This window comes from Pristiophorus japonicus, chromosome 7 (genome assembly GCF_044704955.1).
Source record: "Pristiophorus japonicus isolate sPriJap1 chromosome 7, sPriJap1.hap1, whole genome shotgun sequence".
Lineage (NCBI taxonomy): Eukaryota > Metazoa > Chordata > Chondrichthyes > Pristiophoridae > Pristiophorus > Pristiophorus japonicus.
The window spans coordinates 236,570,362-236,642,107 of NC_091983.1; the positions used below are offsets into that span (position 1 = coordinate 236,570,362).

Sequence of the window (71,746 nt, forward strand, 5' to 3'; positions counted from 1 at the left end):
CATCATATTCCCATCTGTCTATTTGTGCTTGCAGCTCACCAACCTCATTTACCACACTTCATGCATTCACACACATGCACTGTAAACCGCTCTTACACCTTCTTGTGTTCTTTCTTAGTCTGACCCTACCGAATATCGTACTATTTCTTACTCTAGTGCTATCTGTCTCCCCAATCCTTCGTGCACCTTGTTTCTCCTTTCTAATATAAGAAATAGGAGCAGGAGTAGGCCACTGGCCCCTCTTGCCTGCTCCGCCATTTAATAAGATCATGGCTGATCTGATCTTGAACTTAGCTCCACTTCCCTGCCCACTCCCCATAACCCTTCACTCCCTTGTCGTTCAAAATCTGTCTCTCTCCACCTTTAATATATTCAATGACCCGGCCTCCATGACTAATGATACATCCTGTTGCCCATCCCCAGCCTAATTAGTTGAAACCCTCCCCAACAGCGCTAGCAACCTGCCCCCTTCTCGGCCTTTTGGCTAAGATCATGCGTAACTGACCTGACAGGGGAGTAACCATGACCAGAAAGTGGTTCTCCCTGGATCAGGAAGGTGGTTCTCCTGTGCTTTTTGGAAATAGGAGGTGGGTGGGGGGCTTGCCCCATCCACCTCCATGGAGATGGGTGGGGGACGTCCCATCCAACTCCATGCACGAACCTGGTATTGCAGTACTTCCAGGAACGGTGCAGCCTTGGCTCTAGGCCTTTTGGCTAAGAGCAAAATCATTGGCGCAGAGTGATCTTTGTTTGGGCGTAAGGTGACCTTTGGCGTTTATGATCTGACAAAGAATTGGAAAGATTGGCAACGAATAAAACATTTAAAAAAAATGTTTACAATTAAACACCAACCTTTTAATTCAATGTAAACTGCGCTGTAGGAGCAGTGACTGATGTTGCTGGGATTCTGAGATCAGGGCAGTCATTTCATTCATTGACATTCTCTGCAATTGTGGAGAAAATCGATGGTTTGTTCCTGACACCCACAGCAGGACAGAGACAGAGGGCAGGCAGGAGGGAGAACCATTTCATTCATTCTCTGCATGTGGGCGTCGCTGGCAAGGCCGGCATTTATTGCCCATCCCAAGTCGCTCTTGAGAAGGTGGTGGTGAACCTTCTTAAACCACTGCGGTCCGTGTGGTGAAGGTTCTCTCACAGGGCTGTGAGGGAGGGAGTGTTTGAAGGGAAAAAGCCTTGGCGAGTTGCTGCAGTGCGTTTGTAGATGGTACACTCTGACACCATGGTACGCCGGTGGTGGAAATAGTGAGTTTGGCACTAATTAGATATCAGCCATGGCTCAGTGGGCAGCACCCTCGCCTCTGAGTCAGAAGGTCGTGGGTTAAAGTCCCACTCCAGATCCCATAATTAATGCTGACACTCCCAGTGCAATACTCCCAGCTGCACTATAGGAAGGTCAGTACTGAGGGAGTGCTGGATTCATAAGGGCAGTATTAAGGGAGCGCTGTACTGTCGGAGGGGCAGTACTAAGGGTGTGCTCGATTCAGCAGGGCAGTACTGCGGGAGCACTGCACTGTCAGAGGGGCAGTACCGAGGGAGAGCTGCACTGTCAGAGGAGCAGTACTGAAGGAGAGCTGCACTATTGAAGGGGCAGTACTTAGGGAGCATTGTACTGTTGGAGGGGCAGTACTGAGGGAACGCTGCACTGTTGGAGAGGCAGTTTTGAGAGAATACTGAGAGGTGCCGTCATTGAGATAAGATGTTAAACCGAGGTCCCATCTGTCTTTTCAGTTAAATGTACAAGATCCCACTGCATTCTTGATGAAGATCTTACTGTGTGCAGATTGGCTGCCACATTTCCTACATTACAACAGTGACTACACTTCAAAAATACTTCATTGTCTGTGAGGCACTTTTGGACGTTCTGAGGTGGTGAAAGGCGCTATAGAAATGCAAGTCCTTTCTTTCTTTACTGTCTGCGGCCCAGAGCTGGGGGGTTTCAGACCTGGTTCTCGTTCAGAGTGAAACGACTGCCTTTGTTCCCTGGGGACAGACAATAAATGACGGCAGATTTCAGATTCCGCTCTGCCCCCGAGTCTCGGCCTCAGCTGATGTTTCCCGTCACGTTTCTCAATTCTCCTACTTTTTATTTTGATAGTTCGGGCTGTCCATCGAGGATCGAATTCCATCGAGCTTTGCTCATTTATCTCGCCCTTTACACATTGGCCTTTATTGCAAGGGGGATGGAGTATAAAAGCAGAGATATCCTGCTACAACTAGACAGGGTATTGGTGATGTCACACCTGGAGTACTGCGTACAGTTTTGGTCTCCGTATTTAAGGAAGGATATACTTGCATTGGAGGCAGTTCAGAGAAGGTTCACTAGGTTGATTCCAGAGATGAGGGGGTTCATTTATGAAGATAGGTTGAGTAGGTCAGGACTATGCTCATTGGAGTTCAGAAGAATGAGAGGTGATCTTAGCGAAACATATAAGATAATGAGGGGGCTCGACAAGGTGGATGCAGTGAGGATATTTCCACTCATAGGGAAACTAAAACTAGGAGGCATATTTTCAGAATAAGGGGCCGCCCATTTAAAACTGAGATGAGGAGAAATTTCTTCTCTCAGAGGGTTGTAAATCTGTGGAATTCTCTGCCCCAGAGAGCAGTAGAGGCTGAATCATTGAATATATTTAAGGTGGAGATAGACAGACTTTTGACGATAAGGGAATAAAGGGTTATGGGGAGTGGGCAGGGAAGTGAGCTGAGTCCATGATCAATTCAGTCATGATCTTATTAAATGGCGGAGCAGGATCGAGGGGCCAAATGGCCTATTCCTGCTCCTATTTCTTTTGTTCTTATGTTCTTAGTGTAGTGCTGTAAATCATGTGAAATGAGCAGAGCTGGGAGTTGGGGAATTGGGACTAATATCACACGGTGTGATTCAGGGAAATCACGGTGTGTGTAGTGGGAAATCAACAGACAATCATCGTTAATTCATTCTCAGGATGTCGATGTCGCTGGCCAAGCTGGCATTACTGCCCATCCCTAGTTACATAGCAACAGGAGGAGGCCACTCAGCCCCTCGAGCCTGTTTCACCATACTCTCCATGTAACCCGTGCTGTACCTGCCCTGGGAGTGTTTGATGGGACAGTGTAGAGGAAGTTTTACTCTGTATCTATCTGTACTGTACTTTCCCTGGGAGTATTTGATGGGACAGTGTAGAGAGAGTTTTACTCTGTATCTATTCGTACTGTACTTTCCCTGGGAGTATTTGATGGGACAGTGTAGAGAGAGTTTTACTCTGTATCTATTCGTACTGTACTTTCCCTGGGAGTGTTTGATGGGACAGTGTAGAATGAGCTTTATTCTGTATCTAACCCGTGCTGTACCTGCCCTGTGAGTGTTTAATGGGACAGTGTAGAGGGAACTTTACTCTGTATCTAACCCGTGCTGTACCTGCCCTGGGAGTGTTTAATGGGACAGTGTGGAGGGAACTTTACTCTGTATCTAACCCGTGCTGTACCTGCCCTGGGAATGTTTGATGCCGACACTGGGTAATGAAATGGGGATATATTTCTGTCCCAGCACCAACATCCTTCAACCTTCAGGAACATAAAATGAATGAAAAAAACTCCAGATTCTCATGTGATAAAAATGCAATGTGACTTTATTCAGTCCCAGACCATAAATAATTCATTCCTTTAACAGCAAATATTCATTGCTTGAGAGCTTGGTTTGTGACTGGAGCTCCGCAGATTGATGGTAACCTGGTTACTCTCGATCACTGACTGCAGATTGATGGTAACCTGGTTACTCTCGATCACTGACTGCAGATTGATGGTAACCTGGTTAATCTCGATCACTGACTGCAGATTGATGGAAACCTGGTTACTCTCGATCACTGACTGCAGATTGATGGTAACCTGGTTACTCTCGATCACTGACTGCAGATTGATGGTAACCTGGTTACTCTCGATCACTGACTGCAGATGGAGAATGGAACTGTCACTGTAAGTGTTTAATCCTCTCACACTGCATTCTCCTGTGGGACACAGCCCAGTATCCCAGCACAGTCCCCCATTCCCCTGTGGGACACAGCCCAGTATCCCAGCACAGTCTCCTAGTCCCCTGTGGGTCACAGCCCAGTATCCCAGCACAGTCTCCTAGTCCCCTGTGGGACACAGCCCAGTATCCCAGCATATTCCCCATTCCCCTGTGGGACACAGCCCAGTATCCCAGCACAGTCCCCCATTTCCCTGTGGGATACAGCCCAGTATCCCAGCACAGTCTCCCATTCCCCTGTGGGACACAGCCCAGTATCCCAGCACAGTCCCCCATTCCCCTGTGGGACACAGCCCAGTATCTCAGCACAGCCTTCCATTCCTCTGTGTGACACAGCCCAGTATCCTAGCACAGTCTCCCATTCCCCTGTGGGTCACAGCCCAGTATCCCAGCTCAGTCCCCCATTCCTCTGTGGGTCACAGCCCAGTATCCCAGCAAGTTCACCATTCCTCTGTGGGTCACAGCCCAGTATCTCAGCACAGTCCCCCATTCCCCTGTGGGACACAGCCCAGTATCCCAGCACAGTCCCACATTCCCCTGGAAGGTGCACGGCTGCACATGCACGGTATTTTGAAAAGGTCGCGCGACCCGGAATTTTTTTCACAGGTAACATGGAGGAGGTTACAGAGAAAGGGAGGGGTGTAGGGCTGGATGGGGTTACAGAGATAGGGAGGGGTGTATGATGGGAGTGGTTACAGAGATAGGGAGGAGTGTCGGGCTGGAGAGGGTTACAGAGATTGGGAGGGGTGTATGATGGGAGTGGTTACAGAGATAGGGAGGGGTGCAGGGCTGGAGAGGGTTACAGAGATTGGGAGGGGCGTGGCCCTGGAAGGATGAGAATTTTAAAATCGAGGCGTTGCAGAGATCCCAGTTTTATTTCAGTGACAGCAGAGTATGGAATTTTGAAGCTCTGTTTATATTTGGATCGATTTCTTTGTCCTCAAATATCTTTTGAATCTAATCTAAGGATCAGTTTACCGAAGTCTCTCTAAATACCAATAAATCGCGAGCTATTGCTTGTGTTGTCCTGGGGTTTATCAAACGGACACATTGATTGTTGTACAGTGTTCCTTGGGGGAACAGTGTGGAGCAGAGTTTGGGAGAGAATTCCTTTCACCGTATCTAACCGCACGGCCGAGGGTCTGATCGAGTCGATGGTCCAGCCAGCGATCCGAAGCAGCTCGATCTGGGTGTGTGGCGACGCTCTGATCTGGATTGACGGGCTGAGGAGTTGCTGCTGCAACAATTGAGATGCCTGAAGGACAGAAGTTTATTCGGCGAGTCTCTGCGATCGGGGCACTGGGCGTGTTGGTCACTGAGGCTTCGGAGCGGGAAATCTGCGGATGTCCCAGATCAGGAGGGGTGGGTAATGGTTCAGAAGGTCCAAGGGCCCGGCACAGGGACATTATGGGATGGGGAATGGGCTGGACAGGGGCAGAGAGATATGGGATGGGGAATGGGCTGGACAGGGGCAGAGGTATATTATGGGATGGGGAATGGGCTGGACAGGGACAGAGGGATATTATAGGATGGGGAGTGGGCTGGACAGGGGCAGAGGTCTATTATGGGATGGGGAGTGGGCTGGACAGGGACAGTGGGATATTATGGGATGGGGAATGGGCTGGACAGGGACAGAGGGATATTATGGGATTGGGAATGGGCTGGACAGGGACAGAGGGATATTATGGGATGGGGATTGGGCCGGACAGGGGCAGGGGGATATTATGGGATGGGGAATGGGTTGGACAGGGGCAGAGATATATTATGGGATGGGGAATGGGCTGGACAGGGACAGAGGGATATTATGGGATGGGGAATGGGCCGAACAGCGGCAGGGGATATTATGGGATGGGGAGTGGGCTGGACAGGGATATTATGGGATGGGGAATGGGCTGGACAGGGATATTATGGGATGGGGAATGGGCTGGACAGGGGCAGAGAGATATTATGGGATGGGGAATGGGCTGGACAGGGACAGAGGGATATTATGGGATGAGGAATGGGCTGGACAGGGACAGGGGGATATTATGGGATGAGGAATGGGCTGGATAGGGGCAGTTCAAGCATTGTGTGCAGTATTGGGCTCCACACTATAGAGAGGAGAGTGAGGCTGTTGAGGGGGAACAGCACAGATTCACTCGGGTGCTGCCTGGTGTGGGAATACAAATATGGAGAGAGACTTGGAAAATGGATCTCTGTTTCTCTCTCCCTATGTCTCTGTCAGTCTCTCTGTATCTCTGTCTCTTTTCTCGCTCTCTCCTTGTCTGTCTCTGTCTCTGTTTCTCAGTCTCTCTGTATCTGTCTCTGACTGTCTCTGTCTGTCTACATCTCTCTTTCTCTCCATCTCTCCCTTTCTCTTTCCTTCCTTCTCACTCTCTCTCTGGGTTGAATGAGATGGGATTTTACAAAATTGTAGATGATACTAAGTGGATTGGAAAGGGTTAGTCCCCAGTCACTATTTGAAGTTAAGCGGTGACTGCAGGACAAGGAGACACAGGTACAGACTGGGAAAAGGCAGGTTCGAGCCTGGTGTAAGGAGACACTTCACACCCAGAGTGACCAATACGTGAAATGGGCCCGGGGCAGGGAGTGGGATTGAAATCTCTGGGGCCATTCCCAAGGGTCAGTGGGAGGCTGTGACAGGCGGGGCGGGGGATTTGCAGTTTTTTTTAAAATGTGAGGCTGGATGGGCTGAACGGCCTCCCTCTGCATCTCTCTTAAAGCTGCCAGACTTGCCTTCATTTCTCGAGTTAAATGCTGCAGACTGATGGGTCATGAACCCCCCACCCCAAGGTTTATGTGTTTAATCCTTCCATACAATCAGACAGCACAGGAGGGGGCCATTCGGCCTATCGGGTCTGTACCGGCTCTTTGAAAGAGCGATCCAATCAGTCCCACTCCCTGCTCTTTCCCCAGAGCCCTGTGTTGATGGGATATTAGTCAGCTCTCCCGGGAAGATTGTAAACAGCAACAGGACAGATCTCTGAAGCAGTGCAGACATCTGACCTCCACCCTGACTGTCAGCTCCCCTCCCCCATATTATTAAATCTCTCATTACCGCATTTCATGTGGATTTTTATATTTAAATAACAGCAGAACACTTTTCCCAGCTCACAACCGAGCTGAATATCCGATTCGTTTTGATTGGGGCAGCCAAGTAATTGGACAGTGGAACTTGGCGGGCTTTAGGACCGCGCGGAATGCTGAGCTGGGGCGACGTTCCCAGTCTGAGCCCCTGGATTGAGACTTCAGTTTTCTCTCTCTGTGAGTCTCGGGATCGCGATTTCTCTCTCTCTCTCGTTTTCTTTCCCCTTTTCTCTTTCTCTGTTTCTCTCTCTCTCAGTCAAATTTTCTCTTTCGATTTCTCACTCCCTTTCCTCACTTCTGTGTCTTTCTCTTTTGTTCCCATCCCTCTCTCCCCACTGCCGCTCTTTCTCCATCTCTCGCTCCTTCAATATCCCTCTCCCTCAATCTCTCTACTCTCTCTCCCTTTCTCACTCTCTTTCTCCCTCATCCTCTTTCCCTCCCCTCTCCCTTTCTCTCTCTCTCCCTCTCCCCTCTCCCTCAATCTCTCGCTTCCTCTCCATCAATCTCTCTCGTCTCTCTTTCCCTCCCTCTCTCTCCCTCTCTCCCTTTCTCTCTCCCTCAGTCTCTCCCTCAATCTCTCCTCTCTCTTTCCCTCCCTCTCTCGCTCCCTCTCTCTCCCGCTCTCTCCCTCTCTCTCCCTCCCTCTCGCTCAATCTCTCCTCTCTCTCTCTTTCCCTCCCTCTCTCTCTCTCAATCTCTCCCTCTCCCTCAATCTCTCCTCTCTCTTTCCCTCCCTCTCTCTCCCTCCCTCTCTTTCCATCCCTCTCCCTTTCTCTCCCTCTCCCGAACTCTCTCTCCCTCTCCCTCCCTCTTTCCCCCTCCCTCTCCCTCTTTCCCCCCTCCCTCTCCCTCTTTCCCCCTCCCTCTCCCTCTTTCGCCCCTCCCTCTCCCTCTTTCCCCCCTCCCTCTTTCCCCCCTCCCTCTCCCTCCCTCTTTCCCCCCTCCCTCTCCCTCCCTCTCTCTACCTCCCTCTGTTTCCCCCTCCCTCTCCCTCTGTTTCCCCCTCCCTCTCCCTCTCCCCTTCTCTTTCCCTCCCCTTGAGTGCGGATTCTGTGCTAAACTCCTCTGGTCCATTGAGGAGGCTCCTGGACTTGTTGCTGAGCAATGCGGAGCTGGCTCCGGGACCTCGCCGCGCCCGGAGCTCGCTGATCTCCCCCAGAGTGAGTCAGACTCTGTCCCGGGATCTCACGGGATCGCCTTGCTGTTTCCAGCAGCGATTGGCGGCTTGGCGCGGGGATCAGACAGGTTCCTGTGTGGATTGTATCGGAGGGCTGGAGAATTGGAGAGGACGATTCTGTGTGCATTCTAGAGCAGCAATCTTCCATTGGATAAGAGTGCATTGTAGCTGAGGATTGCAGGCATTGTACAGGAGAGCTGTGCATTGTATCGGAGCGCTGCAGCAATCTGTACAATGAAGGAACGCATTGTATAACAACTTGCATTTATATAGCGCCTCAACCCAGTAAAATATCTCAAGGCGCTTCACAGGAGCGTAAATCAGTGTGACTGGAGACGGTGAGTGTGTGTTGGGGGTGTGACTGGAGACGGTGAGTGTGTGTTGGGGGTGTGACTGGAGATGGTGAGTGTGTGTTGGGGGTGTGACTGGAGATGGTGAGTGTGTGTTGGGGGTGTGACTGGAGATGTTGAGCGTGTGTTGGGGTTTGAGCAGGAGGAGTGATGTCAGGCCCAGAAGGTGACTGTGGATTGTGATGCTCGAGCTGAAGTGGAACAGCATTACGGGGGAGGAAGTGAGACATTCAGAGACTATTCCTGCTCGCAGTGCAGCAGTTTGTAAAAGCTCATTGAATTCATTGTAGAAAAAAGATTATAAATATCCCCGTTACTAGTCTGTATATCAGTCACAGCCCAGAGTAACACCTTGTGTCATAAAACAGGCCGTGGGAGGGTCACCAAACACAGAATCTGTCAGTGTTTAAAGGGGCAACTTTTTAAAGTGTAAAAACATAACATAAGACTTAGGAACAGGAGTAGGCCATCTAGCCCCTCGAGCCTGCTCCGCCATTCAACAAGATCATGGCTGATCTGGCCGTGGACTCAGCTCCACTTACCCGCCCGCTCCCCGTAACCCTTAATTCCCTTATTGGTTAAAAATCTATCTATCTGTGACTTGAATACATTCAATGAGCTAGCCTCAACTGCTTCCTTGGGCAGAGAATTCCTCAGATTCACAACCCTCTGGGAGAAGAAATTCCTTCTCAACTCGGTTTTAAATTGGCTCCCCCGTATTTTGAGGCTGTGCCCCCTAGTTCTAGTCTCCCCGACCAGTGGAAACAACCTCTCTGCCTCTATCTTGTCTATCCCTTTCATTATTTTAAATGTTTCTATAAGATCACCCCTCATCCTTCTGAACTCCAACAAGTAAAGACCCAGTCTACTCAATCTATCATCATAAGGTAACCTCATCTCCGGAATCAGCCTAGTGAATTGTCTCTGTACCCCCTCCAAAGCTAGTATATCCTTCCTTAAGTAAGGTGACCAAAACTGCACGCAGTACTCCAGGTGCGGCCTCACCAATACCCTATACAGTTGCAGAAGGACCTCCCTGCTTTTGTACTCCATCCTTCTCGCAATGAAGGCCAACATTCCATTTGCTTTCCTGATTACCTGCTGCACCTGCAAACTAACTTTTTGGGATTCATGCACAAGAACCCCCAGGTCCCTCTGCACCGCAGCATGTTGTCATTTCTCCCCATTCAAATAATATTCCCTTATACTGTTTTTTTTCCCAAGGTGGATGACCTCGCACTTTCCGACATTGTATTCCATCTGCCAAACCTTAGCCCATTTGCTTAACCAATCTAAATCTCTTTGCAGCCTCTCTGTGTCCTCTACACAACCCACTTTCCCACTAATCTTAGTGCCATCTGCAAATTTTGTTACACTACACTCTGTCCCCTCTTCCAGGTCATCTATGTATATTTTAAACAGTTGTGGTCCCAACACCGATCCCTGTGGCACACCACTAACCATCGATTTCCAACCCGAAAAGGACCCATTTATCCCGACTCTCTGCTTTCTGTTAGCCAGCCAATTCTCTATCCATGCTGATACATTTCCTCTGACTCCGCGTACCTTTATCTTCTGCAGTAATCTTTTGTGTGGCACCTTATCGAATGCCTTTTGAAAATCTAAATACACCACATCCATCGGTACACCTCTATCCACCATGCTCGTTATATCCTCAAAGAATTCCGGTAAATTAGTTAAACATGATTTCCCCTTCATGAATCCATGCTGCGTCTGCTTGATTGCACTAAGAAGTAGAATAATTTTGCTTTTCCAGTGAGAGCTCTGAGATTGAGGTGCGATAATGGAGGAAGGAGAATAGATTTTGCTGAAGGAGCTGACTCAATCCCACTCCAGAGACTCGAGCCCAGCATCCAGGTTGACACTCCCAGTGCAGTACTGAGAGAGCGCTGCACAATCGAAGGGGCAGTACTGAGGGAGTGCTGCACTGTTGGAGGGGCAGTACTGAGGGAGCGCTGCAATGTCGGAGGGGCAGTACAGAGGGAGTGCACCACTGTTGGAGGGGCAGTACTGAGGGAATGCTGCAGTATCGGAGGGGCAGTACTGAAGGACTGAAGCAATGTCACAGAGGCAGTACTGAGAGAGTGCTGAACCCTTGGAGGGGCAGTACTGAGGGAGTGTTGCACTTTCGGAGGGACAGTACTGAGGGAATGCTGCACTTTCTGAGGGCAGTCTTGAGGGAGCACTGCACTGTCGAACAAGGCGGTAAATCGAGGCCCCGTCTGCCCTCTCAGCTTCACATCAAAGATCCCCTGGCTTTATTTCAAAGAAGAGCAGGGGAGTTCTCCCCAGTATTCTGAGCAATATTTATCCCTCAACCAACATCACTAAAATAGGATAATTGTTCATTTGTCTCATTTGGTATATTAACAAAAGTTAGCCACCTCCTATTTGCTGCAGTGATTCCCAACTGGTGATTATTTCTGTGTAACGCTGCAGCTAATGGAAGGTGGAGTTGGAGGGTGGGGGTCGAAGGTCAGGAGCAGCACCTGTTCCGAAATGCATTGATTTTATTTCTCTCCTCACAGGGAACTGATGGCAGAAGGAAGAGATGATCGATGGGAAACAGACTCTGGTCAGGAGATAATCATCACATTGGGTCCCAATACTGACTGATCAGCCTATCAGAGCATCTGTCTGATACAGCGGGCAGCTGGGGGGAAAACAGTTGGGATCCCAACACCTGGAACATCTGTACCAACACTGGGAAAACAGCTGTAATCCCAATACCCAGAACATCTGTACCAACACTGGGAAAACAGCTGGAATCCGACCACATGGAACATCTGTACCAACACTGGGAAACAGCTGGGATCCCAACACCTGGAACATCTGTACAACACTGGGAAAACAGTTGGAATCCTGACACCTGGAACATCTGCATCAACACCGGGAAAATAGCTGAAAGCTCAACACCTAAAAGATCTTCACCAACACTGGGAAAACAGCTGGAATCCCGACACCTGGAACACCGGCACCAACAGTGGGAAAACAGCTGCAATCCCAACACCTGGAACATTTGCACCAACACTGGGAAAACATCCGCAATCCCAACACCTGTAACATTTGCACGCACCGAGATCGCCCCTCTGTGAGCAGGTCTAGTCGGAGCGGGGACTCACTGAATCATCCACAGACGGACCGAGATGGCCCCTCTCTGAGCGCGGTCCAGTCGGAGCGATGCGTCTGTCCAGTTTGTTGCCCCTTCAGGCCCTTTGGGCAGCCCTGTCTCTCGCCGCGCAGCACTTCCCGTCCTGGGGTCACTACGACCTGTGTAAGGCCCAGCTTCACTGGGACCAGGCGATGAGTTGGGATTACATGGCCTGCCAGCCCGAGGCCACCCTGCTCACCAGGTCACTGAAGGTCAGCTTGGATCCCTCCGACAGTACGTGTGGAGAGACCCCCGAGATGTACTGCACGCTGGTGAGTAGAAGCCTTTCTGAGACAGCCTCTGTTGTGTGTCGCGCTGTGAATGGACGCTCACTGAACGGCCTTTATCAAAGTGAATTCCATCCAAACTCCTACATTTGCTTCATTAACAGAGGCATCGAGTGCAAAAGCAAGGGCGTCATGGTGAACCTTTATATATCATTGGTTAGGCCCCAGCTGGAGTATTGTGTCCAATTCTGGGCACCACACTTTAGGAAGGATGACAAGGCCTTGGAGAGGGTGCAGAGGAGATTTACTGGAATGTTTCCAGGGATGAGGGACTTCAGTTATGTGAAGAGACTGGAGAAGCTGGGATTGTTCTCCTCAGAGCAGAGAAGGTTAAGGGGAGATTTGATGAGGTGTTTAAAATCATGAAGGGTTTTGAAAGAGTAAATAAGGAGACACTGTTTCATGTGGCAGGAGAGCCAGTAACCAGAGGACACAGATTTCAGATAATTGGCAAAAAAGCCAAGGGGGGAGATGAGGAGAATGTTTTAATGCAGCGAGTTTTTATGATCAGGAATGTGCTGCCTGAAAGGGAGGTGGAAGGAGATTCAAGAATAACATTCAAAAGGGAATTGGATAAATACTGGGAAAGGAGAAATGTACAGGGCTATGGGGAAGGAGTAGGAGAGTGGGACTAACTGGACAGCTCTGAGCCAGTGGCAGAGACAGACGATATCACGGAGGTGAAAGTAGGCGGGCTTGGTGAAGGAGGAGATATGGGGATGGAATAACAATCTGATAAGTTGCATTTCGTGGAACTGTGAGGAGATGTAAAACTGCTGGGCTGAACAGGAAAGGTCAGGACACGAAAACCACAAAACTCGCTGCTTCCCAGTGACTCACCATAAGGGGTGGCAGTGTTTGTAAAATTAGACACGGTAATAGATGTGAGGAGGGAGTTCGAATGTTTATAAACACTCTCTGGAGCTCCTGACCCCTGTGTCTGACCCCTGCCCAATATCTCCAGTGGGGAATATGTCCCATTGTGTCTGAGCCCTGCCCAATATCCCCAGTGTGGAATATGTCCCATTGTGTCTGAGCCCTGCCCAATATCTCCAGTGGGGAATATGTCCCATTGTGTCTGAGCCCTGCCCAATATCCCCAGTGGGGAATATGTCCCATTGTGTCTGAGCCCTGCCCAATATCCCCAGTGTGGAATATGTCCCATTGTGTCTGAGCCCTGCCCATTATCTCCAGTGTGGAATATGTCCCATTGTGCCTGAGCCCTGCCCAATATCCCCAGTGAGGAATATGTCCTTGAGATGTAAATTCAAGCCTGTTTCTAAATATTAATGATGCTCTTGTTGAGTGAATCATCTCCTCAGGATAATTGGTTCCTACATCATTGTTCGAGGGGAAACGCCTGGTTTAATAATCAGCCGTACGTTTCAGCAATAATTGAAAATGTATAATTTATTGCAGAACATGCAGTTCATCAGAGGGCATTATTCTCCAGCTCAATTAGTAATCTGTTGTAAAAATACTACGAGTCTTTGAGGTAAATCTTCCATCTGTCCCATATCCCACTGTGGGAGCTGTGTGTGAAACAGGGCCCGGACCCAGTGAGACCACACTAGATGTTACTGTCTCAGTTTTACATCTCAGGACGCCCCAAAGTGCTTCACAGACAATGAAGGACTTTTTGAAATCGCAATCATTTTTCTTTCACCGATAAAAACGCGGCTGAATTTATCGGCCGTTATCTCATAGTTTGCATTTTTTAATATGTAACAGTTTTTGACAGGTGTACTCGCTCCTTCTTTCCCGATGTGTCCCGACTCCTGAACTTGTGTTCCCTGATTGTGTGTTGACTGTGAGTGAGACGGAAAGACTCCAGGGTGAGAATGTATTCAGACTGTGGCTGTAACCTTGGTGCAAAGACACGAATTCCTGATCATAAACTGTTGTGATCGAATGTACCGGGGCACGGTGGTGCAGGGCTTCTGTGATTGGACCAGTAATCCACAGAACCGCACTTCCAATCCCTCCATGGGCTTTGAGACTGGGCAGAGGGAGATACTGCCGGTCCTGCTGGGAGACTCAGTCCCAGGCACATCCTTCAGTTTTTTATTTGTTCCTGGGATGTGGGCGTCGCTGGCAAGGCCGGCATTTATTGCCCATCCCTAATTGCCCTTGCGAAGGTGGTGATGAGCCATCTTCTTGAACCGCTGCAGTCCGTGTGGTGAAGGTACTCCCACAGTGCTGTTAGGGAGGGAGTTCAGGATTTTGACCCAGTGACAATGAAGGAACATTGAATATATTTCCCAATCAGGATGCGGTGTAACTTGGAGGGGAACGTGGAGATGGTGGTGTTCCCATGGAGGCCATGGGTTTGTGAGGTGCTGCCGAAGAAGTCTTGGTGAGTTGCTGCAGTGCATCTTGTAGATGGTAAACATTGCAGCCACGGTACACCGGTGGTGGAGGGAGAGAATGTTTAAGGTGGTGGATGGGCTGCTTTGTCCGGGATGGTGTGAAGCTTCTTGCGTATTGTTGGAGCTGCAGTCATCCAGGCAATTGGAGAGTATTCCATCACCCGCCTGACTTGTGCCTTGTAGGTGGTGGAAAGGCTTTGGGGAGTCAGGATGTGAGACACTCGCCGCAGAATACTCGCCTCTGACCTGCTCTTGTACCACAGTATTTATGTGGCTGGTCCAGTTAAGTTTCTGGTCAATGGTGATCCCCAGGATGCTGATAGTGGGGGATCCAACAATGGTAACGCCGTTGAATGTCATGGAGAGGTAGTTGGACTCTGGCTTATTGGAGATGATCATTGCCTTCCAGTTGTGGACCACAAATGTTACTTGCCACTTCGGTGTTGCTGGACTGGGAAACAACGTCGGTGAGTGAGCACAGGGGCGATGAGGGAACAGGACTTGTGTGTGTTAGGATACGGGCAGCACAGGTTTGGATGAGCTGAAATTTACGGAGAGTGGAAGATGGGAGTCCGGCCAGGAGAACATTGGAATGGTCGAGTCTGGAGGGAACAAAGTATGGGTGAGGGTTTCAGCAGCAGATGCGATGAGACTGGGGCAGAGACGGGCGATGTTACCGAGGTGGAAATAGGTGGTCTTGGTAAAGGAGCGGATACGATTGTTTGTTTTAGTTCTTCTCGAGCAAAAGGCACCAGTTAATGCTCATCGATCTCCGTGTCGGAAATAGAATCTCCCGCTGGTCTGTAATCCCCAATTTAATTCATCTCTGGCACCAGCTCAAAGTATTCGCCTCCAATTCCACTTCAGTGCTGATTTGTTCATTGATTTGAGTGTTTCTCGTGCTGCAAAGCAAAACTCACAATGTCTGAGCACAAACCGAGGGAGAGGCACATCTGGAATACTGCGGGCAGAGTGGGCTCCTCATTGTAGCGGAGAGATGGGACATGGGGCACAGGGACACAGTGCGACCGGGGGTGAGGGGAGAGAGAGATGGGACATGGGGCGCAGGGACACAGTGTGACCGGGGGTGAGGGGAGAGAGAGATGGGACACGGGACACAGTGACACAGTGTGACCAGGGGTGAGGGGAGAGAGAGATGGGACATGGGGCACAGGGACACAGTGTGACCGGGGGTGAGGGGAGAGAGAGATGGGACACGGGACACAGTGACACAGTGTGACCAGGGGTGAGGGGGTGAGGGACTGTGTTATGAGGTTAGCTCGAACAGTCGAATTAAAGGGAGAATCGTCACCACTTCTGTAGAAACACAGTCTGTGCCTTGCTCGGGTAAAAGTCTGACAGCTAATTATTTCTGAATGCAATCACCAATTCTGGCAATCCCAGCGAGTGGTGACAGCTGGTGAATGTTAACGTGGAGTTTCTGGGTAATTTCTGTAAGCTGAGTTTGAACTGATTGTAAACTGGTGCCTGGAGATTGTGTCTGATCAATGTGATTTTAGTGCCCAAAAAAAAAAACCAAAAAAAAGAAAAACACAAAAAAAAACACAAAAAAGAAAAAAAAGGGCCTTGTAAATGTCTGGTGTGTCATCCAGGTCGGGTGGCACGGTTTAATGTTTTATGTTTTTCAGATAAACTCCAAAAAGAGTTTCCTCTCGGGATTGTTAACATCTGTATCCGTTCCCCTGCCAGCTGCTCACACAATCTCACAGCACAGCAGGATGCTATTGGCCCATTGTGCCTGAGCCGGCTCGTTGAGAGAACGATCCAATTAGTCCCACTCCCTGCTCTTTCCCCATAGCTTTGCAAATTTATCCTTTTTCTCAAATTTATCAAGTATATTTTTCCCTGTTTTAAGGGAGTTTAGTTGAAGCAGGTTCAAACAGCTCCTCAAAGAGTGGGTACAGGCACGATGGGCCGAATGGCCTTCTGTGCTGTGAGATTCTGTGATATTTCCCCTGTTTTAAGGGAGTTTATTTTCAGCAGATGCGAGCAGCAGATGGGATTTCAGTCAGAACGAGCCAAACATTCTCTTTGTAATATCGCAGTCCATTCTATTGGGTCTGGGACTAAACCTTTAATACTCAGACGGGAAATTGAGGGTTTGGGAGAGGCCTACAGGAAGTGGATTAAACCTGAGGCCATAGACTTTATCCCCATGAATCCTCCCCCTGCCCAATATCTCACTCACTGCCCACTGTCCCCAGTAAACCGGCTGCCTATTAAACTTTCCCAGTCTCTTGATTCCTGGATCAGAGCTCCCTCACTGCGCTGCTCTCTGACAATGTTCCACTCACTTTAGCAGCTCAGACAGGAGAATGTTTGAAGAATGATTTACTGTTGTTGTGGCACTGACTGACTGACCCCTGACCCTGTCTATAAGGACCGATCGACACAGGCCGGTCAATAATGTGGGATGACACCACAGCTGGTTGAAGATTTGCTGCAGATTCTCAATCTTTCCCCAGTCTGGTTTCTTTCTCTGAAACCTCCCTCTGGTCTTCTCATTGCTGAAATGTTTAGACACAAACACCAGGTGCAGAGTTCTGGGTTTCATTAACTTGAACAAACATTCATTTCTGCTGGCTCACGTTCTTTATAATTAAATTCCAAAGTGTAGAATCCCATCGAGCTCCCTGGCAAGATGTTGACTTAAAACCGCCGTTCCTTTATTAAATTAATTCTGGGGATTTGGGCATCGCTGATACGGCCGGCATTTATTGCCCATCCCCAGGTGCCCTGAGAAGGTGGGGGTGGGCCGCCTTCTTGATCCGCTGGGAGCAGGTTTGATACAAACTGAGTGTCTCGCTCGGCCACTTCAGAGGGTCATTAATAGTCAACCACGTTGGTGTGGGCCTGGAGTCACATATAGGCCCGGGCAGGTTACAGAGGCAGGTTTCCTTCCCTAAAGGACATTACTGAACCAGTTGGATTTCACGGCAATCTCCCTGAGCTGTGGGCCGTGGGGGGATGGACCCTCTCCCTGACCCACTGTGGGCCGTGGGGAGAGGACACTCTCCCTGACCCACTGTGGGCCGTGGGGAGAGGAACCTCTCCCTGACCCACTGTGGGCCGTGGGGAGAGGAACCTCTCCCTGACCCACTGTGGGCCGTGGGGAGAGGAACCTCTCCCTGACCCACTGTGGGCCGTGGGGAGAGGACCCTCTCCCTGACCCACTGTGGGCCATGGGGAGATGGACCCTCTCCCTGACCCACTGTGGGCCATGGGGAGAGGACCCTCTCCCTGAGCTATGGGCCGTGGGGAGAGGACCCTCTCCCTGACCCACTGTGGGCCGTGGGGAGATGGACCCTCTCCCTGACCCACTGTGGGCCGTGGGGAGATGGACCCTCTCCCTGACCCACTGTGGGCCGTGGGGAGAGGACTCTCTCCCTGACCCACTGTGGGCCGTGGGGAAAGAACCCTCTCCCTGACCCAATGTGGGCCGTGGGGAGAGGACCCTCTCCCTGACCCACTGTGGGCCGTGGGGAGATGGACCCTCTCCCTGATCCACTGTGGGCCATGGGGAGAGGATCCTCTCCCTGACCCACTGTGGGCTGTGGGGAGATGGACCCTCTCCCTGACCCACTGTGGGCCGTGGGGAGATGGATGATACCAGAAATGAGAGGGTATACATATTAGGAAAGGATGACCAGGCTGGGTCACTTTTCTCTTGAAAGGAGAATGCTGAGGGGTGATCTAATGAAGATCTTTGAAATTATGAAAGGTTTTGATAGAAACATAGAAACATAGAAAATAGGTGCAGGAGTAGGCTATTCGGCCCTTCGAGCCTGCACTGCCATTCAATGAGTTCATGGCTGAACATGCAACTTCAGTACCCCATTCCTGCTTTCTTGCCATACCCCTTGATCCCCCTAGTAGTAAGGACTTCATCTAACTCCTTTTTGAATATATTTAGTGAATTGGCCTCAACATCTTTCTGTGGTTGAGAATTCCACAGGTTCACCACTCTCTGGGTGAAGAAGTTTCTCCTCATCTCGGTCCTAAATGGCTTACCTCTTATCCTTCGACTGTGACCCCTGGTTCTGGACTTCCCCAACATTGGGAACATTCTTCCTGCATCTAACCTGTCTAAACCCATCAGAATTTTAAACGTTTCTATGAGGTCCCCTCTCATTCTTCTGAACTCCAGTGAATACAAGCCCAGTTGATCCAGTCTTTCTTGATAGGTCAGTCCCCGCCATCCCGGGAATCAGTCTGGTGAACCTTCGCTGCACTCCCTCAATAGCAAGAATGTCCTTCCTCAAGTTAGGAGACCAAAACTGTGCACAATACTCTAGGTGTGGCCTCACCAAGGCCCTGTACAACTGTAGCAACACCTCCCTGCCCCTGTACTCAAATCTCCTCGCTATGAAGGCCAACATGCCATTTGCTTTCTTATCCGTACCTGCGTACCTGCATGCCAACCTTGATAGAGTTGATACAGAGAAAACCAAGAAATCCAATAGGGAATTCAGAAGAAACGTCTGTACCCAAAGAGTGGTGAGAATGCGGAACGCGCTACCACAGGGAGTGGTTAAAGCAAATAGTGTAGATGCATTAAAAGATGCTAGACAAGCGTATGAGGGAGATGGGAATAGAGGGTTGTGGATAGATTTAGATGAGGAAAGACGGGAGGAGGCTCGAGTGGAGCAGAAACACCAGCATGGACTGGTTGGGCCGAATGGCCTGTTTCCCTGCCGTATATTCTATGTAATCCTATATGTAATCCTATATGTAATCTGACGTAATCTTTCAGCTCAGTACTGGCCCACTAAATGCTGTTAACTGAGCAACTCTGCTCAAACATTAACTCCAACAAAGGGCCTGATTATTGGGTGATGGGAAGTGACAGCAATCTGCGGGATTACACTTTATGGAGCCACTAACTTCTGTGCTCAATAATACACTAATTAACATCATTAACCAGGGGACTGAACCGTGCTGATAGTGAGTGGTTTAGTTAGTGATAACGACAGGCTCTTCGTCACACCACACAGTGTAAATCCGAGACAGCAACACTTAAAGCCTGAAATAAATGTCAAGGAATGAGTGGATTTGTAGAAGGAACAATGATTCATAAGATGCTCCGTTTATGCTCCAGTGTTGCAGGAGCAGTTTCTGTAATACATAATCCTTATATTGAAGTATCTTCCCTTCCTGCGTTGATGCAGCCACACACAGCAGGAGCCCGTTGTGTCTCTCTCTCCCTATGCTGTATGGTGAGGTTTAATTCTTCTCTTCTTCTTCGGCAGTCCCCCGGAGTTGAGGATGACTTGCTTCCACATTAAAATGAGTTCTCAGGTGACTGATGAGACCAATGTGGGATCCACAGTCTCTGTCACAGGTGGGGTAGATGGTGGTTAGAGGGACGGGTGGGTGGGGTGCTTGGGTTGTCGTACGCACCTTCTGCTGTTTGTACTTGGCTTCCACATCCTCCCAGCAAAGAGACTCGATGTGTTCGTCGCCTTCTCGGATGCTTCTCCTCCATTTTGAGCGGTCTTGATCCAAAGATCCAAGATGCGGCCACTCACAACATCATCGAGCAGACAATAGGGGTGATCAAGCAGCTTTTCCGAAGCCTGGACCACTCTGGAGGCAGCCTTCAATACTTCCCTCAACAGGTGTCGCTATTCATTGTGGTGTGCTGCATGTTGCACAACTTGGCCATCATGAGGGCCCAGGCCTTACCAGTGGGGAGTGCAGCCCCAACTCAGGAGGAGGAGAAAGAGGAACAGGAGCCTGGCGAGGCCCCGACTGGCCAGCCAGAGGAGGAGGTGCAGCAGCCACGGAGGAGACACCGTGGCACTGCTCCCGATACAAGGGCCACATGTCAGCGGCTCATCATACATCGGTTCTCCAACAACACAACACAACCTCTCACCAGCAACTAATAAACATTTAACAACGGCCCCTTGAAACACCATAACACACAATCAACCTCAACAATATCTGTACACAGGCCCCTGCCATTTGTCATTCCACAACAGTACCCATGTGCCATATTAGGCACATACACTTACAACAATAGCAGGCCTCAAAAACTGCAACCAGATCGTGACAAACATATTTACAGGATGAGGCCATCAGTCCATTGTGGCCAAAGTTTTTATTGAGACTAGCTCTGGCATTTGCTACCCCTTACCTTAACCCCCTCCCACACCTCCTGCTCCTCCTCAATGTTGCCTCAGTGCCTGCAGCAAGGCTGCTTGAGGGCTGCTGTGTGTTTAACACAGACACTACAGATGGCCGAGTAGGATACATTGGACCAGCTCTGGGCCTGGAAGGCCCGGCTGCAGACTGCACCACCTCAGCATCGGCGGCAGCAGTCTAGGTTGGCTGGTGTGTAGACCGCGGCAGGTGCAAAGGCAGAGTGGCAGCGGTGGGAGCCAGAATGCTGTCATCTTGTGCAAAGACAACACGTTCCATTTCCCACGGCCCACTGCCACTCCCCCAGGGCGGAGCCTCAACATCTGGAGCAATATGTGGGAGCGCAGATTACTGGCCTGCTTCGGCACCGTTACCTCCCCGTTGGACTGTGGGGAACAGAGAGGATGGCAGCAGTCAGTGTTTGCATGGCATCACTCTGTGACTGACTCAGGACAGCCTGAGTCTCAAATGCAGCATTCTGAGAGTTGTTGCCACAATCATTGACAGTATCACATCACAAAGGCCTTGCGTGGCTTGGGCCTGTGATGCGATAGCTGCTGCCACGTCAACCATGGCACGCGCTCTCCCCTCTGCAACTCCACTGTCGCTGGTTGAGTCCATCTCCCTCTGTAAATGGGCAAGGATGGGTTCATTGAACTGCTGAGAGGCAGGGACAATGCTTGAGGCGGTCTCCCCCAACCTCAGGGCAAGTGTATCCATGCTCTGCGGGACCTTCTCTAATACACCCATTGGCTCGCAGTGCATTTGCATGGACTCTCTGGACATAGCCTCCAAGTCCAGGTCCACGTCTGACTGTCTCTGAGCAGGATTGATGGGTCGACTCACTGTCCGGGGAGATGGCCCCCGAGCTTCCCCTCGCTCTGGGCGCTGCTACAGGCTACTGGATTCAGGAGCCTCAGGCTCTTCAAAGCCCAGGAATGTTGGCTCTTCCACCAAGGTGGTGTCCCCACTCGGTGCAACTGATGAGGGTCCCTCATAGGCACCACACTTTCCTCACCTTCCTCATCATCTTCCCCGTCAGTCGAAGTGGACGGCGTTTGCTGTCAAGGGTCAAGGATCTCACAGAAATGCCAAAGGGCATTCACATACCGTCACGGTCCACAGGGGGCACTGCTACTCCGGCCACTACCGCACCAACTGGTGTGCCCATGGGGATGGACACTCGCTCCTCCATGTCACTGAGGGCTTCTATGTCAGGCTCCCCTCCACCGGTGCACTGCTGCTCTCTCCTGTTTGAGCTAGTTTCACCTGCAGTAAGAAGCACAAGAAGGTGTGAGTGAGTGTGCAGCTCATCGTGTGCCACATGTGTCTTCCATAGTTGAATAGCTGCTGCTGTGTGGATGTGTGTAAACGTGCATTTGAATCTGCGTGGCTGCTCACAGTGCATGTGTGAACGGTGGGATGAGGTGAGAAGGACCTCAGATTAGGGATGAGGCTGAAGTCTTATGAAAGGGTAGTGTGAGGAGGGGTGAGGCTGAGTAGGGAACCAGAAGGTGAGTGAGGTTTGGATGGGCCGGGCATGGCTGGTGACCTGAGCCTGAACATTTATGGTGCCTTCACCAACAAAGACCACGGCCTGGGACACACAGTGACGGAGCAGTCGGAGGTCAGTTGTAGCGCTGGGGCACGGTGCTGTTAATTATGTCCCGAGGACACGGCAATTCAGGAGCACGTCACATCTGCACCGTTCCTTTATTCATTACACAGCTTTAGGATTGTGGTACTAATGTTACCCCATTCCTTCTACATCGAGTATTAAAAATAACCAATCCAATATGCGGCTTTAGTCACTGCCTTTAGTCGATGCTGTGACGGTTGTAGATTCATTAATTTCTATGATCTCTGTATATTGCCGCGCTCTCCATCTTTATCACACACATTAGTTTTATTGATTGCTGCAACAGCCACTTGCTGGGGATGAGGATGTTACAGGTGAGCTGTCTGATTATTTGGAAAAGGATGTCGGGCTGATTCTGTGTTGCCGATGTCAGGTAGAGTCGCAGTGTGTCCGATCCACAGGATGCACTGCAGCAACTCGCCAAGGCTTCTTCAGCAGCACCTCCCAAACCCGCCACCTCCAGCATCTAGAAGGATGAGGGCAGCAGATGCCTGGGAACACCATCACCTCCAAGTTCCCCTCGAGTCACACAGTGTCCCGACTGAGAATCACAGCATCATAGAATGATACAGCACAGAAGGAGTCCATTCGGCCCATCGTGCCTGTGTCGGCTCTTTGAAAGTGTTACCCAATTAACCCCACTCCCCGCTCTTTCCCCACAGCCCTGTAAATCTTTCCCCTACAGGTATTTCTCCAATTCCCGATTGAATCTGCTGCCATCGCCCTTTCAGGCAGCGCATTCCAGATCACAACATGTGGAGCTGCCACTGTGTCCATCGCTGCTTCACCGCGGAAGGTCAATGACCTGAAGTGACCCCGAGGGAGCCCTGCCACCTCCGACTGCTCCCTCACAAACCAGCCTGAGGTAAAGCATCATTCGGCCCACAGGCTGGGCGAGGGTCCGACACACAGAGCCCAGGGGTATGGCCTGAGCACAAATAAGGGATTGTTTTAACAATAGACGATAAAAAGACAAGTTCCCGTCAATCATTCCGCTCACAAAACTCTCGTCGTTTCTCTCTCTCTCTCTAACCCAAACAGACAGCTGCAGTGAGACTCATTTCCCATCTCTGAAGGTCGGAGGTCGGAGATTCTTTCACTGAACATGAACTTTGGAAAATCTAAACAAAGAAAACGTCCAAAATGTCGTCATGTCAGAAATCTGTCCAAATATCAGCTCCCTGGTCTCTTTACAGTCCATTTTATTTTGCTCATAACGATTCCCAAGAATGATTGGGGAACTGAGAGGATCTAATTTTGGGGAAAGGCTGAACAGGCTGGGGCTTGTTCCTGGTCCCAGGGATGGGGGTTTCAGTTCCAGGGAGAGACTGGAGAAGCTGGGATTGTTCTCCTTACAGCAGAGAAGGTTAAGGGGAGATTTAATACAGGTGTTCATGGTCATGAGGGGTTTAGACAGAGTAGATAGAGAGAAACTGTTCCCATTGACGGAAGGCTCGAGAACCAGAGGACACATATTTAAGGTGATTGACAAAAGAACCAAAGGCGACATGAGGAAAATTGTTTTTGCGCAGTGAGTGGTTAGGATCTGGAATGCACTGCCTGAAAGGGTGGTGGAGGCAGAGCCCAGCGGGAGAATTGTGTCTAATTCTGGGCACCACACTTTAGGAAGGATGTCAAGGCCTTGGAGAAGGAACAGACGAGATTTACTGGAATGGTCCCAGGGATGAGGGACTTCAGTTATGTGGAGACTCTGGAGAAGCTGCGATTTTCTCCTCAGAGCAGAAAAGGTGAAGGGGAGATTTAATACAGGTGTTCAAAATCATGAAGGGTTTTTGATTGAGTCAATAAGGAGACACTGTTTCCAGTGGCAGGAGGGTCGGTAACCAGAGGGCACAGATTGAAGGTGATTGGTGAAAGTACCAGAGGGGAGATGAGGAGATCCCACTTTCTACCTTCTGACATTCTGAATAGCTGCCCTTTACCCCTACTCTCTGCTTTATGTCCTGAAGCCAGCGAGCTATCCATTCTGCTACTGGCTCCCTGACTCTGCATTCTCTGACCTTATTCATTAGTCTATTATGTGGTCCCTTATCGAAGCTCTTTTGGAAATCTGGATAAATTATATCTACTGTATTACCCTTGTCTGCTCTCTCTGTTACCTCTTCAGAGAATGCAATGATGTTGGTCAAGCAAGACTTTCCCTTTTGAACTCCATGCTGACTATTCATTATTATACTTTTGCTCTCTAAATGTTCTTCTATATTCTCCTTTAGTAAGGATTCCATTATTTCTCCTACCACCGATATTAAGTTGACAGGTTTACAGTTCTCTGGACATGTTCTATCTCCCTTCTTAAATATAAGTATTACGTTAGCTATCTTCCAGTCCTCGGGTATGACACCTTTTTCTAACTAATTAATAAATATGTGCCTCTGCTATTTCTTCCCCAGATTCATTTAAAAAGCACAAAGTGTTCCGTCCAGACCTGTGGTTTTATTTAACCCGTGCTGTACCTATCCTGGGAGTGTTTGATTGGACAGTGTAGAGGGAGCTTTACTCTGTATCTAACCTGTACTGTACCTGCCCTGGGAATGTTTGATGGGACAGTGTAGAGGGAGCTTTACTCTGTATCAAACCTGTACTGTACCTGCCCTGGGAGTGTTTGATGGGACAGTGCAGAGCTTTATTCTGTCTCTAACCCGTGTTGTACCTGCCCTGGGAGTGTTTGATGGGACAGTGTAGAGGGAGCTTTACTCTGTATCTAACCCGTGCTGTACCTGCCCTGGGAGTGTTTGATGGGACAGTGTAGAGGGAGCTTTACTCTGTATCTAACCCATGTTGTTCCGTCTCTGTTTCCAGGAGAACCCGTACATGTGCAACAACGAGTGTGATGCTCACACGCGCGAGCTCGCACACCCGCCCGAGCTGATGCTGGATGACGAGGGGCGGATTCCCAACACCTTTTGGCAAAGCGTCTCCTGGAGGAGGTTCCCCGAGCCCCTCCTGATCAACATCACTCTGTCCTGGGGCAAGACCATTGAGCTGACCGAGGACATAGTCATCACCTTCGAGTCAGGCCGGCCGGAGCAGATGGTCCTGGAGAAGTCTCTGGACCACGGCCGGACGTGGCAACCCTACCAGTTCTACGCGGCCGACTGCCTCACCTCCTTCGGGATGGAGCCGAGAAGCGCCCGGGATCTGAGCCCGGCCTCGATGCTGGACATCATCTGCACGGAGGAGTATTCCAGGGGCTACGTGTGGAAGGTGGACAAGATGGTCCGCTTCGAGATCCAGGAGCGTTTTGCCCTGTTCGGGGGGCCCCGTCTCCAGGACATGGCCTCGCTGTACGGCCAGCTGGACACCACCAAGGAGCTGAGGGACTTCTTCACCCTGACCGACCTGCGGGTCAGGCTGCTCCGGCCGGCCACTGGGGCCACCAGTGTTAACCAGCACAACCTCTCCAAATACTTCTACGCCATCTCCAACCTGGACATTCGTGGCCGGTGAGAGCTCCTTGCCCCTTCTGGCCAGAGTCGCAGACCCCACACTTCACACCCGGGGGGTGCCGTGTCAGGCCAACATCTGGGGCACTCACAGGAACAACATCTGGGGCAATCACACGGCCACGTTCTGGGGGCACTCACAGGGACAACATCTGGGGGCACTCACACGGCCAACATCTGGGGTACTCACAGGGACAACATCTGGGGGCACTCACATGGCCAACATCTGGGGCACTCAGGACCAACATCTGGGGGTAACTCACAGGGACTACATCTGGGGTTAACTCATTGGGACAACATCTGGGGGGGCACTTACAGGGCCAACATCTGGGGCATTCATGGTCACCATCTGGGGGTAACTCACGCGACCAACATCTGGGAGGGCACTCACAGGGTCAACATCTGGGGGAGCTCAGTGTCAACATCTGGGGGCACTGTATCAGAACCAACATGTGGGAGCATTCGCAGGGCCACCATCTGGGGGATAGTCTATCAACTTGGTGATACTCCATCAGGGCAAATATCTGGTGTTCCCTATCAGAGCTTACATCTGGGATACTTTATCAGGGATAACATCTGGCATGGCACTCTTATCAGTTCTCATCTGGAGGGCACTATATCGGAGTTAACATCTGACACACAATCTCAATGAACACCTGAAGTGCAGTCCATCAGGGCCAACATCTAATTACGAGGAGCGATTACACAAACTAGGGTTGTGTTCCCGAGAATTTAGAAGGTGATTTGATTGAAGTTTTCAAGATATGAAGGGGAACTGAAAGGGTAGATAGAGAGAAACTATTTCCCTGGTTGGGGATTCTAGGAGTAGGGAGAAAAGTCTAAAAATTAGAGCCAGATCTTTCAGGAGTCAAATTAGGAAACACTTCTACACACAAAGGGTGGTAGAAGTTTGGAACTCTCTTCCGCAAATCGCAGTTGATGCAAGACCAATTGTTAATTTTAAATCTGAGATTAATAGATTTTATTTGCCAATGGTATTGAGGGATATGGTGCAAAGGCGGGTGAATGGAGTTAGGTCACAGATCAGCCATGATCCCATTGAATGGCGGAGCAGGCTCGAGGGGCTGAATGGCCTCCTCCTGTTCCTATGTGAACGCTGGGTAACAGGGGAGGTTTGACAGCGAAAGATGGGGATCCCTCCCCCGGCCCACTGGGCACCGCCAGCTGCCCCTGTGTTGGGTGTTTGAGCTTCCCTGAATGGCCCTGCGACAGTGGGCACAGACCAGCATTGTGCCAGCTCTCACTGCCCCTGGTGATGGGCCCATTAACGAGCTTTCACAGTCCTGCTGGCTGGCTGGCGATGAGTCAGCGAGTTCCTGCTCAGTGTTCAGCCAATCGAGCAGCACGGAGCGAGCAGAATCTGTCCCTTTACTCTCAACACTGCCGAGCTCCAATCTGATCAGGATTCAGAGAGTGAGAGGATCACACAACACAGGGGGAGGCCATTCAGACCATCGGGCCTGTGCCGGTCTTTGAAAGAGATATCCAATTCGTCCCACTCCCCGCTCTTTCCCCATAGCCCTGCAAATCTTGCCCTTGAGTATTTATCCAATTCCCTTCTGAAAGTTACGATTAAATCTGCTCCCACCGCCCTTTCAGGCAGCACATTCCAGATCACAACAACTCGCTGCGTAAATAAACTCTCCTCATCTCCCCTCTGAGTCTTTTACCAATTACCTTCAACCTGTGACCTCTGGTCCCTGACCCTCCTGCCACTGGAAACAGTTGCTCCCCATTTACTCGATCCAAGCCCTTCCTGATTTGAGGAATGATTGTGACTGAAGGCTTCCTTCGTGTTGGATCTATATTCAGTCTGGGTTGGTGAGTTCCCATTTTCACATTACACAATCTCCAGGGCTCGGAGCCATTCCCTCATTATTCCACACTCAGCTTCTGGGAGGCTCGATCCAGCTTTTAGCCGAGGACAATCTTCAGACACTAATTGGAGAACAGGAGCAGTAAAATGTTTACACTGCCGTTAGTGTGACTCCAAGGAACTGTCTGGGTATCTGCTTAGTTCAGCAAACAGTGCCCAGAACTGACAATTTGCTGAATGTGCAACGTACAATCTGCGGATTGTGAAGCTTCACCCTCGCAGTGAGTTAAACAGAGGCTCGATGCTGTTAGCACAGAGTCACCGAGACCAGCGTTCTCACGCTTCACGGCACAGAGACCGTCACAGCACTTTGGGCCTTTTCAAATCGCATTTACTGAACCACAACAACAACAAAATCTCATCCTTGTCTAAAAATCCCTCCATGGCCTCTCCCCCTCCCTATCTCTGTAACCACCTCCCACCCTACAGCCCTCCGAGATCTCTGCTCTCCTCCAACACCAGGAACAGCCCTCCGAGATCTCTGCTCTCCTCCACCACAGGCCTCTTGTCCATCCCCCACACCCTTCGCCCCACCATTGTTGGCCATGCCTTCAGCTGCCTGGGCCCTGAGCTCTAGAATTCCCTCCCTGAACATCTCCCTCTCTACCTCTCTCTCCTCCTTTAAGACGCTCCTAAAACCGACCTCTTAGACTAAGCTTTTGGTCACCTGTCCAAATATCTCCTTATGTCGCTCGCGTCAGTTTATCTGATTTATGCTCCTGTGAAGCACCTTGGGACGTTTTACTAGTTAAAGGCGCTTTATAAATGCAAGTTGTTGTTGCAGTTGCAGGTGTTGTTGTAAAGAAATAACTTGTGAGAGGCACTCTATAAATGCAAGCTCTTCCTTTGAGGGGCCTGGAAGGCCGGAGCTGATCAGAAACTCTCTCCTAACGTGTTCTTGTTGCTGCCCAGAATCTGATCGTCAATCAGCGGAAACACACCCAGAAACTGACCCGCCGCCTGTGTTGAAAGGCAATAAGTGGGAGAAAAATGTTGCTGTTTGCAGAGCGAAGCTGGAAAAGGGAGAGCGGACTCGCGGAGCGGCCAGTCCCCAGTCTAACCCGGCTGCTCAGCTTATTTGAAACCAGCTTGCTGTTGTTTTTTGCCAGGTGTAAGTGCAATCTTCACGCCAACAACTGTATCTGGGAGAAGGGGAAGCTGAGTTGCGAGTGTGAGCACAACACGACGGGGCCGGACTGCGGGAGATGCAAGAAAGGCTTTCAAGGCCGAGCGTGGAGAGCGGGCTCGTACCTCCCAATCCCCAAAGGGACGGCCAATGTCTGTGAGTAACCAGAGCTGCTCCGGCCCGGCCCAGTGCCGGCACCAGATTCCCTTCACATTTCATTCTCAGCCCAACTCCCGGCAATGTACCGACTCCAAAATACAACCCACCCATCTTTGTCATTGTGTTCATGTGGGAACAGAGACTCACAGCGGGAGATTGGACAGAGCCAGGGACAGAGATAGGGTCCGTGCCCACAGCTCCACACTGAGAGGGGCGGGGGGGGGGTGGAGAGAGAGAGAGGGAGAGGGGAGAGAGGAAGAGGGGAGAGAGAGAGAGCAGGGCAGAGGGAGGGAGCGAAAAAGGGGGGAGAGAAAGAGAGACGGAGGGAGAGAGAGAGGGGTGTGTAGACAGAGAAAGAGAGAAATAAAGAATGAAAGAGAACAAACAAAAAGTGAGAAAGTGGGAAACAGAGAATGTGAGAAAGAGGGAGAGAGAGAAGCAGAGTAAGTAACTGAGAATGAGAGATGGAAAGTAAGGGAGAAGAAAAGAGAGAAAAGGAAAGTGAGAAAGAGAATGGAAGAAATCTAGAAAAGGAAATAAAAATGAAAGAAAGATTATCCAATTAGTCCCACTCCCCACTCTTTCCCCATGGACCTGCAAATGTTGCCTTTTCAAGTATTTATCCTACTCCCTTTTGAAAGTTATGATTGAATCTGCTCCCACCGCCCTTTCAGGCAGCGCATTCCAGATCACAACAACTCGCTGCGTAAAAATAATCCTCATCTCCCTCTGGGTCCTTGGCCAATCACCTTCAATCTGTGTCCTTCGGTTACCCATCCTCCTGCCCCTGCAAACAGTTTCTCCTTATTCACTCCATCAAAACCCTTCCTCATTTTGAAGCCCTCTATCAATATAATGTCTGGGTCAGTGAGCGAGGGGGATCGCTGGCATTATGTGGAGGGTGAGGTTATAATAGCAGTGGTTGAATTTGCTGAAACCTCACTCCGGACACCCACACATACAGAGCCAGCAGTGAGGTGCAGACTGATGTGAGAATGGAATGTTCACAGCTGGATGAACATCTGGGGAACAGCTGGGGAGGGTGAGAGGAGAATAAGCCTCTGTGAAATCAATATCTGAAGCAGATCAGGAAGTGAAGGTTGTGAGGGACATCTGTGGCCTGCTGTGTGTGGAATGTCCAGAGATCAATATCCAGATAGTGAGCTGACTGGGCAATGGGGAAGGGGTGTGTGTGACCACTGATGGCCTTACGTATTAACCCTGCGTACTTACACACTAATCGCACGTAGTGGGAGCGTCCCCACGTACTACTCTCACACTCACCTTCCGGGAGCACTTTAGCAACTCCACCTGGTCTCACACAGGGCTGGTGTGAGCTCTCAGAGGATGCAGCACGCAAATCCCCCATCAGTTCCTTGTTCGTGAGTTTGACTGACATCGATCTGATGAACACTCCGTGTGATGGGTTGTGTTAATGTGTTTATCGATAAAGATTGTTAATCAGACGTCTCTATAATTCTGTTTCCGTTTCCCTCTCCAGGCCTCCCTGACCCCGTGGCGAGTGGCCGTAAGTAGGACCTATGCTCTCTGACCTGTGACCTGCTGACCCAGAGCCCATTTCTGTATCGGGAATGATCCGCTTCCCTCAAACCTCCCTCATCACTCACTGAGCGAGGAACAGGTGTAGGTGTGAGCAGAGGCCGAGTGTGAGCGGGGGCTGGGTATGAGCAGGGGCTGAGTGTGAGCAGGTGAAGGTGTGAACAGGTGAAGGTGTGAGGAGGTGTATGTGTGAGCAGGGCTGGGATCAGGAGTCTGCTTGTCCGTGCATCTATGGAGTAAAGTATAATCTCCTCGAGCGGTGCAGCAGATATGAAGCAGGGAAGATGTAATATATATGACCCACATCTCAGCTGAGATGAAAATGCTTCTTAACACTGTCTCAGTGAGAATGTTCAGTGAGAAGTGGAGGGAAGATTTGTAGAAAGCCATATGGTGGCTGAGGCCGAGATCAATGGGGACCTGTTGTAATCCCGTTATCCCAGATACAGGAATGGGAACTGGGTGACTGTCTCGGCCTCAATCTGTTCCCCTTTGTTCCTGGATCTTACATCAACTTGTTCCCATTTATTTAACCCTTCGCATGCTGTCCATGTCATTCCAAACCATCCACCATATCGCAACCCCGAACCAACACCCAGACTGACCAGGAGCAGAGTGACCATAACTCCCCATACTGACTGGGAGTGAACATAACTCCCCACACTGACCGGGAGTGACCATAACTCTCCACACTGACCGGGAGTGACCATAACTCCCCACACTGACTGGGAGTGAACATAACTCCCCACACTGACCGGGAGTGACCATAACTCCCCACACTGACCGGGAGTGACCATAACTCTCCACACTGACCGGGAGTGACCATAACTCCCCACACTGACTGGGAGTGACCATAACTCCCCACACTGACCAGGAGCAGAGTGACCATAACACCCCACACTGACCGGGAGCGACCAAAACTCTCCACACTGACCGGAAGTGACCATAACCCACCACACTGACCGAGAGTGACCATAACTCCCCACACTGACTGGGAGTGAACATAACTCTCCACACTGACCGGGAGTGACCATAACCCACCACACTGACCGGGAGTGACCATAACCCACCACACTGACCGGGAGTGACCATAACTCTCCACACTGACCGAGAGTGACCATAACTCTCCACACTGACCAGGAGAGACCATAACCCACCACACTTACTGGGAGTGACCATAACTCTCCACACTGACCGGGAGTGACCATAACTCCCCACACTGACCGGGAGTGACCATAACTCCCCACACTGACCGGGAGTGACCATAACTCCCCACACTGACCGGGAGTGACCATAACCCACCACACTGACCGAGACTGGGGGTCTATGAAACGTTACACTTTGACCCCAAACCTGCTCCTTTCCTGCCCAGGTACAGCCAGAACCGATACTCAAAACCTTCATCACCGACACAAACTGAACTAAAGACAAACTAGTTCTAATATCTGGCGATGAATCTCCATTTTCTGCTGAATTATTGAGTGAGTTGTGGCTGGATTCAGTTACACTGAATAATAACAGGGAGACTCCATCACATCCGGCATTACACAGTTTGCCTTTAAAACCCTCAACCCACTCGAATGTACCGAAATCCCACAATAACAGCCTGTCACGGCCTCACCCCATTTAATCATCTCTCCGCGGACCAGATTCCCACTAATTATCCATCGATCCACTTCGAGCGACAGCCCGGGCAGTGAGTAGACCCGGGGGAGTGATTGATTGATCCGACATTGGTTCCCGGTCCAGCAACGCCTCCAATTTATAATTCTCATCCTCGCGTTCAAATCCCTCCGTGGCCCCACCCCTCCCTATCTCAGTCAACCCTTCCCACCCTACACCCCTCCCTCTCAGTAAACACTCCCACCCTGCAGCCCTCCCTATCTCAATAAATCCCTCTCACCCTACACCCCTCCCTATCTCTATAACCTCCCCCCAGCCCTACACCCCTCCCTATCTAGTAACCCCCTCCCATCCTACAACCCTCCCTATCTCTATAACCCCCTCCCACCCTACAACCCTCCCTATCTCTGTAACCTCCTCCATCCCTAACGCCTTCCCAAGCCTCCAGCTGCCTGGACCCGAAGCTCTGGAATTCCCTCCCTAAACCTCTCCACACCATCTCTCTCTGCTCCTTTAAGAATCTCCTTAAAACCTATCACTTTGACCGAGCTTTTGGTCACCTGTCCTAATATCTCCTCCCGAGTCTCGGTGTGAGTTTCTGTCTGATTGGCGGTGTAGCGGAGATGGAAATGTCTGTTTGCTTGTCTCTCGGACACTCCTGCCATCCCGGACAGTGTCCACTCGATGTGTGTGCACACAGTACAGATGTTCTCCAGCTGGGATTAATAATTGCTGATTCCTCCTGACACATGCAGCTGACCCAAAGCTCGGTCGCACACGGCCAAGAATCTCATCACTAGAGGTCACGACCCCAGAGCAAGGTAGGAACTCTCAAACACCGCGACTGGCTCAGAGCACAGCAGAAAGCAAGGATTTGCATTTATATATTGTTCCTTCAGGACTGCCCCTCCGGCAGGGCAGTAATCCCTCAGTACTGCCCCTCAAACAGTGCAGTACTCCCTCAGTTCTGCCCCTCTGGCAGTGCAGCATTCCCTTAGTACAGCCCCCCCCACAGTGCAGCACTCCTTCAGTACTGCCCCTCCAACAGTGCAGTGCTCCCTCGGAACTGCCCCTCCGACACTGCAGCGCTCCCTCAGTACTGCACTGGGAGCGTCAGTCTGGATTATGGGCTCAAATCTCTGGAATGGGACTTGAACCGATGACCTTCGGACTCAGAGGCGCGCGTGCTGCCAACTGAACCACTGTTGAAAGGCCCCTAACTTGGCAGTGCTGTGCAAAACCCGGCACAGACTCTATAAACCTGGGATTGGGACCATCCATTGCCATCTGCCTGATTCAATGCAAACCGTAACTAGCCAGGAGTCTGATGTTTTCCCCTCACTGCTAAAAGCCTCAGTGTTCCCTCCCTCCCTCCCATTCCAGCCATTTCCTCCCCACCTCTCATTCCTGCAGCATGTGACCCTCTCACAGTCTGCAAACTGTCTGTGTCCCGTCTACACTCTCTGTCTTTTCCCTGCAAGCCTGCGAATGCTTCGGCCATTCGAACCGGTGCAGTTACCTCGAGCTGCTCACCACCGCCATTTGCGTGAGCTGTAAGCACAACACTAGAGGCCGACACTGCCAGTTATGTCGGCTGGGCTACCACCGAAACCCTTCAGCACAGCTGGACCACCACAACGTTTGCCTAGGTCAGTTCCTGTTACAATCTCTGCTCTCTCCTTCTTTCACCCTTCTGCTTTCAGCCCAAAACAAGATAAAGAAACAAAGAAAATACCTTCGATAGGGCTGAGCAAAGCGCGTCGGAAATCAGCTCCTCTTTCCCCAGTGACCAGCCTCAATCCAACCTTTCCCCAGCGACTAGACCCTGACCCAACCTTTCCCCAGTGACCAGCCTCAATCCAACCTTTCCCCAGTGACTAGACCCCGACCCAACCTTTCCCCAGTGACTAGACCCCAACCCAACCTTTCCCCAGCGACTAGACCCCGACCCAATCTTTCCCCAGTGACCAGCCTCAATCCAACCTTTCCCCAGTGACCAGGCCCCGACCCAATCTTTCCCCAGTGACTAGACCCCAACCCAACCTTTCCCCAGCGACTAGGCCCCGACCCAACCTTTCCCCAGTGACTAGGCCCCAACCCAACCTTTCCCCAGTGTCTAGGCCCCAACCCAACCTTTCCCCAGTGACTAGGCCCCAACCCAACCTTTCCCCAGTGACTAGGCCCCAACCCAACCTTTCCCCAGTGACCAGGCCCCAACCCAACCTTTCCCCAGTGACTAGGCCCCAACCCAACCTTTGCCCAGCGACCAGGCCCCGACCCAACCTTTCTCCAGTAACCAGGCCCCGACCCAACCTTTCTCCAGCGACCAGGCCCCGACCCAACCTTTCCCCAGTGACTAGGCCCCAACCCAACCTTTCCCCAGTGACTCGGCCCTGAACCAACCTTTTCCCAGCAACTCGGCCTCAACCCACCCTTTCCCCAGCAATGAGGCCCTGATCCAACCCATCAATGAGGGTTTGGTGTAGGCTTTCCGTAGCGATGAGGCCTGTCCCAGGCTTTGTTGAGTTATAGCGAAAGCTCTGTGTTTTGACGATATACTCATCGTCTCCCTGTCTCCATTGTTTTTCAGGAATTTGTATGTTGTTTGTACTCTCGGTAAACGACCATCCTGCATTGTAGCAGCGTCGCTTCCCTCTGCTCAATGTTACCCCTCCCCCCCAGTGTCCACCAACAATCCTCTCTCTCCATTTCCTCATCTCCTCCCATTCTCCACACACACAATTACACAGAATGTGCAGCACTGAAACAGGCCATTCGGCTAAACCGCTCCATGCCGGTGTTTATGCTCCACACGAGCCTCCTTCCACACCTCTTCATCTCACCCAATCAGCATATCCTTCTATTCCTTTTGCCCTCATGTGTTTATCTCGCTTCCCCTTAAATGCATCGATACTATTCGCCTCAATCACTCCCTTTGGTAGTGAGTTCCATTCTCTGGATAAAGAAGTTTCTCCTCCATTCCCTATTGGATTTATTCATGACGATCTTATATTTTTGACCCAAGTTTTTGACTCCCTACAAGTGGAATCATCTTCTCTACGTCCACCCTATCAAACCTCTTCACAATTTTAAAGACCTCGATCAGGTCACCCCTCAGTCTTCTCTTTCCCAGCAAAGAGCCCCAGCCTGGTCAGCCTTTCCTGATAGGTACAAAGTCTCAGTTCTGGTATCATCCTTGTAAATCTACTTTGTACCTTCTCCAGTGCCTCTATGTCCTTTTTATAATACGGAGACCAGAACTGTGCACAGTGCTCCAAGTGCGGTCTAACCAAGGTTCGATACAAGTTTAACATCACTTCTGTGCTTGTGCATTCTATCCTCTATTGATGAACCTGGTTTGTTTTTTCTGGCCTTGTTAACCTGCTTTAATTCTGTGCAGTCGCCTCAGGGAGTGGAACACGGGCCGTGTGCAGTCAGTGTGTGGAGGATTGAAGCTGTTTGTAAAGTGTTGGAGACTTGTTTCACCCCCACAGTCTGAGCCTCCCTTGTCCCGGCTCGCACTCATTCCTGTCGCTGAGATTGTGTCGCTGTGTTTATTGGGAACAGCCGTGTGCAGTGTGTGTGTTGTCTTGTTTCTGCAGACTGTGAGTGTCACCCTGATGGCTCGTTCCACCATCGCTGTAATGACACGGGATATTGTGACTGTAAGGAGGGGGCGACAGGGCCCAAGTGTGACAGGTGCCTGCCCGGATACTACTGGCACAGGGGCTGTCGAGGTAAGTAACCATTCCAGCACCAGCCCCTCCCCTCACTCCGCCCCGGCTTCTGGGTGTCAGGGTCAGCAGAGTATCCGATAGCAGAGATACCGTGGGGGGAAACACAGAGGCTTTTAGTGAGTGAATCCCCCTGGACTCTCCCATCACCTGCCACACAATTAGTGGCACAGCTCCTCACAAAGGGAGGCCTGGAGTTCAGTGAGGGCGGGTCATAGAATCAGACAGCACAGAAGGAGGCCATTCGGCCCATCGGGCCTGTGCTGGCTCTTTGAAAGAGCGATCCAATTACTCCCACTCCCTGCTCTTTCCCAATAGACCTGCACATCTTTCCTTTTCAAATATTTATCCAATTCCCTTTTGAAAGTTACGATTGAATCTGCTCTCACCGCCCTTTCAGGCAGCGCATTCCAGATCACAACAACTCGCTGCATAAATAAACTCTTCCCATCTCCCCTCTGGTCCTTTGCCAGTTACCTTCAACCTGTGACCTCTGGTCCCTGACCCTCCTGCTCCTGGAAACATCTTCTACTTATTTACTCGATCAAAAACCTTTCACAATTGTGAACACCACTATTAAATCTCCCTTTAACCTTCTCTGCTCGAAGGAGAAGAATCCCAGCTTTTCCAGTCTCTCCACATAACTGAAGTCCCACATCCCCAGTATCATTCCTGTAAATCTTCTCTGCTCCCTCTCTAAGGCCTTGACATCCTTCCTAATGTGCCCAGAATTAGACAGAATAATTGGACACAGAATTTAATCCTCAGTCTCTGCCTCAATATTTAATCCCATCCTAACTTGCACCAAGTCCCGTTCACCCATCCCCACTGTGCTCGCTGATCCTCATTGGCTCCCAGTCTGGCAATGCCTCAAATTTAAAATTATCATGTTTGTGTTCAAATCCTTCCATGGCCTCATACCTACCTATCTCTGTAACCTCCCTCCAGCCCTACACCCCTCCCTATCTCTGTAACCCCCTCCAGCCCGACACCCCTCCCTATCTCTGTAACCTGCTCCAGCCCTACACCCCTCCCTATCTATGTAACCCGCCCTCCAGCTCTACACCCCTCCCTATCTCTGTAACCTCCTCCAGCCCTACATCCCTCCCTATCTCTGTAATCCCCTCCAGCCCTACACCCCTCCCTATCTCTGTAACCCCCTCCAGCCCCACATCCTTCCCTATCTCTGTAACCCCCTCCAGCCCTACACCCCTCCCTATTTCTGTAACCTCCTCCAGCCCGACACCCTTCCCTATCTCTGTAACCTGCTCCAGCCCTACACACCTCCCTATTTCTGTAACCTCCTCCAGCCCGACACCCTTCCCTATATCTGTAACCCCCTCCAGCCCTACACCCCTCCCTATCTCTGTAACCCCCTCCAGCCCTACACCCCTCCCTATCTCTGTAACCCCCTCCAGCCCTACATCCCTCCCTATCTCTGTAACCCCCTCCAGCCTTACACCCCTCCCTATCTCTGTAACCCCCTCCAGCCCTACACCCCTCCCTATCTCTGTAACCCCCTCCAGCTGCATAACCCTCCACGATCTCTGTGCTCCTCCAGTTCTGTCCTCTTGCATATCCCCGACTCTAATCACTCAACCATTGGGGGCCGTGCCTTCAGCTGCCTGGGCCCGAAGCTCTGGAGTTCACTCCCTAAATCTCTCCACCTCTCGCTCCTCCTATAAGACAATCCTTAAACCCAAGCTTTTGGTCCCCTGTCCTAATATCTCCTTTTGTGTCTCGGTGTTAAATTTTGTCTGATAACCTGTGAAGCACCTTGGGACGTTTTAGTACATTTAAGATGCTATATAAATGCAAGTTGTTGTAAAAGTGAGAGAGAGTTGTAACAATCTGTAACGTGGGAGAGTTTCTATGACCTGACCTTTCTTTTCTCTGACCTCTTGCAGCGGGCGTGTGCGATAACTTTCTGACACGGTGTGAGAACGGAGGAGTGTGTGAGGACAATGGGAGGTGTGTGTGCCCCGCTCCCTACACCGGGCTCCTGTGTGAGAAAGGCCAGTGTGGGGAGGAAGTGGGAGGGTGTGTCTCCCAATCCCCGCAGGATCCCACCTTACACCGGGTGCTGCTGTCGCTGACTGCGCTGCTAACCACCGCTAACGGCCGCCCGCCGCTCTGACCAGCTTCCAGCGCCATGGCCGCTCACGGGAAGGTGCGAAGAGTGCAGGAGAATCCAGCGTTTACTGCGTCGCCGGTAAAACACGCTCCCCTCACCCGCTCCCACCCCTGGGAAAGGCAAAGTGGAACCGAGGCCGGAGCCCACCCAGCCCGACTGGATGTGAGAGGCCGGACGGAATTGGCAGTCAGTGGGGACTGGACTCTCGGACTCCCCGCGGGGCCCAGGCAGCTGCTAATATTCATTCTGCAATCGCCAGCCGCTCGGCCCATGTCCAGCTTTGGGACAAAGAAAGAAAGAAAGGATTTGCATTTCTACATCACCTTTCGCCCCCTCAGGACGGCCCAAAGCACCTCACAGACAATGAAGGACTTTCTCAACAAACAGCAATGTGATAATGACCAGACAACCTGTTTTCGTGATGTTGGTCAAGGGATAAATATTGGCCAGGACACCGGGGATAATTCCCCCGCTCTTCTTCGAAATCTTGAAATGGGATCTTTTACACCCACCTGAGAGGGCAGACGGAGCCTCGGTTTAATGTTTCATCCTAAAGATGGTACCTCCGATAGTGCAGCACTCACTCACACTTGTTAATGTTTTGTCTATAATGCACTTATAAATGACTCCACAAGGCAATGTGTTGTACTCAAACTGTAGTGACCTTGGTCCTTTATTTGTAACTCCAGAGTCAGGCACAAGCTTGGTGGGCAGCCTTTTATACTGGGCCCTGCACACCTATGCAGGTGACCCTCAGTTCTCCCACCGCAGTGCCCTCTGGTTGACAGCCTCTGCCACAGGAGCAGGAAACCCCGGTCTCCACCAGTTGCACCCTCTAGTGGCGCCAGCATAGTTTATACACAGTATAAACCTTATTGCTGGTACATCAGTTAACAAGTCTCCATCTTATGTAACTATACAGTGACTACACAGAGAGTATATCTATGGTCTGCATATATAACAGTTACACTCCATCACTCTCAGTCCATCCACTCCCTCCTTTCCTCACTCCCTCCCTCACTCCATTTGGCAGTGCAGCACTCCCTCAGTACTTCCCCCTCTGACAGTGCATGGATGAGATGACATCACTCACTCGGTACTGCACTGGGAGTATCTGCCTGGATTATGGGCTCAATTCTTTTGGGGCCAACTTGAACCCACGACCTTCTGACTCAGAGGTGAAGTGCTGCCACTGAACCGCAGCTCATACCTAAAGTTCAACTTTCCTTTAAAAAAAACTCTGAAATTTCTCCGAACCTGTTTCTCATCGACTGTCAGGAAGAAACCTGAGCAAACAATGATATCAACAGACTTCCTCAATGAAATATTTACTGCCTCTGTTGACAGGATGTCGAATGAGAGTTAAAACAAGTTGAAATATACAGGTTGGAAAGATCAATAATTCAAAGATGTGTTTCTTATTTCTGACTGAAGTCAGCTGAAATATAAATCTCAGGCACGGACACACGGGACAGGGAGAGTCTGTGGAAAGTATTTTGGTTTCTGTATGTTCACTTTCCAGCGACCTTTTTATCAGTGTCGATGTTTATTTGTAAACTTCTCACTTCTTCCTCCTTCATTGTTACAACCATTCCATCTTCCCTTTCCCTCCCTCTCACTGCCTAACATTGACTGGATGGGAGGGTGGGCTTGTAACTCCCTCCCAGGTCTCTGACACAGCTGCTGCAACATCTGGGGAAGGACCTTAGACTCAAACAACAACATCCTTTAAAGAAAGACCTTGCCTTGATATAAATGGTGCTCAGGAGATAGAAAGTCCTTGAATATAGAAATATTTCTCAAACCTCCAATTGGGATTTAAACTAATGGAGGGTGGATGGGAGATTTCAGGAAAGAGTAAATTTAAAAGCAGCAAGAGAAATGTCAAGGCACTGGAGCAGAATAGAGTTTTGGGTAAAAATAAGCAGAGTGGGTCAGGAAGAGACGGAGAAAGTAACAAAGTTAATAAGGCATTAGTGACTAAGGTGACATCAGGGAAGAATATAAATAAGTCAAAGCTAAAAGCACTATATCTGAATGCGTGAAGCATTCACCATAAAATAGATGAATTAATAGCGCAGATAGAAATTAATAGTTTTGAACTAATAGCCATTCCAGAGACGTGGTTGCAAAGTGGCGAAGGTTGGGAACTAAATATTACACGATACTTACCTTTTAAAAGAGATAGGCAACATGGAAAAGGTGGAGGGGTAGCCCTGATAATAAAGGATGGGATAAAGACAGTCGAGAGAAAGGACCTTAGCTCCGAAAATCCAGAAATAGAATCAGTTTGATTGGAGCTAAGAAATAGCATGGGGCTGAAAACTTTGGTGGGAGTTGTTTTTTGGCCCCCGAACAGGAGTTGTAATGTAGGGCAGAGTATAAATCATGAGAATTTGGAAGCACATGTAATAAGGGTAATACAGTAATCATGGGGAACTTTAATCTACATATAGACTGGGCAAACCAAATTTTCAGTAATAGTGTAGAGGACAAATTCATGGAATGTATACAAAATATGTTGAGGAACCTACTGGAGAACAGGCTATTTTAGATCTAGTATTGTGCAATGAGGAAAGGTTCATTAATAAGCTGTAGTAAAGGGGCCTTTAGGGAAGAGTGACCCTAATATGATAGAATTTTACATAAGTTTGAAAGTGATTTAGTTAAATCCGAAACTAGGGTCTTAAATCTAAATAAAGCAAACTACGTAGGTGTGTGGGGTGAATTGGCTAAGTTGGAAATTACATTAAAAGGTATGATGGTGGACAGGCAATGGATAGCATTTAAAGAATTAATACATCATTTATAACAAAAATACATTCCTTTAAGGTACCAAAACCCCACAGGAAATATGGTTCAACCGTGGCTAATGAGAATAGTAAAAATAGTATTAGATCAAAGGAAGAGGCTTATAATGTTGCCATAAAAAGTAGCAAGCCAGAGGATTGGGAGGATTTTAGAATTCAGCAAAGGAGGACCAAGAAATTGATAAAGAAAGAGAAATTAGAATATGAGAGTACAAACAGACTAAAAGCTTCTATAGATATGTAAAATGGTATAGGTATAGAAACAGGAAAAAATTAGTGAAAGTAAATGTGACTCCCTGACAGGCTGAAATAGGAGATATTATAATGTGGAATATGGAAATAGCAGAGAAATTAAACAGATATTTTGTGTTTGTCTGTCTTCACCGAAGAAGACGCAAACAACTTAGCAGAAATAGTAGAGAACCAAGTGTCTGGAGAGAATGAGGAACTGAAAGAAATTAATATTAGTCAAAAAATGGTACTGGAGAAATTAATGGCACTGAAAGCCTATAAATCCCCTGGACCTGATGGCCTACATCCTTGGGTTTTGAAAGAGGTGGCTATAGAAATAGTGGATGCATTGGTTATCATCTTCCAAAATTCTATAGATTATAGGATGGTTCCCGCAGATTGGAAGATAGCAAATGTAACCCCACTATTTAAGAAAGGAGGGAGAGAGAAAACTGGGAACTACAGTCCAGTTAGACTGGCGTCAGTTGCAGGGAGAATTCTAGAATCTATTATTAAGGGCACATAGAAAATAATAATAAGATTGGATTTATGAAAGGGCAATCTGTCTGTCTGTACAATACAAGGGACATAGGTTGAGAATACTAATCCTCAAATAATTAAATCTTGTTCACTCTTGTTAACTATCTATCATTTCTTGCAAATTAACGTAATTCCTTATGAAAATGACTGATCCAATCCCCCTCCAATATCTAATCCTTTCTGATATCACCATTATAAAAACCTGATCCTCTTTCCACAAATATGAAATCTCAGTAATAGGTTCAGTCTCGAAGGCCGCAATCTTTACTCTTTTGTCTCCTGTCTGGGCTCAGATGCTGCAATGTGGTTTCTGTTTCATTTCTCCTGGTATTTGTCAAAGAAAGATTTCTCCCCTCACTAAACTAATGATGTGCCTGAGATCAGACAGCTCCAGCATTCAAACCTAGCGACCTTTCCCCATATCCACCTCACATCACAGCGGCTCCCACACTTTCTCATTTTACTCCTTGGGTTTTGCAGCTTGTGACCTCCTTCCACCAATCTCCCGTCATTAGAAAATGGTTACATTGATTTCTGTAACTGCAGGGAGCAGAGTTCAGGATTCCGCCCCTCTCTAAATGTAAAAAGAAATCAGATTCTACTCGTGGGTTCAGTATCCAGGGTCAGTGTGAGCAAAGTATAAATCAGGACATTGCTGGCACAGGATAATAAGCAGCAATCATCCAAATCCCAACCCCAACCAGACCCCAAACCCCAATAATAATATAATATAATCCCTGAAAAGTCCACACCCATTAGTTCAAGGGTCAATCTGATGGTCACCACTCGGTCCAAGGGTCAGTCTGAGGTCACACTCGGTCTAAGGGTCAGTCTGACAGACACCACTCGGTCCAGGGATCAAGGGTCAGTCTGATGGACATCACTTGGCTCAGGGGTCAAGGGTCTGTGATGGACCCCAGGGTCAATCAAGTTGATTGGACCGGGAATTGTTGAAAGGAAAGTTGCTGTTATATCACAGTTTAATAACGGGAGTGAAATAAAATTGAAATCCAGAGACTAGAAGCAGGATGAGAATCTCAATACCCCATCAGATTGCAAACACTGAAATCTCTGCTCCTTTGTGTGAAGGAAGCACTTTATAGAATAATCCCAGGGTTTAGAGAAATTAAACGGACATGATCCCTCCTCGGCCACATTTCTTTCTTCAATCTCCACACTGACCTCGTTTCCTCATTCGATGCATCAGCGAAAAAACAATTTCAACCAACAGCTCAGTGTCAGGCGTAGCTCAGTGGGCAGCACTCTCGCCTCTGGGTCAGAAGGTCGTGGGTTCAAATCTCACTCCAGAGACTCAAGCACAGAATCCAGGCTGACACTCCCAGTGCAGTACTGAGGGAGCGCTGCACTGTTGGAGGGTCAATACTGAGGGAGTGCTGCAATGTTGGAGGTGCAGTACTGAGGGAGTGCTGCACTGTCAGAGGTTCAGTACTGAGGGAGCGCTGCACTGTTGGAGGGTCAATACTGAGGGAGTGCTGCAATGTTGGAGGTGCAGTACTGAGGGAGTGCTGCACTGTCAGAGGTTCAGTACTGAGGGAGCGCTGCACTGTTGGAGGGTCAATACTGAGGGAGTGCTGCAGTGTCGGAGGCACAGTACTGAGGGAGTTTTGCATGGTTTATATCGCTCATTATACAGCACAGTGTGTGGGATATGCTGTCATTGGGAATAATTGTCTAGTACTTGGGATAATATAAATGAAAGATTTGTCATGGAATTCTGGGAAACAGTGAGGATTATCCGATGGTTAATGATTGTAATAAATCGAGGCCAACACACACTATAACTGAACGTTACTGCTGGAAATTCTCGATCTGCACCAGGCCATTACTGCGAGAGATGGGACTAGACCACTCAGTGAGAGCATTGAGCGAGACTTAACCTTGTCTTAATCCAGTAATTCTCTGTAATTTTATTGCCTGTGTAATGTTACTGATGTTCTCAGTATTGATATTGTGTTAACACAATCTGTAAGGGTTATGGGTCAGGTTATTGATACTATTAGCGCTCCCAGTAATACCAGGAGATCTGAGTATCAATATAATCACAGGAAGAGTCACAGAGAGCCCGCCCTCAACACACTGCCTCAATCCACGAGGCAAGGAGGCACTCACTGATTCCTGGAGAGTTTGGGCTCAATTCAGGCCATCGTTAATTAACTCTGCGCTCTCTCACAATTAATTCTTCATTCATCACTATGGTAACAGTATCATGGGATGTATCAGAGGGGTACGGTTGGTGTAGTGGCCATCCTATAACATCATCAATTTGCATTTATATAACACCTTTAATGTAGTAAAACGTCTCAAGGCACTTCACAGGAGCGTAAATCTGACAAAATATGACACCGAGCCACATAACGATATATTAGGGCAGGTGACCAAAAGCTTGGTCAAAGAGGTAGGTTTTAAGGAGCATCTTAAAGGAGGAGAGAGATAGAGAGATGGATTGGTTTCGGGAGGGAATTCCAGAGCTTAGGGCCCAGGCAGCTGAAGGCACGACCACCAATGGCAGGGTGATATAATTTAGAGATTCACAAGAGGCCAAAATTGGAGGAACACAGAGAGCTCAGAGGGTTGGAGGGTGGGAGGAGCTAACAGAAATAGGGAGGGGCAATGCCATGGAGGGATGTGAAAATAAGGATGAGAAGTTAACATTGAGGTGTTGCCAATGTAAGTCAGCGAGCATAGGTGTGATGGATGAACGGGACTTGGTGCGAGTTAGGACTCAGGCAGCAGAGTTTTTGATGAGCTGTAGTTTACGGAGGGTGAAAGATGGAAGGCTGACCAGGGGAGCTTTGGAATAGTGGAGTCCAGAGATAACAAAGGCAAGGATGAGGGTTTCAGCAGCAGATGAGCTGAGTCAGGTGCGGAGACGGGTGATGTTACGGGGATGGATATAGACGGTCTTGGTGGGAAGGATTTGGGGTGGGAAGCTCAGCTCACGGTTAAACAGGATTCCAAGGGTGTGGACGGTCTGGTTCAGCCTCAGACAGTGGTCAGCGATGGGGTCGGTGGTCAGGGAATTGAGTTTGTGGTGGGGACTGAAGACAATGGCTCTGGGCTTCTCAATATGTAAAGGTCTTGTTTCAGTGTAAATTCTGTTCTCCAACAACGGACCTGGTGCTGGGATATTTACCACTCACACAAAATAACAATCGGAAAAATCCCAATGGATATTCAACAGAAATTATCCTTCACAAACCTTGTGAATATTTGCCGGTACTCTGCCAGTTTCTGAGCTAGACCTTTAACTCTTTCCCAGTTCACAGTGGGAATCCCGAGACAGACGGTCCCTGGGCTGTGAGTCTGTTCCAGCAAATTATCACATTGTTCACAATAATGATCCATGTACATCCCAACCTTGTTTCTGAAATGAACAAATGTGTGAAGCACAAAAAACAAAAGTAATATGTCCTTACTATACAGTATAAATGCACATGAGGCCCATACTTGAGAGAAGGTCACTCTGTGAACAGTAACTTTTATTAGCCAGCACTGACGTGATGAAGGTGGGTGGAGCTTCCCCTTTTGTACCTGAAAGTCCAGGTTAGGAGTGTTTCCCACAGGTTCACCACCTAGTGGTCAATGTTCTCACGGTGTACAACTTGGGTCAGTTTATCCATGGGTTACAATGGCAGTTGAATACATGACATCACCTCCCCCAAAGTCTTATTGGGATCTCAGGTTAAGTCTCTCTTGTGGTTTATGCTCCCTTGCAGAGCACCTGAGTTGGGGCTGTGGTTGTTGGGCGCTGAACTGAGTGTCTGCTGTTTGTGGTGCCTCAGCCTGTTCAGTCACCGGTGGTGGAGTGAAATCTACATCGTGTTCTTCCTCTGCTTCTTCTTTGGTATTGCTGAACCTCCTTTTTGTTTGATCCACGTGTTTGCGGCAGATTTGTCCATTGGTAAGTTTAATTACTAGAATCCTATTCCCCTCTTTGGCAATCACAGTGCCTGTGAGCCATTTGGGCCCTGCAGCGTAGTTGAGGAGAAAGACAGGGTCATTGACATCAATACATCGCACCCGTGCATCCTGTCATGGTAGTCACATTGTGGCTGGTGCCTGCTCTCAACAATTTCTTTCATGCTGGTGTGTATAAGGGATAACCCGGTTTTGAGTATCCTTTTCATTAGCAGCTCTGCGGGTGGAACCCCTGTGAGCGAGAGTGGTCGGGATCTATTGGCCAACAGGAGGTGTGATAAGCGGCTTTGTAGGGAACCCACTTGGATTCTGAGCATCCCCGTTTGATTATCTACTGCTCATTCCGCCTGGCCTTTGAGGCCAGCTTGAACAGTGCCGTTCTGACATGGTTGATACCATTGCCTGCCATGAAGTCCTGGAATTCAATGCTTGTAAAGCACGGGCCATTGTCACTGACCAAGACATCCAGTAGACCATGGGTGGTAAACGTTGCCCGTAGACTTTTTACCGTGGCAGAAGATGTGCTTGAATTGAGAATGTCACACTTGATCCATTTGGAGTAGGCGTCTACTACAACCAAAAACATTTTTTCATGAAAGAACCTGCATAGTCCACATGGATGCGTGACCATGGCTTGACAGGCCAGGACCAGGGGCTAAGGGGGGCTTCCCTGGGCGCATTGCCCAGCTGGGCACACGTGTTGCACCTGCGAACACAAAGTTCCACGTCTGCATCTATCCCTGGCCACCAAACGTGTGACTTGGCAATTGCCATCATCATGACAATGCCCGGGTGCTCATTGTGGAGTTCTCTGATGAACACCTCTCTGCCCATCTGGGGCATGACTACTCAGTTTTCCCATAGTAGGCAATCGGCCTGAATCGAGAGTTCATCCTTGTGCCTGTGAAATGGTTTAAATTCCTCAGGGCATGCTCCGTACGTGGCTGCCCAATCCCCATTGAGGACACATTTCTTGACTAAAGATAGTAGCGGGTCTCTATTTATCCAGACTTTGATCTGACGGGCTGTCACGGGTGAGCCTTCGCTTTCAAAAGCTTCAACAGCCATGAGCATCTCAGCAGCATGCTCAGTTGATGGCTAGTGGGAGCCTGCTGAGTGCATCGGCGCAGTTTTCTGTGCCGAATGGTATAGTCATAGGCGGCTACCGTGAGTGCCCACCTCTGTATGAGGGCCGATGCATTAGCATTTATGGCCTTGTTGTTGGCCAAAAGGGACGTGAGGAGTTTGTGATCTGTTTCCAGCTCAAATTTCCTGCCAAACAGGTAATGGTGCATTTTTTTTTTACTGCATATATACATGCAAGCGCCACCTTTTCTACCATCCCGTAGCCCCTTTCTGCCTGGGACAGACTTCTGGAGGCATAAGCTACTGGCTGTAACTGACCCTTGGCATTAACATGCTGCAACACACACCCGACCCCATAGGACGACGCATCGCACGTTAAAACAAGTTTCTTACATGGATCATATAGCGTTAACAGATTGTTGGAACATAATAAATTGCGTACTCTATCAAAAGCCCTTTCCTGGCTATCCCCCCAGACCCAATCGCGACCTTTGCATAGGAGCACGTGAAGCGGCTCTAAAAGCGTGTTCAATTTGGGAAGAAAGTTACCAAAATAGTTCAGGAACCCCAGGAATGAACGCAGCTCCGTCTTGTTGCAGGGTCTGGGTGCTCTCTGGATCACTTCCGTTTTGGACGCAGTAGATCTGATCCCATCTGCTGCTACCCTCACCCCCAGGAATTCTAACTCTGGAGCTAGGAAGACACACTTCGCCTTTTTCAGTCGCAGCCCTACCCGGTCCAGTCTGTGCAGCACCTCCTCCAGGTTGTGGAGGTGTTCTTCAGTGTTGCAACCTGTGATGAGGATGTCGTCTTGAAAAACCACCGTCCTTGGAATTGACTTGAGGAGGCTTTCCCTATTTCGCTGATAGATCGCGGCGGCCGAACGAATCCCGAACGGACATCTGTTGTACTCAAACAACCCCTTGTGTGTCATGATGGTGGTCAGCTTCTTTGACTCACTCGCCAGCTCCTGGGTCATGTAAGCTGAGGTCAGGTCCAATTTTGAAAAAAATTTGCCACCGGATAGCGTCGCAAAGAGGTCCTCCACTCTCGGTAGCAGGTACTGGTCTCGGAGTGACACACGATTGATGGTGGCCTTGTAATCACCACATATCCTGACCGACCCATCCGCCTTGAGCACCGGCACAATCGGGCTTGCCCAGTCACTGAATTCGACTGGTGAGATGATGCCTTCCCTCAACAGGCGGTCCAATTCGCCTTCTATCTTTTCCCGCATCATGTACGGCACCGCTCTGGCCTTGTGGTGTACTGGCATGGCATCCGGGTTTATGTGAATCACTACCTTTGTCCCCATGAAAGTGCCAATGCCGGGTTGAAAGAATGAGTTAAATTTGTCCAGGATCTGTGAGCATGATACTCACTGCACAGAAGAAATTGCATTGACATCGCCCCATTTCCAGTTCATGACAGCGAGCCAACTCCTCCCTTATAGTGCGGGACCGTCCCCGGGGACAATCCAGAGTGGCAATCTGTTCTCCGAACCTTTGTAGGTGATGACTACCGTGGCGCTGCCTAGCACCGGAATCATCTCCTTTGTATATGTCCGTATCTGTGCGTCAATGGGCAATAATTTTGGCCTCCTGGCGTTGGACAACCAAAACTTGTCGAACTGTTTGATACTCATCAGGGACTGGCTGGCCCCTGTGTCTAGCTCCATTGATACTGGTATGACATTGAAGAGCACTTTCATCATTATCGGTAGCGTCCTGGTGTATGAACTGTATATGTGCTACACATGAACTCGCTGAACTTCAGCTTCCAGCGATTTCCCCCAGTGTTCATCTGGCCTCATCGGGCTTACATCGGGCCCATCCACCTTGTACTTCAATCTGGCTACAGGCTTCGTGCACATACGTACCAAGTGACCGGAGATGTTGCCGTTTCTGCAGGTATATTGCTGATACCTGCAAGCTCTGGCTGTGTGTTTGCCTCCACCCTCCATGAGCCGTTGTTGGAAACAAAAGATTCATTACCAGTCGATCGTCTCCGACTGTCTCTGTAACTGTTCTTAAGCACACCATTGACAGGTGTTAATGGCCCCATTCGTGGCCGCATTGTCCCTTGCGATGGCATGAATCGCTGTTCAGCTAGCCATTGTCTCTGTTGAATTCCCCCTTTGGATTCGCCTACATGCTGGGGCATGTCTGATTACCACTGCCTGCCTGGAGAACTGTGTCTCATGTTAACAATGTTGACTCCCTATCCATTTGCTGCATTTAAACCAAGATTTTTGTCAAACATCATTCTGGTCTCTTCCTCCCCTGAGATAAATGTCTGGGCTATCAGAGCCACCGCTTCTAAGGTCAAGTCTTTGGTCTCAATCAGTTTCCTGAAAACCCCAGCGTGCCCGATGCCTTCAATAAAAACGTCTCGCAGCATTGCCGCTCTGCATGCATCTGTGAACTTACATAGGCTCGCCAGTCGCCGGAGGTCTGCCATGAAGTCTGGAACGATTTGCCCTTCTCGCTGCCAGTGCGTGTAAACCCGATATCTTGCCATGTGCATGCTGCTTGCCGGTTTAAAGTGTTCCCTGATCAACTTACTGAGCTCTTCAAAAGTTTTGACTGCCGGCTTCTCTGGCGCTAGAAGGTCCTTCATCAGGGAGTACGTCCCGGATCCACAAACTGTCAGGAGATGAGTCCAGTGTTTGTCGGCCGAATCCTGTCCCAACCATTCCTTGGTGACGAAACTTTGCTGGAGTCTCTCAATAGTATCGTCCCAATCATCACCAACACAGTACCTCTGGTCTGTGCTGCTAGTGGCCATGCTCACGTGGTTTAAATCCCAGTTTCTCGTCGCCAATAATATGTCCTTACTATACAGTATAAATGCACACGAGGCCCATACTTGAGAGAAGGTCACTCTGTGACCAGTAACCTTTATTAGCCAGCACTGAAGAGATGAAGGTGGGTGGAGCTTCCCCTTTTGTACCTGCAAGAACAGGTTAGGAGTGTCTCCCACAGGTTCACCACCTAGTGGTCAATGTTCTCACAGTGTACAACCTGGGTCAGTTTATACATGGGTTACAATGGCAGTTGAATACATGACAAAAAGGATCATCAGGAGATAAAGCAATCTTATTTCAAGTAAAGCTGGTCATTGATAATGGGAATGGTTGGAATGTCTCCCAGGCTGGTTGTCCCCTCTCAGAATCTGGGTCCTGTTCAGGGTTATGGTTACACAGGGAGGGGCAGTGGGCCCAGACACTTCCTTTGGGATTCTGGGGGAGAGATTTTCTGGAAGGAGGATGTGGTAGAATCAATTAGAAATGGGATTGGCACCAACACTCTGAGCCATGACTCTCCCTCTGGGAATGAGCAGTGAAGTTTAAAGCTTGGGGAGGAGGGCTGATGGGAGCCAATTGAGGACTGAATCTCCGTCTTTAAAGAGTCTCGGGAGAGACAGTCTGAAGATGAAGTTATAAAGCACAGAATAGGGAGAGATTCCTCGGAGGAGCAGGTTCAGTTCAATGAGACTCTGACTGAGATCCTGGAGTAATATGGGAGTAAAGGCCGATGTAAAACAGGACACAGGGACAGGCTCCCAGTGCAGGCACAGTGTGGGAATACTGGAGACAAATATGGGAGTAAAGGCCAATGTAAAACAGGACACAGGGTCAGGCTCCCAGTGCAGGCACAGTGTGGGAACACTGGAGTAATATGGGAGTAAAGGCCGATGTAAAACAGGATACAGGGACAGGCTCCCAGTGCAGGTACAGTGTGGGAACACTGGAGTAATATGGGAGTAAAGGCCGATGTAAAACAGGACACAAGGACAGGCTCCCAGTGCAGGCACAGTGTGAGAACACTGGAGCCTTGTCTCAATTTAAAGGGTTGGGATTTACTGGCGACCAGAATCTACCTGCTCTAGGATTCCAATCCCAAGGAGATTGGGGAGAAGTGAGAAGAATTATATTTTTAAATGAACTTTAAACTTGTGACAGAGATTTGCAAAATTCACAGGAGGATATGTCACAGTCATCAGGAACCGCTGCACTATTAGAGGGGCCATACTGAGGGAGTGCTGCACTGTCAGAAGAGCAGTACTGAGCGAGTGCTGCACAATCGGAGGGGCAGTACTGAGGGAGCACTGCACTGTCAGAGGGACAGTACTGAGGGAGTGCTGCACTGTCGGAGGGGCAGTACTGAGGGTGCGCTGCACTGTTGGAGGGGCAATACTGAGGGAGCGCTGCACTGTCAGAGGGGCAGTACTGAGGGAGTGCTGCACTGTCAGGGGGACAGTACTGAGGGAGCTGTTAGGGACGGTGTTGCAGGATTTTGACCCAGCGACGATGAAGGAATGGCCGATATATTTCCAAGTCAGGATGATGTATGTGACTCAAAGGAGAACTTGCAGGTGGTGATGTCCCATGGGCCCGCTGCCCTTGTCCTTCTCGATGGTGGAGTTGGTGGGTTGGGAGGTCCTGTTGAAGAAACCTTGGCGAGTTGCTGCAGTGCATCCTGTGGATGGTACACACTGCAGCCACGGTGCGGTGCGGGTGGAGGTAGTGGGTTGGGAGGTGCTGTTAAAGAAGCTTTGACGAGTTGCTGCAGACACTAAGGTAGAGAAGAGCAGCAGTGAGGAGCCGGCTGCAGAGAGATCGGGGGTTAAATACGTTCACCCCCATTTCTGGTCACGATGCGATCTACTGCTCCCGCTGTATCCGCTCCTCCAGTGAAATGAAATGCCCCGTGTTCACCAGCTGATATATCACAGCTCCCACACACTTCAATGTTATTAGATTGTTTCATCTGAGACCCGCTGAGCCTCAATAATCTGTTTAAAGATTCTGGTTAAACACAACAACACTGAACATCTGAACATTGTCTTTAAGTGCGATCTTTCACAAAGATTTCTGCCTCTGGCAGCGAATGAAAGCTGACCTCCCAAACAGCCCATAGTCCGGGGGCTCCGCTCTCTCGTTTTGATGCTCAGTTCTGATTCTGGGCCACATTTGAATAATAGTGATCTGTTCATCGCTCTAATTAATGTCTCATTATGTTAACCCGGGTCCCACAGTCCATGGGATTTAGTGCAACACTCGCCCATATCTCCGATCCTCAAACACAGCTCAGTGTGTGAACGGGAACATCTGAGAGAACATTTAACTGCACAGAAATCCAACCCCCTATTACTGCCTCCTTCTGGCCTTCTCCCTCCGCCTGATATTTCTGGTGATCAATCGACGTGATTAACACCAGGGCAGGTCAGGAGACTAAGGACACAATTGGGGCCAACAATCTATCAATCAGCCTCGCTAATTGATATCAAACGGCTCACTGTTAGAATAGAATAGAAGAGAATAGTAAAAATATTGATATATCACTCCCCCTCCCCACCTCAGAGTAAACACACTGACATATCACTCCCCCTCCGCACCTCAGAGTACAAACATTGATATATCGGATCTCACAGCTCTCTGTATAATTATTACCTCAGGGATATAATCAAGCCTGAAGGCTCTGTGCCTCAATGCGAGGAGTATTCGGAATAAAGTGGATGAATTAACTGCGTAGATAGCAGTTAACGGATATGATGTGATTGGCATCACAGAGACATGGCTTCAGGGAGACCAAGGCTGGGAACTCAACATCCAAGGGTAGTCAGCATTTAGGAAGGACAGACAGAAAGGAAAAGGAGGCAGGGTGGTGTTGCTGGTTAAAGATGAAATCAGTGCAATTGTAAGGAAGGACATTAGCCTGGATGATGTGGAATCGGTATGGGTGGAGCTACTTAATTCCAAAGGGCAGAAAACGCTAGTGGGAGTTGTGTACAGACCACCAAATAGTAGTAGTGAGGTCGGGGACAGCATCTAACATGAAATAAGGGATGTGTGCAATAAAGGTACAGCAGTAATAATGGGCGACTTTAATCTTCACATTGATTGGGCTAACCTTACTGGTAGCAATGCGGTGGAGGAGGATTTCCTGGAGTGTATTAGGGATGGTTTTCTAGACCAATACATAGAGGAACCAACCAGGGAGCTGGCCATCCTAGACTGGGTATTGTGTAATGAGAAGGGACTAATTAGCAATCTTGTTGTGTGAGGCCCCTTGGGGAAAAGTGACCATAACATGGTAGAATTCCTTATTAAGATGGAGAGTGACAAAGTTAATTCGAAAACTAGGGTCCTGAACTTAAGGAAAGGTAACTTCGACGGTATGAGGCGTGAATTGGTTAGAATAGACTGGCAAATGATACTCAAAGGGTTGACGGTGGATAAGCAATGGCAAACATTTAAAGATCACATGGATGAACTTCAGCAAATGTGCATCCCTGTCTGGAGTAAAAATAAAACTGGGAAGGTGGCTCAACCATGGCTAACAAAGGAAATTAAGGATAGTGTTAAAGCCAAGGAAGAGGCATATAAATTGGCTAGAAAAAGCAACAAACCTGAGGACTGGGAGAATTTTAGGATTCAACAGAGGAGGACGAAGGGTTTAATTAAGAGGAGGAAAATAGAGTATGAGACGGGGCTTGCAGGAAATATAAAAACTGACTGCAAAAGCTTTTATAAATATGTGAAGAGAAAAAGATTAGTAAAGACAAACGTAGGTCCCTTGCAGTCGGACTCAGGTGAATTTATAATGGGGAACAAAGAAATGGCAGAACAATTGAACAAATACTTTGGTTCTGTCTTCATGAAGGAAGATACAAATAACCTTCTGAAGGTATTAGTTGATAGTGGGTCTCGTGAGAAGGAGGAACTGAAGGATATCCTTATTAGGCGGGAAATTGTGTTCGGGAAATTGATGGGATTGAAGGCCGATAAATCCCTGGGGCCTGATAGCACAAGGAAGTGGCCCTAGAAATAGTGGATGCATTAGTGATCATTTTCCAACAGTCTATCGACTCTGGATCAGTTCCCATGGACTGGAGGGTAGCTAATGTAACACCACTTTTTTAAAAAGGAGGGAGAGATAAAACGGGTAATTATAGACCGGTTAGCCTGACATCGGTAGGGGGAAAAAGTTGGAATCGATCATGAAGGATGAAATAGCAGCGCATTTGGAAAGTGGTGACAGGATCGGACCAAGTCAGTGTGGATTTATGAAAGGGAAATCATGCTTGACGAATCTTCTGAAATTTTTTGAGGATGTAACTAGCAGAGTGGACAAGGGAGAACCAGTGGATGTGATGTATTTGGATTTTCAGAAGGCTTTTGACAAGGTCCCGCACAAGACATTGTTGTGCAAAATCAAAGCACATGGTATTGGGGGTAATATACGTGGATAGGGAACTGGTTGGCAGACAGGAAGCAGAGAGTCGGGATAAACGGGTCCTTTTCAGAATGGCAGGCAGTGACTAGTGGAGTGCCGCAGAGCTCAGTGCTGGGACCCCAGCTCTTTACAATATACATTAACGATTTGGATGAAGGGATAGAGTGTAATATCTCCAAGTTTGCAGATGACACTAAACTGGGTGGTGGTGTGAGCTGTGAGGAGGACGCTAAGAGGCTGCAGGGTGACTTGGACAGGTTTGGTGAGTGGGTAAATGCATGGAAGATGCAGTATAATGTGGATAATTGTGAGGTTATCCATTTTGGGGGAAAATACACAAAGGCAGAATATTATCTGAATGGCGGCAGACTAGGAAAAGGGGAGGTGCAACAAGACCGAGGTAGAAACATAGAAACATAGAAACATAGAAACATAGAAACATAGAAAATAGGTGCAGGAGCAGGCCATTCAGCCCTTCTAGCCTGCACCGCCATTCAATGAGTTCATGGCTGAACATGAAACTTCAGTACCCCCTTCCTGCTTTCTCGCCATAACCCTTGATCCCCCGAGTAGTAAGGACTTCATCTAACTCCCTTTTGAATATATTTAGTGAATTGGCCTCAACTACTTTCTGTGGTAGAGAATTCCACAGGTTCACCACTCTCTGGGTGAAGAAGTTTCTCCTCATCTCGGTCCTAAATGGCTTACCCCTTATCCTCAGACTGTGACCCCTGGTTCTGGACTTCCCCAACATTGGGAACATTCTTTCTGCATCTAACCTGTCTAAACCCGTCAGAATTTTAAACGTTTCTATGAGGTCCCCTCTCATTCTTCTGAACTCCAGTGAATACAAGCCCAATTGATCCAATCTTTCTTGATAGGTCAGTCCCGCCATCCCGGGAATCAGTCTGGTGAACCTTCGCTGCACTCCCTCAATAGCAAGAATGTCCTTCCTCAAGTTAGGAGACCAAAACTGTACACAATACTCCAGGTGTGGCCTCACCAAGGCCCTGTACAACTGTAGCAACACCTCCCTGCCCCTGTATTCAAATCCCCTCGCTATGAAGGCCAACATGCCATTTGCTTTCTTAACCGCCTGCTGTACCTGCATGCCAACCTTCAATGACTGATGTACCATGACACCCAGGTCTCGTTGCACCTTCCCTTTTCCTAATCTGTCACCATTCAGATAATAGTCTGTCTCTCTGTTTTTACCACCAAAGTGGATAACCTCACATTTATCCACATTATACTTCATCTGCCATGCATTTGCCCACTCACCTAACCTATCCAAGTCACTCTGCAGCCTAATAGCATCCTCCTCGCAGCTCACACTGCCACCCAACTTAGTATCATCCGCAAATTTGGAGATACTGCATTTAATCCCCTCGTCTAAATCATTAATGTACAATGTAAACAGCTGGGGCCCCAGCACAGAACCTTGCGGCACTCCACTAGTCACTGCCTGCCATTCTGAAAAGTACCCGTTTACTCCTACTCTTTGCTTCCTGTCTGACAACCAGTTCTCAATCCACGTCAGCACACTACCCCCAATCCCATGTGCTTTAACTTTGCACATTAATCTCTTGTGTGGGACCTTGTCGAAAGCCTTCTGAAAGTCCAAATATACCACATCAACTGGTTCTCCTTTGTCCACTTTACTGGAAACATCCTCAAAAAATTCCAGAAGATTTGTCAAGCATGATTTCCCTTTCACAAATCCATGCTGACTTGGACCTATCATGTCACCATTTTCCAGATGCACTGCTATGACATCCTTAATAATTGATTCCATCATTTTACCCACTACTGAGGTCAGGCTGACCGGTCTATAATTCCCTGTTTTCTCTCTCCCTCCTTTTTTAAAAAGTGGGGTTACATTGGCTACCCTCCACTCCATAGGAACTGATCCAGAGTCAATGGAATGTTGGAAAATGACTGTCAATGCATCCGCTATTTCCAAGGCCACCTCCTTAAGTACTCTAGGATGCAGGCCATCAGGCCCTGGGGATTTATCTGCCTTCAATCCCATCAATTTCCCCAACACAATTTCCCGACTAATAAAGATTTCCCTCAGTTCCTCTTCCTTACTAGACCCTCTGACCCCTTTTATATCCGGAAGGTTGTTTGTATCCTCCTTAGTGAATACCGAACCAAAGTACCTGTTCAATTGATCCGCCATTTCTTTGTTCCCCGTTATGACTTCCCCTGATTCTGACTGCAGGGGACCTACGTTTGTCTTCACCAACCTTTTTCTCTTTACATACCTATAGAAACTTTTGCAATCCGCCTTAATGTTCCCTGCAAGCTTCTTCTCGTATTCCATTTTCCCTGTCCTAATCAAACCCTTTGTCCTCCTCTGCTGAGTTCTAAATTTCTCCCAGTCCCCAGGTTCGCTGCTATTTCTGGCCAATTTGTATGCCACTTCCTTGGCTTTAATACTATCCCTGATTTCCCTAGATAGCCACGGTTGAGCCACCTTCCCCTTTTTATTTTTACGCCAGACAGGAATGTACAATTGTTGTACTTCATCCATGCGGTCTCTAAATGTCTGCCATTGCCCATCCACAGTCAACCCCCTAAGTATCATTCGCCAATCTATCCTAGCCAATTCTCGCCTCATACCTTCAAAGTTACCCTTCTTTAAGTTCTGGACCATGGTCTCTGAATTTACTGTTTCATTCTCCATCCTAATGCAGAATTCCACCATATTATGGTCACTCTTCCCCAAGGGGCCTCGCACAATGAGATTGCTAATTAATCCTCTCTCATTACACAACACCCAGTCTAAGATGGCCTCCCCCCTAGTTGGTTCCTCAACATATTGGTCTAGAAAACCATCCCTTATGCACTCCAGGAAATCCTCCTCCACCGTATTGCTTCCAGTTTGGCTAGCCCAATCTATGTGCATATTAAAGTCACCCATTATAACTGCTACACCTTTATTGCATGCACCCCTAATTTCCTGTTTGATGCCCTCCCCAACATCCCTATTACTGTTTGGAGGTCTGTACACAACTCCTACTAACGTTTTTTGCCCTTTGGTGTTCTGCAGCTCTACCCATATAGATTCCACATCATCCAAGCTAATGTCTTTCCTAACTATTGCATTAATCTCCTCTTTAACCAGCAATGCTACCCCACCTCCTTTTCCTTTTATTCTATCCTTCCTGAAGGTGTCATGGTTCATCAATCACTGCAGGTACAGCAGGCGGTAAAGAAGGCAAATGGTATGTTGGTCTTCATAGCTAGGAAATTTGAATATAGAAATAGGGAGGTGTTACTGCAGTTGTACAGGGCCTTAGTGAGGCCTCACCTGGAATATTGTGTTCAGTTTTGGTCTCCTAGTCTGAGGAAAGACGTTCTTGCTATTGAGGGAGTGCAGCGAAGGTTCACCAGACTGATTCCAGGGATGGCTGGACTGCCATATGAGGAGAGACTGGATCAACTGGGCCTTTATTCACTGGAGTTGAGAAGGATGTGAGGGGATCTCATAGAAACGTACAAGATTCTGATGGGACTGGACAGGTTAGGTGCGGGAAGAATGTTCCCGATGTTGGAGAAGTCCAGAACCAAGGGACATAGTCTTAGGATAAGGGGTAGGCCATTTCGGACTGAGATTAGGAGAAACTTCTTCACTCAGCGAGTTGTTAACCTGTGGAATTCCCTGCCGCAGAGTGTTGTTGATGCCAGTTGGCTGGATATATTCAAGAGGGCGTTAGATATGGCTCTTGCGGTTAAGGGGATCAAGGGGTATGGAGAGAAAGCAGGAATGGGGTACTGAAGGAATGATCAGCCATGATCTTATTGAATGGTGGTGCAGGCTTGAAGGGCTGAATGGCCTACTCCTGCACCTATTTTCCATGTTTCTATGTTTCTATGCCACGACATAGCTATTTGTACTACAAAATGCTCTGATTGGCTCTCCTTGATCACATGGCCTGATTGTTGATTGGTCCCCTTGCAGTGTAAGACACACCCAGACGTTTCTCTGGAATGTGTAATTGGAACTGCCCAGCCCAAGTTCTGAGTGAATTTGAAAAATGTAATTCAAACCATTCTGACTTCAGAGCCCAGACAGGATAAAGCTCCCTATCCCAGCCCAAATTCCCGCTCCATCCAAGCCCAAGTTCCTGCCCCATCCTAGCCCAAGTTTCCGCTCCATCCCAGTCCAATTTCCTGCCCCATCCCAGCCCAAGGTCCTTCCCCATCCCAGCCCAAGTTCCTGCCCCATCCTCACCATAGATGGGGCATTGTGTGTATGTAGTATATAACCATCATGCAACAGTAACCTTCATGTAACTGGACACTTTATGCAACTCCTCTACACTGTACTTATACCCTAGAAATGCACACCCTGACCACAGGGGGTGAACTTGTGGGAGACACTCCTCATCTGGGTTTCCAGGTATAAAAGGGGAGGTCCCACCCAGGTTTAAAACTCCTTGGTTCTGGGAATAAAGATTAAGGTCACGCAGTGACTGTGTCTGCAGTACATGCCTCGTGTGATTTTGTAGCAAGGTGCAGGGACACCACATTGGGCAACGAGAAACGGGAATCACTGAACCATGAGGATGACCACTGGTAGTTACTGTGTAGCTGAGGACTGGGACGACTTCATGGAGAGACTCCAGCAGAGCATTGTCACGAAGGACTGGCTGGGAGCGGCAGTGGTTGACAAGCGGAGGGCGCATCTACTGACCAGCTGCGGACCACAGACGTATGTGCTGATGAAAGACCTGCTCGCACCCCAAAAGCCAGCGGACAAGTCCTTCAAAGAGCTCAGCCAGCTGATCAGTGAGCATCTCAAGCCGGCGAGTAGCATACACATGGCCCGGGACCGGTTGTACACACACCGGCGTCGGGAAGGGCAAAACATCTCGGACTTCGTTGCGGACCTGCGGCGCTTGGCCTGTCTCTGTAAGTCCACAGATGCTTGCAGAGGGGAGGTGTTAAGGGATTTCTTCATTGAGGGCATTAATCATGCCGGGATTTTCGGGAAGCTCATAAATACCAAGGACTTGACTTTAGAATGGACCGCGTTGATAGCTCAGTCCTTCATGGCAGGGGAAGAGGAGACCAAGCTAATTTACGCGCGCAGCCCTGGTCCCAACGTGGCAACGGACCAGGGAGTTAACATGGTGAATGCGGCTCGGGACCCCGCAGGTAGGCAAGGGCATTTTGAAACCGCCCAGGCAGCAACAGACTCTAGGGTGGGCCCGCAACAGGGACAATGGAAAGGGGATCAGAAATTCACGCCATCTCGAGGAACAATGCGTCCCGCGATGGGACCATTAACACCCACCATCAGAGTGCTTAGAAACAACCAAATGGGCAATCAGAGAGGAATGCCTAGTAACAGTCCTTTTGTTAACAACAATCTGAGCTCATGCTGGAGGTGCGGGGGTAGACATACTGCGAAAAGCTGCAGGTTTCAGCAATATACCTGTAGGATTTGTAATGTCAGTGGACACTTGGCCAGGATGTGCAAAAAGGCTGTAGCGAGGCTAATCTGTGAGACAGAGGAACCAGATGAGGGGTCTGCAATGCAAATGATGCCTGGGGAAAAACCATCGATGCTGAAGTTCAGCAGGTTCATGTGACTGACATCCACAGCCCATACATTAAAACGCCACCCATGATGATTAAAGTTTTATTGAATGACATTCCGGTTCACATGGAGCTGGATACTGGAGCTAGCCAGTCACTTATCAGCGCCCAACAATTTGAGAGACTATGGCCACACAGAGCTAGCAGGCCCAAACTGGAACGCATTGACACGCAGCTACGGACGTACACCAAAGAGATCATCCAAGTGCTAGGCAGTGCAAACTTGGTGTCAACACATAATGGATCACAGAACCGGCTGCCATTCTGGATCATCCCGGGAAATGGCCCCGCGTTTTTGTGGAGGAGTTGGCTAGCTGAGATGAATTGGAAATGGGGGGATGTGCACGCCATTTCATCTGTGGAGCGAAGTTCATGCTCACAGGTCCTTCAAAAATTCAGGTCACTGTTTCAACCCGGTGTCGGAACTTTGAAGGGCACCAAAGTAGTGATACATATCACCCCGGACGCCAGACCAGTGCACCACAAAGCCAGAGCGGTGCCGTATGTGATGCAGGAGAAAATTGAAAGTGAATTGGACAGGCTGCTCAGAGAGGGCATAATTTCGCCCGTGGAATTCAGTGACTGGGCAAGTCCCATCGTTCCTGTCCTTAAAGCAGATGGCTTGGTCAGGATTTGTGGCGACTACAAAGCCACCATCAACCAAGTGCCGCTGCAAGACCAATACCCGCTCCCGAGAGCGGAGGACCTTTTTGCCACGCTGGCAGGTGGCAAGCTGTTCATGAAGTTGGATCTCACTTCGGCCTACATGACTCAGGAACTGGCTGAAGAATCCAAGCTTCTGACCACCATCATGACGCACAAGGGATTATTTATCTACAACAGGTGTCCGTTTGGCTTTCGTTCGGCAGCAGCTATCTTTCAGAGAAACATGGAAAGCTTGCTCAAATCCATTCCTGGAACAATCGTATTCCAAGACGACATTCTCATAACGGGTAGAGACACCGAAGAACACCTCCATAACCTGAGGTGCTACGCTGACTGGATCGGGTAGGCTTGCAGCTTAAAAAGACCAAGTGTGTGTTTTTGGCCCCAGAGGTCGAGTTTTTGGGCAGGAGGGTTGCCGCAGACGGGATCCGGCCCACTGGATCAAAAGCAGAGGCGATCTGCCGGGCACCCAGGCCCGGCAACACATAGGAGCTGTGATCATTCCTGGGACTTTTGAACTATTTCGGGAACTTACTGCCGAACCTAAGCACATTGTTGGAGCCGCGACGCATGCTCCTGCGTAAAGGTTGTGAATGGCTTTGAGGGGACTGTCAAGAACGGGCTTTCAATAAGGCGAGGAATCTGCTGTGTTGTAACAAACTGTTGACTTTGTATGACCCCTGTAAAAAACTGGTCTTAACATGCGATGCATCATCCTGCGGGGTTGGGTGTGTGTTGCAGCAGGGCAATGATGATGGCCAACTCCAACTAGTGGCTTATGCCTCCAGGTCACTCTCCCAGGCAGAGCATGGATACGGCATGGTCGAAAAGGAAGCACTCGCTTGTGTTTACGGTGTGAAAAAGATGCACCAGTACCTTTTCGGTAGACGGTTCGAGCTAGAAACAGACCACAAGCCGTTAACATCCCTGTTGTCTGACAGCAAGGCTGTCAATGCCAATGCGTCAGTTCGCATACAGCGATGGGCTCTCACGCTGGCTGCGTATGATTACATCATAGGGCACCAACCAGGCACCGAAAATTGCGTTGACGCGCTCAGCAGGCTCCCACTGGTCACCACTGAGGGGCCGTCGGAGCAAAGCGCTGAGATGGTCATGGCCATTGAGGCTTTTGACACCGCAGGCTCCCCCATCACAGCTCACCAGATCAAACTCTGGACCAACAGAGACACCGTCCTATCCAGGATAAAGTAATGTGTTCTGACTGGGGATTGGGTGCCCGCACACGGGGCGTGCCCTGAGGAGGTCAGACTGTTTCAGAGACGGATGGATGAGCTCTCCATCCAAGCCAACTGCCTGCTATGGGGCAGCTGGGTAGTCATGCACAAGAAAGGAGGGGAAGCGTTCATCAGGGAACTCCACAGCGAGCACCCTAGCATCGTGTTAATGAAGGCCATTGCTCGGTCACATGTATGGTGGCCGGGGATTGACTCAGACCTGGAACACTGGGTTCGCAGGTGCACGACGTGTGTCCAGCTGGGCAATGCCCCCAGGGAGGCCCCACTCAGCCCGTGGCCCTTGCCCACCAGACCATGGTCACGTATTCACGTAGACTATGCGGGCCGTTCATGAGGAAAATGTACCTGATCGTTGTCGATGCATAGTCGAAATGGATCGGGTACATCATATTAAACTTGTGCACGATATCCATCACCGTGGAGAGTCTGCGTATGGTTTTCGCGACCCACGGCTTGCCGAACATCCTGGTCAGCAACAATGGCCCGTGTTTCACCAGCCATGAATTCCAGGAGTTTATGTCAGGCAATGGTATCAAACACGTCCGGACAGCGCTGTTCAACCCGGCTTCCAATGGCCAGGTGGAACGTGCGGTCCAAGTCATAAAACAGGGCATGCTACACATCCAAGGACCCTCCCTTCAGTACCACCTATTGCGCCTCCTGCTGGCCTACAGGTCCCGCCCGCACTCGCTCACGGGAGTCCCACCAGCGGAACTCCTCATGAAACGCACACTTAAAACGCGGCTGTCCCGCATTCACCCAGCCCTGGCAAACATTGTTGAGGGCAAGCGCCAGTCCAAAACCGAGCTCCATGATCGAAACTCAAGTAGGAGGTGTATAGAAATGGATGACCCGGTATTTGTTCTTAACCATGCTTTGGGACCCAAGTGGCTTGGGGGCACAGTAATTGGCAAAGAAGACAATAGGATCATAGTGGTCAGACTAAACAATGGGCAGATATGCCGCAAACATTTGGACCAAGTAAAGAAAAGGTTCAGCATAGACACGGAGTAACCTGAAGAAGAGCATAAGTTGTCACCCATACCACTGCCAGTGGACGAGCAATAAGGACAGTCCACAGCATACACAGTCCCCGCGGCCAGCCTGGACGGGCCGGAATCACTTCAGGTGACAGAGACGCATGCCAAGGTTCAGGTCACACAGTGACTGTGTCTGCAGTACACGCTTCATGTGATTTTGTAGTAAGGTGCAGGGACACCACAGATCACATGGCCTAATTGCTGATTGGTCCCCTTGGAGGATAATACACACCCAGACGTTTCTCTGGAATGTGTAATTGGAACTGCCCAGCCCAAGTTCTGAGTGACTTTGAAAAATGTAATTCAAGCCATTCTGACTTCAGAACCCAGACAGGATAAAGCTCCCCCATCCCAGACCAAGTTCCTGCCCCATCCCAACCCAAGTTCCTGCCCCATCCCAACCCAAGTTGCTGCCCCATCCCAGCCCAAGTTCCTGCCCCATCCCAACCCAAGTTCCTGCCCCATCCCAGACCAAGTTCCTGCCCCATCCCAACCCAAGTTGCTGCCCCATCCCAGCCCAAGTTCCTGCCCCATCCCAGCCCAAGTTCCTGCCCCATCCCAACCCAAGTTCCTGCCCCATCCTAACCCAAGTTCCTGCCCCATTCCCACCATAGATGGGTATTGTACGTGGGTCACTGATTGTTAACAGGTTTATTGGGTATGAAGTGAATAGTGACAGTGTCGTGACTCCGCATTTTATCCGCTCCAATGATGTCCCAAGTCACACACGCACTGAGCATTCTGAGAAATAGGGTGTGGGTGTAAAATTGGATGGAAGAACGTGATCCGTCTTCCCTGAGTACCCACTCTCCCCTGCGATCCAGTCTCCCGCTTTCCCTCTCTCTCCCCCAGTCTCTGTCTCTCTATCCCCCAGTCTCTCTCCTACGTCAGGCTCTCACTCCCTCCCCCCACCCAGTCTTTCTCTCACTTCCCCCACCCCCAGTCTCCCTCTCTCTCTCCACCAGTATATCTCTCTCACCTCCCCAGTCTCTCTCTCTCCCACCCCCAGTCTCTCTCTCCCACCCCCAGTGTCTCTCTCTCTCCCACCCCCAGTCTCTCTCTCCCACCCCCAGTCTCTCTCTCTCTCCCACCCCCAGTCTCTCTCTCTCTCCCACCCCCAGTCTCTCTCTCTCCCACCCCCAGTCTCTCTCTCTCCCACCCCCAGTCTCTTTCTCTCCCACCCCCAGTCTCTCTCTCCAACCCCCAGTCTCTCTCTCCCACCCCCAGTCTCTCTCTCTCTCCCACTCCCACCCCCAGTCTCTCTCTTTCTCTCCCCGTTTCCCTCTCCCTCCCCCAGTCTCCCTCTCCCTCCCCCAGTCTCCCTCTCCCTCCCCCAGTCTATCTCTCTCTCTCCCTCTCCCTTCCCAGTCTCTCTCTCTCTCTCTTTCCCTCCCCAATCTCTCTCTCTCTCCCTCCCCAGTCTCTATCTCCCCCTCCCCAATCGTTCTCTTCCCCCCTTCCTCAGTCTCTCTCTCTCTCTATCTCCCTCTCCCTCCCCAGTCTCTCTCGCTCTCTCTCTCTCCCCAGTGTCTTTCTCTCCCCCTCCCCAGCCTCTCTCTCTCTCTCCCTCCCCAGACTCTCTCTCTCTCTCCCTCCCCATTCTCTCTCTCTCTCTCCCTCCCCAGTCTCTCTCTCTCTCGCTCACTCCCCAGTCTCTCTCTCTCTCTCTCCCTCCCCAGTCTCTCTCTCTCTCCCTCCCCAGTCTCTCTCTCTCTCTCTCTCCCACCCCAGTCTCTCTCTCTCTCCCTCCCCAGTCTCTCTCTCTCTCTCTCCCTCCCCAGTCTCTCTCTCTCTCCCTCCCCAGTCTCTCTCTCTCTCTCTCCCTCCCCAGTCTCTCTCTCTCTCTCCCTCCCTTCCCAGTCTCTCCCTCTCTCTCCCTCCCTCCCCAGTCTGTCTCTCTCTCCCTCCCTCCCCAGTCTCTCTCTCTCCCTCCCTCCCCAGTCTCTCTCTCTCCCTCCCTCCCCAGTCTCTCGCTCTCTCCCTCCCTCACCAGTCTCTCTTTCTCTCCCTCCCCAGTCTCTCTCTCTCTCTCTCTCTCCCCCTCCCCAGTCTCTCTCTCTCTCTGCCACTGCTCCGAAGTTTTCTCTCCCACAAAAGGCTGCGAAAATGTTCCAAATAATCCAAAAGCTAGAAGCAGCTCCAGCTCCAGCTCCAGTGGCTGTCTCTCTGTCTCGCGCCCCACTTCCGACTTCCTCATATGTCGTACTGCGCATGCACGCCCGAGTCGAGGGCCCATGCTCAAAAAGCGAGCGGAGTCCAATGCGCATGCTCAGAAGGACACTGAAAAACCGAGTGCAAATAGTCACTCTGAGGATTTAACCCGCACTCCCATAGTTCCCAAGGCAATGGCACCCTCTAGTGTTGGATTGTTGAATATAGAAATCAATCCAATAACCAGACATTAACCACAGGTTGTATTAATCATTCTGCTACTTCTGCCCTGACTCCACATTCTCTGGCCTTGTTCATCAGTCTATTATGGGCTACCTTATCGAAGGCCTTTTGAAAATCCAGATAAATTACATTTATTGTATTACTATTGTCTACTCACTCTGTTACCTCTTCAAAAAATTCAATGAAGTTGGTCAAGTAAGACTTTCCCTTTTGAAATCCATGCTGACTATTCATTATTATATTTTTGGTTTCTAGATGTTCTTCTATTTTCTCCTTTAATAGGGGTTCCATTACTTTTCCAACCACCGATGTTAAGTGACTGGTCTAAAATTCCCTGGACATGTTCTATCCCCCTTAAATATAGGTATTATGCTTAGATGGAGGGTAGAATTTTTTACACAGAAAAAGAATGTAAAAAGTTATATATAGAGACAGGACATGGAATTGGGATTAGAGTAGATTACTCCAGTTTAATCGCTAAATATGTTGAAGGAAAGGCTTCTATCTGTGCTGCAATTTCTTTGATTCTATAAAGGCAAACAAACTATAAATGAATCTTCAATTGTTGCATCATTCTTTCAATGTACTTGCAAGCCACACATGGAAACAAGTTGAAACATTGCCCAGTTTTTTCTGTGTAAAAGGCATGTGAATGAATGCACCATTGAAATAAATCCCTTTCTGTAAATGGAGGAGGTGGCGATATAATTGAGAGAGGGACCATTTAAAGAAAGAAGAAAAACATTAATGAATGTACAATCATAAAATGAAACTTTCTTCAAATAGTGATGAAAGTCATATTTGGAGACAATTATAACATTCTCCCGTTACTCAATCTGGAAAATGAAAAATGTCTGAATGGATTTGTGGCAGATGCTACCAAAACTACTGGGCAGCCAACCATTAGAATGGGTACAAGAGCCGTTCATTAGGTTTCCAATAATTTGTCCCTACTTCTGATCTGACAGGTATGGTCATTCTCATAATCTGTTCACACTTGGAGGTAGTCCCTAACCACATACAAATCCATTTACTAGCAATATAATATGCAAAGAGCTGTCTGCTTATATACTGATTATATCCCATCTGCTGGAGGAAAACCAAACATCTTTCAGATGACAGCAGAAGAGGAGCGAGGTCGGGGCGAAGGAGCGGCAAGGTCGGGGTGAAGGAGCAGTGAGGTCGGGGCGAGGTCGGGGCGAAGGAGCGGTGAGGTCGGGGCGAAGGAGCGGTGAGGTCGGGGCGAGGTCGGGGCGAAGGAGCGGCAAGGTCGGGGCGAAGGAGCGGTCGGGGCGAAGGAGCGGCGAGGTCGGGGTGAAGGAGCGGTGAGGTCGGGGCGAGGTCGGGGCGAAGGAGCGGCGAGGTCGGGGTGAAGGAGCGGTGAGGTCGGGGCGAGGTCGGGGCGAAGGAGCGGTGAGGTCGGGGTGAAGGAGCGGTGAGGTCGGGGCGAGGTCGGGGCGAAGGAGCGGCGAGGTCGGGGTGAAGGAGCGGTGAGGTCGGGGCGAGGTCGGGGCGAAGGAGCGGCGAGGTCGGGGTGAAGGAGCGGTGAGGTCGGGGCGAAGGAGCAGTGAGGTCGGGGCGAGGTCGGGGCGAAGGAGCGGCGAGGTCGGGGTGAAGGAGCGGTGAGGTCGGGGCGAAGGAGCAGTGAGGTCGGGGCGAGGTCGGGGCGAAGGAGCAGTCGGGGCGAAGGAGCGGCGAGGTCGGGGTGAAGGAGCAGTGAGGTCGGGGCGAGGTCGGGGCGAAGGAGCGGTCGGGGCGAAGGAGCGGCGAGGTCGGGGTGAAGGAGCGGTGAGGTCGGGGCGAAGGAGCGGCGAGGTCAGGGCGAAGGAGCGGCGAGGTCAGGGCGAAGGAGCGGCAAGGTCAGGGCGAGGTCGGGGCGAAGGAGCGGCAAGGTCGGGGTGAAGGAGCGGCGAGGTCGGGGTGAAGGAGCGGCAAGGTCGGGGCGAGGTCGGGGCGAAGGACCGGCGAGGTCGGGGCGAGGTCGGGGTGAAGGAGCGGCGAGGTCGGGGCGAGGTCGGGGCGAAGGAGCGGCAAGGTCGGGGCGAGGTCGGGGTGAAGGAGCGGCAAGGTCGGGGCGAAGGAGCGGCGAGGTCGGGGCGAGGTCGGGGCGAAGGAGCGGCAAGGTCGGGGCGAGGTCGGGGCGAAGGAGAGGTCGGGGCGAAGGAGCGGCGAGGTCGGGGCGAAGGAGCGGCAAGGTCGGGGCGAGGTCGGGGCGAAGGAGCGGCAAGGTCGGGGTGAAGGAGCGGCGAGGTCGGGGCGAAGGAGCGGCGAGGTCGGGGCGAAGGAGCGGCGAGGTCGGGGCAAGGTCGGGGCGAAGGAGCGGCAAGGTCGGGGCGAGGTCGGGGCGAAGGAGAGGTCGGGGCGAAGGAGCGGCGAGGTCGGGGCGAAGGAGCGGCGAGGTCGGGGCGAGGTCGGGGCGAAGGAGCGGCAAGGTCGGGGCGAAGGAGCGGCGAGGTCGGGGCGAAGGAGAGGTCGGGGCGAAGGAGCGGCGAGGTCGGGGCGAAGGAGCGGTGAGGTCAGGGAAGGAGCGGCGAGATCGGGGCGAAGGAACGGCGATGTCGGGGCGAAGGAGCGGTGAGGTCAGGGCGAGTTCGGGGCGAAGGAGCGGCGAGGTCAGGGTGAAGGAGCGGCGAGGTCGGGGCGAAGGTCGGGGCGAAGGAGCGGAGAGGTCGGGGCAAAGGAGCGGCGAGGTCGGGGCAAGGTCGGGGGGAAGGAGCGGTAAGAGATCATAGAGGGACATGATCGGGCCCAGGAGAGGCGACAGTTCGGGGCCCAGAAGAGGCAAGGGCCCAGGGACAGCACGGACCAGCCCACACTGCGATATGTGTGCGCACTAGATCCATGCAGCAGAACTGGTCACCAGTCGTCTTGGTTAATCCTTGCCAGTGGACCAAGACCTAGCTCTGTCAAGCCCGTGTGGTGGCTGGTGTTCAACGGCCACCACACGTTAAAAAAATCCACGCAAAGGCATCTTCCACCCTTCAAGATGTAGTTCGGGACCTGGAATATTAGATTCTTTATTGAAACTCCTGGGTACTCATCCCTTTTTGGCGTGGAAGCAAGTCATCTTCGTTTTGAGGCACCACCTATGATGATGATGATGATAATCATGCTCAGAAACCAGAAACCCCGATATACAGCAAGTCTATTCATGAATAAGTTAAGAGCACAAGCCTGAGACGTTTGATGGTGCATTTCACCCAACCAATACCAACAGTAATAATAACAATGAAATATTGTTAAAAAGTGCGTGTTGTCATTGGGGTCTGCAAGCCCCGGTGATATTACATTCTCAAACATTCCCACATCACAGGATCACAGGATCGATGCTAAATGTCATTGTCAATGGGTCATCTCACACATAGCTTCAGAAAAGGTTCACTCGGTTGATTCTGGAGATGAGGGGATTGACTTATGAAGATAGGTTGAGTAGGTTGGGCTTAGACACATTGGACTTCAGAAGAATGAGAGGTGATCTTATCGAAACATGTAAGATAATAAGGGAGCTCGACAAGGTGGACGCAGAGAGGATATTTCCATTCATAGGGGAAACTAAAACTAGGGGACATAGTCTCAGAATAAGGAGCCGCCCATTTAAAACTGAGATGAGGAGGAATTTCTTCTCTCAGAGGGTTGTAAATCTGTGGAATTCTCTGCCCCAGAGAGCTGTGGAGATTGGGTCATTGAATATATTTAAGGTGGAGATCGTCAGATTTTTGGTCAATAAGGGAATAAAGGGTTATGGGGAACAGGCAGTGAAGTGGAGCTGAGTCCATGATCAGATCAGCCATGATCTTATTAAATGGTGGAGCAGTCTCGAGGGGCCAGGTGGTCTACTCCTGCTCCAATTTCTGATGTTCTTATGTTCTTATATAGAATGCTGAACTATTTGGCCAAAACAATACAGTAAATCGGAGGATGTGGTGCTACACTGTTTCCGTGCTGGGGCCACGCCATATCTTGAGCACTGGGCCCTGTTCTGGTCAGCAAGGCAACATGGGAGATTTTCAGTACCATGATACACCGCACGCGACTGATCCCTGGGGAAAAGGACTGAATTATCAGCAAACACAGCAGAAACCTGGGCTTTCTCGCTGGGAAAGGAAGTATTTAGAATAGTAAATGGTCTAGAAAAGATAAATCCGGAAAACTAAAGTGTGGGGTTGAGTAAGTGAGGGAAATGGGGTCTCTGGGTCAAAGTGGAAAAGGGCAAATTAACTTTCATGTCAGGAAGTTTGTTATTAGAAAAAGAATGGCAGACTTTGTTGCTTCTAACCGTAGATGTTAAAGGGCAGAGTTCGGAGTCCGAGTCCATGGTGGGGAATATAACCTGTGCAAGCTTGGGTAGAAAATGGTCATCAGCGGGCTCGCCATTCGCTCATCCTCACTCACACCCCGGGCAACAAACAAGCCTCAGTCAGGACCCAGCATTCCAGTGGTAGCCAGTACACCGAGAGACATGAAGTGTATCGGCCAATACAAGGGTGCACCTGGACTCCGACAGTGGGCTCCAGGCCTAGTCTATAGCACCAAAGACAACTCAAGGGTCGATTGGAGCCATGGCTGGTCTTGGGGTTGGGGGCATGAGCTTCACATCCCAACCCCCCCATGTGTGGGCAGCCTCTCCAGATTCTGGGCACACAAGGCCTGTGAGCACCAAAGAAGTAGCCCATGTGGCACTTTAGCCCACCAGCAACATGTAAATGAGGAGCCCTCCCACTGATCTCACAAACTGGACCTAATAGAGGTCTTTAAAATTATGAAAAGTTTTGATAGAACGGATATTGAGAAAGAAGAGGCCCAGTCCCTGCAGGAGAAGGAGAGGCCCAGTCCCCGCAGGAGGGGGAGAGGCCCAGTCCCCGCAGGAGGAGGAGAGGCCCAATCCCCGCAGGAGGAGGAGAGGCTCAGTCCCCGCAGGAGGAGGAGAGGCCCAGTCCCCGCAGGAGGAGGAGAGGCCCAGTCCCCGCAGGAGGAGGAGAGGCCCAGTTCCCGCAGGAGGAGGAGAGGCCCAGTTCCCGCAGGAGGAGGAGAGGCCCAGGTTGTCGATGGAGGGGGAGAGTCCCAGGTTGTCGATGGGGGAGGAGAGGCCCAGGTTGTCGATGGAGGAGGAGAGGCCCAGGTTGTCGATGGAGGAGGAGAGGTCCAGGTTGTCGATGGAGGAGGAGAGGCCCAGGTTGTTGATGGAGGAGGGGAGGCCCAGGTTGTCAATGGAGGAGGAGAGGCCCAGTTTGTCGATGGAGGAGGGGAGGCCCAGGTTGTCGATGGAGGAAGGGAGGCCCAGGTTGTCGATGTAGGAGGAGAGGCCCAGGTTGTCGATGGAGGAGGGGAGGCCCAGGTTGTCGATGGAGGAGGGGAGGCCCAGGTTGTCGATGGAGGGGGAGAGGCCCAGGTTGTCGATGGAGGAGGGGAGGCCTAGGTTGTCGATGGAGGAGGAGAGGCCCAGGTTGTCGATGGAGGAGGAGAGGCCCAGGTTGTCGATGGAGGAGGAGAGGCCCAGGTTGTCGATGGAGGAGGGGAGGCCCAGGTTGTCGATGGAGGAGGAGAGGCCCAGGTTGTCGATGGAGGAGGAGAGGCCCAGGTTGTTGATGGAGGAGGAGAGGCCCAGGTTGTCGATGGAGGAGGGGAGGCCCAGGTTGTCGATGGAGGAGGAGAGGCCCAGGTTGTCGATGGAGGAGGAGAGGCCCAGGTTGTCGATGGAGGAGGAGAGGCCCAGGTTGTCGATGGAGGGGGAGAGGCCCAGGTTGTCGATGGAGGAGGAGAGGCCCAGGTTGTCGATGGAGGAGGAGAGGCCCAGGTTGTCGATGGAGGGGGAGAGGCCCAGGTTGTCGATGGAGGAGGAGAGGCCCAGGTTGTCGATGGAGGAGGGGAGGCCCAGGTTGTCGATGGAGGAGGAGAGGCCCAGGTTGTCGATGGAGGAGGGGAGACCCAGGTTGTCGATGGAGGAGGGGAGGCCCAGGTTGTCGATGGAGGAGGAGTGGCCCAGGTTGTTGATGGAGGAGGAGAGGCCCAGGTTGTCGATGGAGGAGGAGTGGCCCAGGTTGTTGATGGAGGAGGAGAGGCCCAGGTTGTCGATGGAGGAGGAGAGGCCCAGGTTGTCGATGGAGGAGGGGAGGCCCAGGTTGTCGATGGAGGGGGAGAGGCCCAGGTTGTCGATGGAGGAGGAGAGGCCCAGGTTGTCGATGGAGGAGGGGAGGCCCAGGTTGTCGATGGAGGAGGAGTGGCCCAGGTTGTTGATGGAGGAGGAGAGGCCCAGGTTGTCGATGGAGGAGGAGTGGCCCAGGTTGTTGATGGAGGAGGAGAGGCCCAGGTTGTCGATGGAGGAGGGGAGACCCAGGTTGTCGATGGAGGAGGGGAGGCCCAGGTTGTCGATGGAGGAGGGGAGACCCAGATTGTCGATGGAGGAGGGGAGGCCCAGGTTGTCGATGGAGGAGGAGAGGCCCAGGTTGTCGATGGAGGAGGGGAGGCCCAGGTTGTCGATGGAGGGGGAGAGGCCCAGGTTGTCGATGGAGGAGGAGAGGCCCAGGTTGTCGATGGAGGAGGAGAGGCCCAGGTTGTTGATGGAGGAGGAGAGGCCCAGGTTGTCGATGGAGGGGGAGAGGCCCAGGTTGTCGATGGAGGAGGAGAGGCCCAGGTTGTTGATGGAGGAGGGGAGGCCCAGGTTGTCGATGGAGGAGGGGAGGCCCAGGCTGTTGATGGAGGAGGAGAGGCCCAGGTTGTCGATGGAGGAGGAGAGGCCCAGGTTGTCGATGGAGGAGGGGAGGCCCAGGTTGTTGATGGAGGAGGAGAGGCCCAGGTTGTCGATGGAGGAGGAGAGGCCCAGGTTGTTGATGGAGGAGGAGGGGCCCAGGTTGTCGATGGAGGAGGAGAGGCCCAGGTTGTCGATGGAGGAGGAGGGGCCCAGGTTGTCGATGGAGGAGGAGAGGCCCAGGTTGTCGATGGAGGAGGGGAGGCCCAGGTTGTTGATGG

General features: G+C 50.3%; 1 protein-coding gene and 1 pseudogene across 1 annotated transcript; both read left to right on the forward strand.

The window, feature by feature from the left end:
• Positions 1-464: 464 nt before the first annotated feature.
• On the forward strand, positions 465-698 carry LOC139267549 (U2 spliceosomal RNA; annotated as a pseudogene).
• Positions 699-11,794: 11,096 nt separating this feature from the next.
• Positions 11,795-38,002, forward strand: LOC139266962 (netrin-G1-like). Its single transcript, XM_070884601.1, has 7 exons — positions 11,795-12,082; positions 25,091-25,734; positions 28,741-28,917; positions 29,999-30,018; positions 33,581-33,748; positions 35,702-35,836; positions 37,741-38,002. Exons 1-7 carry the CDS (start codon positions 11,840-11,842, stop codon positions 37,968-37,970), a joined length of 1,617 nt encoding a protein of 538 aa, XP_070740702.1. The 5' UTR covers positions 11,795-11,839; the 3' UTR covers positions 37,971-38,002.
• Positions 38,003-71,746: the final 33,744 nt, after the last annotated feature.

Bases quoted from the DNA above. Each gene is read 5' to 3' on its own strand.
- LOC139266962 (XM_070884601.1), top strand. From the start codon at position 11,840: ATGCGTCTGTCCAGTTTGTTGCCCCTTCAGGCCCTTTGGGCAGCCCTG. The intron at 33,749-35,701 runs GTCAGTTCCTGT...TTGTTTCTGCAG, and splicing joins CCACCACAACGTTTGCCTAG to ACTGTGAGTGTCACCCTGAT. The intron at 35,837-37,740 runs GTAAGTAACCAT...GACCTCTTGCAG, and splicing joins CTGGCACAGGGGCTGTCGAG to CGGGCGTGTGCGATAACTTT.